This window comes from Papaver somniferum, unplaced genomic scaffold, assembly GCF_003573695.1.
Source record: "Papaver somniferum cultivar HN1 unplaced genomic scaffold, ASM357369v1 unplaced-scaffold_154, whole genome shotgun sequence".
NCBI classification, from domain to species: domain Eukaryota; kingdom Viridiplantae; phylum Streptophyta; class Magnoliopsida; order Ranunculales; family Papaveraceae; genus Papaver; species Papaver somniferum.
This window is the reverse complement of record NW_020624820.1, coordinates 7311766-7383854: the sequence shown is the minus strand read 5'-3', so window position 1 is coordinate 7383854 and position 72089 is coordinate 7311766. Positions and strand designations below refer to the sequence as shown.

General features: G+C 38.9%; 5 protein-coding genes across 7 annotated transcripts; 2 read left to right on the top strand and 3 right to left on the bottom strand.

The window, feature by feature from the left end:
* The first annotated feature begins 14692 nt into the window (after window positions 1-14692).
* Window positions 14693-15433, top strand: LOC113336802. Its single transcript, XM_026582476.1, has one exon. It carries the CDS (start codon window positions 14693-14695, stop codon window positions 15431-15433), a length of 741 nt encoding a protein of 246 aa, XP_026438261.1.
* A 370-nt stretch (window positions 15434-15803) lies between these two features.
* LOC113336875 (protein trichome birefringence-like 10) lies at window positions 15804-19424 on the bottom strand. Its single transcript, XM_026582566.1, has 4 exons — window positions 18732-19424; window positions 17278-17667; window positions 16679-16837; window positions 15804-16507 (listed from the first exon to the last, which is right to left on the bottom strand). The coding sequence occupies exons 1-4, from the start codon at window positions 19205-19207 to the stop codon at window positions 16135-16137; spliced, it is 1398 nt and encodes a 465-aa protein (XP_026438351.1). The 5' UTR covers window positions 19208-19424; the 3' UTR covers window positions 15804-16134.
* An 11917-nt stretch (window positions 19425-31341) lies between these two features.
* LOC113336684 (probable F-box protein At2g36090) lies at window positions 31342-33416 on the bottom strand. The gene is made up of 2 exons (XM_026582327.1): window positions 33127-33416; window positions 31342-32691 (listed from the first exon to the last, which is right to left on the bottom strand). Exon 2 carries the CDS (start codon window positions 32675-32677, stop codon window positions 31550-31552), a length of 1128 nt encoding a protein of 375 aa, XP_026438112.1. The 5' UTR covers window positions 32678-32691; window positions 33127-33416; the 3' UTR covers window positions 31342-31549.
* A 498-nt stretch (window positions 33417-33914) lies between these two features.
* On the top strand, window positions 33915-36206 carry LOC113336801 (protein FAR1-RELATED SEQUENCE 5-like). Its single transcript, XM_026582475.1, has one exon. It carries the CDS (start codon window positions 33915-33917, stop codon window positions 36204-36206), a length of 2292 nt encoding a protein of 763 aa, XP_026438260.1.
* A 1272-nt stretch (window positions 36207-37478) lies between these two features.
* Window positions 37479-43296, bottom strand: LOC113336869 (nuclear transcription factor Y subunit C-3-like). Of its 3 annotated transcripts, XM_026582562.1 has the most exons (4): window positions 43082-43296; window positions 42840-42900; window positions 39329-40176; window positions 38224-38459 (listed from the first exon to the last, which is right to left on the bottom strand). In XM_026582562.1, the coding sequence occupies exon 3, from the start codon at window positions 40143-40145 to the stop codon at window positions 39372-39374; it is 774 nt and encodes a 257-aa protein (XP_026438347.1). In that variant the 5' UTR covers window positions 40146-40176; window positions 42840-42900; window positions 43082-43296; the 3' UTR covers window positions 38224-38459; window positions 39329-39371. The 3 variants fall into 3 exon arrangements, with proteins under 3 accessions (XP_026438346.1, XP_026438347.1, XP_026438345.1); XM_026582561.1 differs by lacking the exons at window positions 38224-38459; window positions 42840-42900 and adding an exon at window positions 37479-37790 and having other exon boundaries at window positions 43082-43295; XM_026582560.1 differs by lacking the exon at window positions 42840-42900 and having other exon boundaries at window positions 43082-43292.
* Window positions 43297-72089: the final 28793 nt, after the last annotated feature.

The following is a 72089-nucleotide window of genomic DNA, read 5'->3' as shown; positions in this document are numbered from 1 at the left end:
ACCATGCAGAAGTGAATCTGAAAATCTTCATCAGAATACACACATCAGTCGTTAAAATAATCACGTATATCTTCTTATCAATACTTCTTTTGGTTCTGGAGCTCGCGGTCCCTATGTATAATTGTATTATGGCATTGGCCATTGTTCTCTCATCGTCTAAATCTTCATCCATATGATCCAACTGTTGTATAAACATTTTTTTGTGTTAGAGGAAGATTAGCATAGATGTGTGTGTTTCCTCATTTTCCAAATTAGGATCCACTAGAAAAAGAAAATCTTGATTAAAAAGTCTGAAAACAAGTAATATATTAAAGAAATTGAATAATCTTTTGTGAAAATCGTGTGTGCTAATTAAAGGACGAGAGAAAATTTATACAGGTAGAACGAAGATACAGCTATTGGATAACGATTAAAGATGTATTTATTATCGACCAACCCATAAACGACCTGATTTAGTTTAACCGGTAAACTATTCAAGTTGAACCTAGTATCGACTCAACTTGGGATGATCGGAAAAACCATCGACGATCAATTCAATCATCCCTGAAGAGCCTTTTCTCTATTGTGAGGAACTGACTTTGGTCCTCCACGTGGACCATCAAATAGATATTTTTATGTGTCTCCACTCGACTTGCTTTAAGGGAGCATTTTGAGTTAAAATGTAATATTACCTTAGAGCGAGGACTACGGGTAGTCTCACTCCTTTAAAATAAGGAGAGACTATCAGTTTGCTCTAATTTAGTTCTACTATGAACACCACCGACCCCGTATCATCTCAAATTCTTTTGTACATTACTTCGTGCGAAAGAATGGTTGGTAGTAGACACTACACAGAAAATTTTCTACCGTGTTAAAAAAAATTATATACTGTATATGGGGATATTTTTCCATATGGAATATAAATAGGAGAATACACGATATACATGTGGTGTTTGTAAGAAAAACCTGTGAAACTGATTATATACAACATCGGTCTGTCGCGTATGAAAAAAAATCTCTATAAAAACTAGATTGGACGACACATTGGATGTCGTTCTCCTCCTTTCTGTAGTAACTTCTATCCTCCAGAAGTTTAGTGTCTCCCGAGTTAGTCTCAAAATGAGACTACCCATAGACCTTGTTCTTTGCTATAAAATTATCTTTACGGGCCAAAAAAAAATTATTCACCTTTTAAGATTTTCTTGAAAGCCCTGTCCAATTGAAATGTTCACATATAACCTGACCCCTATGTATACGTCGTGTAATGCATCAGAATCAACAGGTGCGGTGAGGCTACTTGCATATTTAGGTTGTCAATTGGGAATTAAAATGCCCTGAAAGCAAAATATATACACTCTGACAAGTAGGCACTGAAAACTCCACCTGGATGACACGGCAAGATTAGTATCTGGACTTCATGAAGTACATAGAAACCCGTAATTCATGATCCAAGTTAATTTAAAGCAAGCAAGAAAGCTAAATTTACGAGTTTGAAAACAAAACAAAGACCTTTCAAGAACTGTCCTCTTGACTGCAAATACCCATAGATTTGAAGCGAGAAACAATCAGCTCTCGTGCAGCCTCCTTCCTTTCCCTGCGATGTTTTCTCCTTGCACTTTTCCCCTTGTGAAAGTCCCTTAAACATGCTTCCATCCGTTGCGTCACTTCAGCATCTGTAAGCGGCATATGTGGCGACTTGATACGACGAACATGTTTGGGCCACGTATTAAAAACTGTACCAGCAGCGTGTTGGGAGGAGGACGTCGCATCATCGATATCTTTAGATGCCCCCTGATCCTTTCCCTCTGCCATGAAATTGGTTTTCACTTGATTGTGCTGCAATGCTTTAGACGCCTCCTGCTCCTTTTCCTCTGCCTTCGGAGTCAAATTAACAACACCTAAGCCTACAATTACATGCTCCTCAAGAACCTCATAAACTCCTCCACATTTATTTTCCTTTTCCATATTTCGTGCGCGTGATGTTGTCGAGTTCGCTGTAATCATAGTTGAACCGTGTGATCAGAAATAAAATAAACAAGCAAACACTTAATAAGATTGCCAAAAGCTACAACATCAACCTTAATAAGAGTCCTGGAAGCATTGAAACAAACTTAATACATTGAAACATAATTATCTCATGCCATAAATCGATCCCCAAATTATCCATCTTACCTATTAAAATCCCTTCAACACAAACAAGAAGAAGGAAATAGTTGCATCCCTGGATCCTCTCTGCGACTCTGCCTCTTTGATGGAGAGAAAACTTTTGGTTTCCCGTATGAAATTGCTTCCGTATAAATTCTTTTCAACCAAGTGCCACCTCAGCGAAATTAGTTGTCGCTGGATAGGGTGATGGACGGTATAAAAGTATTTCCAAATTTGAAAACTATATAGGTTACATACACCAAAACCCCACAAAATTGATCATTCATAGTAAAGTAAGTTGTAAACAAACACAACTTCACACATGAGAGAGAGAAGCAAATGGCTCTGATCCGTCATTGTGACGTCACTTTTTCTTGAAAAATCCTCAGATGCAATTTTATGAATCTCATAGCAACTCTTGGATTTCTTACTTAATCATCATTAGTTTACTAAGATTCTTCATTGTTTTTCTTACAAATTTGTGGTTCTCCATTAATAAATTCAGTACAAAAGATATTCATAGAACCAAGATTATCAACATTAGCTTTCAAAGTATCAAGAAGATTTTCAAACATACCTCCACCCCGCCTACATTTCTTACAGACCAAAATACCGATACTCAGTATCAAAATTACAACCAGAAACCAAATCTTAAAGACATTACCGATTTTCACAACCAAAAACTATCCATCATCAACTTCACAAAAAACACTAAAACTACCTACTATCAGCAAAAAGCAACACAAACTTCACTTACGAAGACCGGCCGAAAAGAGAAAAAGAACAAGAACCCTTTTACCATCATCATCAACTGCAGATTCAAGAAGACTAGGAGTAAGCATAGAGTAAGCCACTTTGGAAAAAACTTGTTGATCATTATCAAACTTTTTTCAAAGTATGAAAATCTGGTTGTTCTCTATATCCCAAAGGAGAACTCTAAAATTCCTCCTCATCGTAACTCCAGTCCTCATCTTTCTCATACCGTTCACTGCAACTGTTGCCTGATGGAGCAGGGGAAGTAACACCATCGCCTGATGATGAGCTCTCATCATCACTATCTTCTTCATCACCTTTGTCACTGGAAACTTCAGGGAGATCTTCATCAGATTCACTAGATGATGCTTCAGGAGCGGCTCTGGGATATACTCTCATAAGGGCTTGTTTTTCAACTCTGGATTCTCCCTCCTGCATGGTTCTGGCAAATATCTTTGGATTGTCTCTCTCAAATTCAATCCGTCTTTGCAGTTTCCAATCAAGATATCACTGCATCGTCTGTCTGTCCTCTGCAACATCAATATCCTCTTCACTGGTGTTTATCTCCTCCAATGGATATTCAAACCCTGCTTCAGAACCTGCCTCATAATCACTCTCAGTCGCACTGCCATACTTGGGCCCTTTATGGCGCTTCTGAGACCTATCCTCCTCTTTCCTATCAACCCTTTCATTATGCTTGGGTTACCATGCAGCAAAAAGTGATTCAGTTTCTTCTTCTTCTCTCTTTTTCCTCTCTTCCTATTCTCTCAGTCTCTGAGCCTCCTCACTTACTCGCATGTTTATCTCACCCTGAACTTCATCTCTCAATCTCATCAATTCATCCATTTCAAGTGAAAAAGCTTGTGCCCTGGATTGGTTATATTGATCGGAATTGGCAGAAACTGTCGAAATGGGGTTACTGGAACTTGCCATATCTTGAATATTTTTCTCTAAACCTTCCCCTTTCTGGTAAATCTGCTAATGGCTATGCTAATTTTCTCCAAAACCACCCTTTTAAAGACACAAATTGGCATATTAACTGCCATTTATGGCTTTTGGTTATCAGTCCCATCGCTTGGTTATTCACGTCCCTTCAAAGTCATATGTATTCCCTTCAACTTCATCATCATAATTACCCTATAGAAACCTATTTTCAACACCTAACCGCTTCATTCTCCATAAATCCCTTTGGAACTGCCTTCAAGTGGTGTATTGGTAGGTCATCTAACTCTTGCAAAGTTTTTTTGGGTCTAATTAAAATGTCGTGTTTTATGCAGATTAGAAGAATGCAACATCAGTTGACAGGCACCATTGCGGTCTGGGGCATGTCTGCCAGATAGGTTACTAGATCTACTACCAAACCTAAGCCTTCAATTGATCTACAACAACCCTTTCAAAACCATCAATTACAACACAATCTTTCCCTCCATTCCCATCTTTATTTCTCAGCCTACAATTTTACTACAATTATTACCTTTGACAGTTTGTACCATCATACCTACGTCAGACTAAAAAAAGACAAACCTATTAAATACCCACCAACCCTAAACTGCGTCAAGTTTATATTTTATTCTATTCCATCCCAGGAAAACCTACAATGTATTATTGGGTTTGTCCTTACTTGGCTCCCTTATCACCAAACTCACGTGAATATCTCAAATATGAAGGTGCCCATAAAGCATGGATACGAAAGTGACATCTGTATGATAAACCCCTTCCCAAACATAATCTTTGCAGTATCATAACAACTACCTTACACCAATTTTCTCCTGAAAACTTTTCAAATTTTAGTCAACAGACTTCTCATTCCCTCTTTAAGGTTCAAACTCATAAACAAACAAAACACGCTTGCCTTTTCTCCATCCACTTTGTCTGTGATCAATATCAGTATAGTACCAACAAGAGAATCCTTTTTCTACAACTATTTTTTATATTAGTTATCTGCAACACTGATCTCAATCAAACTATATTCATATATATCCAATTCTCTTACCTAATGGAGTTCTCAAAATCTACAGAAAACCCTCAAAAATTAGACCAAGATATTCAAACCCTGTCCGCTCAAATGGATGAGAAATTAACTTTACCATCCTCTCTTGCTGAACCAGTGTTCATTGAAAAAAAAAGTTGTTCTAGCTGAATCTGATAGTAACTGGAAATGGTGTATGGTGGGATTCTTATGTTGTGAAACGTTGGTTCCTACATCCTCAATCCATTTTTACATATGCAATAATTGACCTTTAGCTCTCCTACTGTCACAACGTTTAGTGGATTGCGAAATAAAGTTCTCATCCGTTTCTTATATGAAGATGATTTCAACATAATCAATTCTCAAAGACCCTGGTTTGTTTGTGGTTATCTAATGGTGTTAAAAGTGGTTCCAACTGAAGGATGGCCAACAAATCATCAACTCCACTTGGATGAAGAGATAATGTGGTTTATATTATGCAACATTCCAAATGAATGTACATAATATGAAGATCTTCAGAAACTTACTTTTAAAATGGGTGAACTCATTGAAGCTCAAGATCATTTTGGTAAACATCCATTAAAGAAGAATGTCAAGGTGTGTATTATAATTCCAGTGCAAAAAGCATTACCAGTAGGCATTCCTCTCTTTACCAGTGGCAGAACTCAACCATTTCTGGTTGAATGTAGATACATTAAAGTTCCAAGGTACTTCTGCACTTCATGTCGAGTTCTTGATCATAAAGATCAAAACTGTCCAGCTTGGAAATTGAAGCAGAAAAAAATTAAAGAATTTGAAGCTTCTTGCAGCAAGTATGTTCTTCCCGCTGTTTCAAGGATAATGATGCCACCTCCAACGGTAAACAAGCAAGTAGACTCCTCCTCTACTGCTTTGACAGATACCATCATGCAACAAACTTAGACTGTGCTAGAAACTCAAATTTAATCACCCGTTGTCACGATGTGCAACAAAGGAAAAACTAAGGACATTGATCAGAGAATGGAGAATACTACTCATCAAGGTTTATCGAACACTTTTCAGATGGGTCCCTTTGTAAACGGATTCACTACTCTGAATATCTTTAATATTGGTCATGTTTAACAATAATCGACTCAGCTGGATAATGGTTTACCAATCATCTTTAAACAGTTACTATTCAAAATGTTATCGTTGAAGCTTCTATTTCTGGTTCTGAGCTAACTCCCAGTGGTCCGATCCGTACTACCAACTCTTCAAGAAGATTCAAAACTGTTGTTGCTCCAAATACCAACTCCATCATTACTAGAGGAGCTCTTAACCCACCTGAGCATGATGCTTTAAAAAATCTCAAAAGAAAGATTAACCACAGGGCTGATTTGAGGAAAAGTATAAGAGCTAATTCTAGCTTGGCAAGCAAAGTGGTTATTCCTGAAGAACATGACACCACTGAACCTGATTATGCTCAATTGTGTCCCTCAATTACCAAATTGGGGGATTTACCTGCCATCAATCTTTCTACCTGTTCTTTCAATATCCAACCTGTGATTAATTCCTATGGGAGCTACAATGTAGCTGCTGACAATCCTCAAATAACAATGGTGTCCGCAATAATTCTCATCTCAATGCTGATACTTCTAGTCCCGATTCTTCCCAAAATCTTCTCAAAGTGGTGATGATACCAGTGCTTCTCTTGGAGGTGGGTCTGACTCTACCACTCAGGTAAATCAACATCACCCAACCCATTTAATTGATACTGCTAATAATACTATAAAACAATTCCATGTCAATAACCTCAATCTGATTGCTTGGAACATTAGAGGTTTCGGAGAAAAAAATCTGTTAATAAGGAACTTAGTTTACTATGTAGGTATGTCAACCCTGACATTATTTTTCTCTCTGAAACAAAAATGAACAAATATATGGCAGCCAGAAAGCTAAAAAACATGGGATTCCCTTGTACCTTTAATATCCCTAGTCTTGGTAGAAATGGTGACCTTGCCCTTGCTTGGAAAAAGGAAATTCATCTCAGCATTGTTACATCCAGTATGAGGGGCATCTATGTTACATCTACTGACATCATTCACTCTAAGACTTGTCATATTCACTTTATGAACCTAATAGTAGTTTGAGACAAGCTTTCTGGGAACAACAATGCCAGCAATCTAATGCCACTTTAGATGAACCTGTTTTCTTTATAGGAGATTTTAATGCTCTCTTAGGGACTGAAGACAAAAATGGTGGCCTAGAAGTTGATGATCCTGATTTTGAAAACCTTAGAAACTTCTGTTATGCGTTTACTTGCATGATCCTGGTTTTTCTGGACCTAGGTTTACTTGGTCCAATATGCAACAAAGTCCTGATTTAATTCTTGAAAGACTAGATAGATGTCTTATAAACCAAACTGCTGAAGATCTTTATCCTAAACTTTGTGTTAACAATCTCCCAGAGACTCTTCTGATTATTTCCCAATGCATATAGTTTTTTATTACGAGGATATTTGTATGCCTAGACCTTTTCATTTTATGGCTATGTGGATTGAGGATCCTACTTGCAGAGACATTATTGCTAACTCTTGGTCTGTCAATGTAGTAGGTTCCCCTGCTTACAAGCTTAAAGATAAACTGTTAAGTACCAACAAAGGTCTAAGAGATTAGAATAAGTCTTCTTTTGGGAATATTCAAACTAATACCATCAGGAAAGATTTAGCTGAGCTCCAACTCTTTAACCCTATTGATACCAGTAATACTTCGGGACTCAAAGCCAGACTTGAGTATCTTTACAACCTTGAAGAATTATATTGGAAAGATAAATCCAGGGAGGTTTGGCTCATGGAAGGTGACAGAAATTCACCCTATTTCCATAGAGTTACTCTCTTTAGGAGGAAAAGAAATGTCATTAGCTGGATTAAGAACTCCTTGAATACTATTCTAACTGATAGAGATAGTATTGGAACTTCTTTTATAGACTATTTGAAAAACCTATATTCTTCTCATCCTCAGCAATTCCAGGATGAAATTCTTGTTGATCTCCCTGTTAAGTTCGCTACTGAGGATAACACGATTTTAAATATGCCTCTTTCTCCAGAGGAAATTAAAAATGTTGTTTTCCAAATGGGAAAAAAAATCTCCCGGACCCGATGGCTTTACATGTCTTTTTTATCGAAAACACTGGGATATTGTGGGGGGATGTTATTATTGATATGACACAAACCTGCTTCAGAACTGGGCATATTGCTAAGGTTTTTAACCATACTAATATTGCTCTTATACCCAAAGTTCCCCTTGCTGAACTTGTTTCTCAGTACAGACCTATAAGGCTCTGTAACTTTATTTACAAAATTCTTTCTAAAACCTTGGCTAATAGACTTAAACCTTTTATGAACAATATAATTTCCCAAAATCAAAGTTCCTTTATCCCTAAGAGGAGTATTTTTGATAATATTCTGCCAGCTAATGAGGCCATATATGCTGTTAATCACAATGACAAAGTTGAAGGCATAGCTGCTATCAAACTTGATATGTCCAAGACTTATGATAAGTTTGAATGAGATTTTCTAGAAAAGGTTTTAACTAAAATGGGTCTCTCTAACCACTGGGTTAAACTCATAAACCAGTGTGTTTCTACTGTCTCATACTTTGTCATTCTTAATGATAGCCCAACTGGGTTCTTCCAACCTGAAAGAGGGCTGAGACAGGGAGATCCTCTCTCTCCTTATCTTTACATCATTTGCTCTGAAGCTCTATCATGCTACATTGATAGTCTTCAAAAGAAGGGGATTTTAGAAGGCATCAAAGTTTGTAAAGATGCTCCTGAAATGACACATCTTTTGTTTGCTGATGATTCTCTCCTTTTTTCAAAAGCTAATTCTCAAAACTTTCAAGTCATTAAGAACAGTTCCTATCGTAATGTTCAAACTCAAAATTTTGTTGAGCCACGCGGATGGTCAAACGGGTTTCTCCACTATGGTAAAACAGGGAAAAATGAACAGATTTGGTTTTCCAGGGGCACACTAGTATTTCTTTTTAATATAAAATGCTTTGTAGGATAAAGTTAAAATATAAAATATAATATTTTGGCGAGATAAAATAGGATGAAGTGAGATAAAATAGGACAAAAGTGAGATAAAATAGGATAAAGTGAGATAAATAATAATAAAATAACAGAATTTGTAGTAGGCGTTCGTGGTAGGAACGCCCGTGTTTTTTCTTGGGTCGCGCGATTTACCTAGGCTCGCGCGTCCTTACAACATACGCGTGCCCGTTCATCCAACTCAATGTTCAAATGAACAGATCTGTTCATTTGAACATCCGTTTTCTATGTTTGTTCATTCCATAGTGGGAGCAAAATGAACAAACTCTGAGTTTGTTCATCCCATAGGAATTGCTTTAAAGACTATCTTCAAAAGTACTGCCTGGCTTCTGGGCAAGAAATAATTTTTGAAAAATCAGGTATTTTATTTAGTAGGAAGATTCCTGAGCATAGAAAAGCTCTCTTGGACAATATTTTAGAAATCCAGAGCAGGGACTTAGGAGAAAAATATTTTGGCACTCCTACTGTGTTTCAAGCTTCTAAAATCCAGACTCATATGGGTATTATCCAAGATGTTAATGCCATAATATCTATCTGGCTTCATAAGCTCTTGCCCAAGCTGCTAGAAATACTCTAATTAAACATATTGGTCAAGATATTCCCTATTTCAAATGGGAGCCTTTCTTATTCCTAAGCATCTTTGTAAACAAATGGACTCTCACCTCTGCAAATTTTGGTGGGTGAAACCTTAGAACCAAAAGATAGGAAGTTGCACCTGCGTGGTTGGGACATCTTATGCTCACCCAAAGCTGAAGGGGGTTTGGGCTTTAGGAAGGCTGAATTAAATAATCTGTCTATGCTAGCTAAGAATGCCTGGAGAATCATGGAAAATCCTAATTGCTTACTGGCCACTGTTCTGAAGGCTAGATACTTTCCTAGAACTGATTTCTTGAATGCCAAGTGCACTGGTAAGTGCTCTTGGACTTGGAAGTGGCTACATGCTATCAAAGAACTAATTAAGCTTTTCATTTCCTGGATAGTTGGGGATGGTCAATTTATTGACCCATGGTGTGAAAAATGGATATCTACTATAGGTTCTGCTACACCCAACCCTCTAGTCCCCCCTGATTCTAGCATTAAAGTGTCGTATTTTATTGACACCCAAACCAGAAGTTGGGATGTGTCTAGATTAAACACCCATTTTGATAATGCTTCTGTTCAGAAGATTATCACTACTCCCTTAAGCCAGCTTTACATTCCTGATATGAGGGCTTGGGATCTTTCAAAGAATTACAAGTTTTCTTCTAAATCTTCCTACATGGGGCTAAGAGGTCTTATGCCCTTCCCTTGTAAAAATCTTTGGAAGCGTATCTGGAAAGTCAGAGTTCCTTAAAGAATTCAAGCTTTTATTTGGAGAGCAGCTAGAAATGCTTTGCCCTCCAGAACAATCCTTCACACTAGAATGCCTATGCATAGTGTGGATTGTCCTGGGTGTACTTATCCTCATGAAACTATTATGCATGCTTTGGTCATTTGTCCCTTTGCTAGCAGAGTCTCGTTCATTTCTGATTTCAACATAAACACCCAATTTTTTTCAAAACAAGTCCTTCATTGATTGGCTTCTATTCTGGTTAACTGACCCTCAGTCTAAACTCCCTGATGAACATCAAAGTCTTTTTGTTGCTATCTTATGGTCTCTTTGGACTAGTAGAAACAATTTCATCTTCCAAAATATTTCTTAAAACCATACTATTGTCCTAGCTAGAGCCAGAGCTATGCTTCTTACTAGGAAAACTAGTTCGACTGTTTCTCCTACCACTTCTGTCAGTATTTGTGATAAATGGATTCCAACAATCTAATGGTGCAGGGTATGCGATGCGGGATTTCTCAAGAAAAGCAACCTTTTTTGCGTCCTTAGTATTTGAAATTCATTCTGCTGAGGAAGCTGAAGCAAGAGCCATCGGGGCAATTCTGAAGAAAGCCTTGGAGCAATAATTAACTCATATCATCATTGAAAGTGACGCGAAATCTCTCATCGATCAATTTTCAGATGGGAAGTTTGAAGGGGATTCGCGTAAGGATGCTATCTTTAAGGACATTCAATTTTTCTCTTCTAAGTTAGTTGCCTATGTTTTTAGCTTTCAACCTCGTTATTATAACTCTGTAGCTCATGAACTCGCCTTGTGGGCTAAGAAAAACAATTCCACTATGTACTGGTATGCCCCTCCTGTTTGGCTTTTATCAACAGTTGAGGAGGACCATTAGCCTTTATGAAGGCCTTTGCTTATAAAAAAAAATTGATTCATAGTTGTAAAAGGTCGAGAATATATTGAAAAAATGTAAAAAACCCTGAAAACCAAACCTCCATTTGAGTAATTACATGCTATCTACAATCTATAACTACCTTCCAATGAGTGACAAGTTCTCCAAAGAAGGTATCTCTAAAAATTTTATCTTTTCTCCCCTATACAAAGTAAATTTTTGATCTCTAAAATGATTTCAGCTTCATCTTGAGGTTTCTTTCTTGTCATTATTACCCTCCTACTCCTCTAGTTCCATATGGACAACATACAACAAAAATGATAAGTGGCCATAATTTTCTCCTTTTATTTCTTCCTCTCCTAAACTTCCATGCATGAATTTGTTGAATGAGAGTTCCTGCTTGCACCCATTTGATATTGTGTCCATTGATAAATAAACTCCAGATGTTGTGAGAGAATGTGCAATGCATCAAAGATGATCCACTGTTTCAGGAACTTGATGTAAAAGTGGACACATTACATTCTGAATTGGGCATCCTCTTCTGATAAGGTTGCCTGTTGTTGCAATAGAGTTCTGTGCAGCTGTCCACATGAAAAACTGAACTTTGGAAGGTACTAGCTTAATCCGGATACAAGAATAAGGAACTCAATTTGTTGTGCCAGGTAGTTGTTCTACCAGCCATTTGTAGCATGTTTTAGTGCTGAAACCACCTGGAGCTATGCACAACAGTTCATCTTAAGTTGTTCATCCAGATTTGGAGGGGTTCCAAGCACTGCAAAAATCTCAAGCATTTCTGAAATTTCTTCCTGCAATAGATTTCTTCTAAGCTTCAAGTTCCATATTGATGTGTGTATCATCTCAGAAACTGAAGCATTTATCTGAGTGGCTAGCTTGAATATTGATGGAAATATGGACTTCAAAGGTTGAGTTCCAGACCATGCATCCCACCAAAAACTAAATGCATTCCCTTTGTTCATGTGGAGAGTTGAAATTTGTTACACCACTTGTTTTTTGCTTTTGAATATTGTTCCACATTCCTATTCCTTGAGGTTTGTTGGAATCTTTCACCCAAATTGCTTGTGGATGAGACTGTATATTCTCCCGAATTACTCTTCTCCACAAATTTTTTTTTCTTTTAAAAACCTTCATGACCATTTTGCCAATAAAGCCTTGTTGGTGAGTCCGAGATTCCTGATTCCCAAGCCACCCAATTTCTTTGGTTTGCAGGCTCTATCCCATGCCACCCAATTAATTCTTTTCTTGTCAGTTGATGAACCCCAAAGAAAATATCTCATTATCTGGTCTAATTTCTTCTCAACAAAAACTGGCATTTGGAAAATGGACATATAATATATTGGTAGGCTGGATAATGAGGTATGAATCAAAAGAATTCTGCCTGCTTTAGTGAAGAATTTACTCTTCCATGGAGCTAATTTCTTTTGAAATTTCTCTATCATTGAATCCCAAATGTTAGAACTTCTTGAAGTAGCACCCATTGCCATTCCCAAATATTTTAGAGGTAGCACTTAAATTTTACATTTTAGAATCTCAGCAATGGCACCAACTGAATGATCTGCACAAATGCTAATAACTGAGATTTTAGTGAAGCTCACCTTCAAGCCTGTAATAGCTTCAAAAACTTGAAGGATGATTACCAAGTTGTCAGCTTCCTCTTCAGTTGCATCTAAAAATACTAGTGTATCATCTGCAAAATGGAGATGGAAAATTTGAATGGAGTTAATGTTAAAACCTGAGATCATATTAAGTTGCATCGCATTCTTCATGAATATTTTGTTATTTCTGCACCCCTAGTTTTAAGAGCATGTTTCTATACCTTCGTTGCTTAATAGATGTAGATTTTCGACTTCGAGTAGCGTGTTTGAGGATATGTGGTATAAAAAAGAATAGTATATTCCCTTTTTTTTAAATGATCTTGGAGATTGTGTAATGCTTACTCTCAAACTCTTCGTTCACACAGTAGTGATATTCTTTGTTTCTCTTTTTATCTTCGAATTCCTATCTAATGATTTAGGACGTAATCCTGGACGCGAGGAATAAAAACCCGGACATTTAACTACGGGAAAATAAGATAAAATGAAAGGGTCTCGAACTTTTTTTGAATGCAAAACAAAAGCAAGTCATCGGAGGAAAAAACTCAGAAGTTAGTTTGACGATATAACTTCAAAATGATTTCTCGAAGTAAAAAGAAGTTAACTTTCTGACTTTTGGTATTGTCTTCTGCTTCTGGTATCCAAAACGCATTATAAAAATAGAAAAGCTAAAATTTCGTTGGAATGCTAGTTTTTGAAAACGACGTTTAGAATAAATTAGCTTTTTCTCTGAGCCAATTTTTTTCTTTTACTTCTAAATTTCTGAGAAGTTGTTTCTCCTCGTTTCTTTTATCCCTCTTTTTCTTTCTCTCTTCCGTTTCTGTCGAGCATTTATTAGCTATAAGCGGAATAGATCTATTCCCCTTTTAAGCTAAAAAATGAAAAACTGAAGTCAAGCTGAAGACATATGACTACATTATAACAATGGCCTATGGTGGTTGGCCTTAGCTATAACGAGGAACATATCCGGTCTCCTCTTAAAAAATATCTGTTACTCTATTTTTTTTTTTTTTATGTTATTGATATTTTCTGTAAGCTTGAATTTGAACCAGTCAGCCATGCCAACCTTATATGGATTCAAGCGAAATAAGAAATACCTAGTCTTGAAAATTATAAGGACTCTTCTCTCTCTTCTCTCTCTTACTCCTTCTTCTTCTCCGATAAAACCATCAAAAACAACCCTACTCTGCTCAAATCTAGTTTTCTTCATTATTCCTTGCTTTATAGGTTAGTTAGTAGATTAGTTTAGTTTTTATTATGTTTTCTACTTATCTACACCGTTTTGGTGATTTTATCTACTCTTTTGAGGTTTATCTTCGCTTTAATGGCAATTTTGGGTTATTGGGTTGGGTTCTAAGATCAATAGTGATGCTCTCCAACGACAAAATCTCCACTTTGTTGTCTCCGGCGACGAACTCTTCATCGGAATCTTCATCATCAACTTATTCGGCGACGAAATCTTTATCAGTGGTCTTTTTGATGACGGAAGTTTCATCACTATTTACAAGAGATTTGAGCAAATCACACCTATTTTGGGAGCATTTCTTTCTAAAGAAGAAAAAAAACTAAATGGTTGGAATTTAATTCCGAGAAAAACCATCCTTCTTTCGATTTAATCGGATCTTATTCATACTTATATTTGTCTTACTCCCGTAATCCTTCTCTTTTTCTTATCGGATTTCTGGGTATTGTACTCTTATGGTATGTTCTTGTTACTTTGTATTCTCTTATTTTCGATATTAAACTCGGTGTAACCTTGAAATCCCATTAATGAAAAAATTTCTTATTTAAAAAAAAATAAAAAAAATCCAATACCGAGCCCTACCAAAACATGGGGTTTGTCAACTGCAAACAAACGGTCCGCTACTCTCCTCTTTTCTCACACTCTCTCTCTATAGATTTTGTGTTCGTTTCCCTCTTTCCCAGAGAGACACAGAGAACCTAAACAAAATAAAAAATAAAAAAAATGCAGCATCAAAGTTTAGTTCTTGATTCTTATTTTCAGTCACATCTTCTTTTCACTAACAATAAGAATCATCTTTCTTTTCAATCAAGAAATCTCCTGATCAAGAAAGAACCATCTAAATTACCTTTACATTTCAATCTCACATCGTCTTCTCAAAGGAAAAGATCGAGAACTAATGCAATTGTTTGTGCAAGGAAGAGAAGGGGAACAATTGGATTAGGTAAATCTGGGAAAACCCTAATAAAGTCTGCTTTACGAATTGCGACGAATCTGAATTTCTTTCCCGAACCAGTTAATTTGATCATCAGAGAAGGGCTAAGGAGTAATGGTGGTAATGGGGGAGGATTTGGTGGTTCTTGGAATGGGTTTAGAGGAGGAGGTGGAGGAGGTGATGGATGGAGAAGGAAGAAGATGAATTTAGGGCTTCTCAAGTATCTGTTTGGTGTTTGCGTTTTGGTGCTGTTATTGGTTTTTAGGAAAGAATCTCAAGGGTTGAGTGATTTAGGAATTTTTGGGATTTTAGGGTTGTTTTTGTTGAGTGTTCTTGAGAGAGATTGGAAGCGAGGGATTAAAATTTGGGGTTTTGGATTCTGTTCTTGTGCTGTTTTGATGAGCTTGGGCTTCAACAGAGGAGAAGATTTGCAGAAATGGGTCAAGAGTTTTAGGGTTTCTTCTTCACCATTCATGGAGTTTGTAACCAGAAGAAAAAGGACATGGACAAGAAGAAGAAGAGCATTGTGAAAGGAAAATGCTAGCTAGCATCATTACCTAGCATTACTTCAATTTTTGTATGGTCTAATTTTTTTTCATTTTTTTTTCAAGTTTTGGAGATGATTTCTTTTTTGTTTCTTTGAGAGAATTTGTGTTTAAAACTTTAAATTTTGTTTGAGAAGATAATGAGAAAGCAAAAGCAAAGATGTTAATTTTGAGTTTTCATGGAGCCTAAAGGGCAGTGTGGAGTGTAGGACTGTTAAAGCCTTGATTCAATTTTGTTCCTGTTAAGTGTTTGACAAAATGGCCCAAAGCAGAAAGGTATTCTGCAACTTAGAGAACAATAAACTTAGAAATCGAGATTTGCAAGAAGACGACCAATGAAACCATTACGAAGCAATTTAACCTTGGCAAAATTTGGCATTCGAATTTGAATTGATATATATATCTACACAAATTACAACAAGTAATGGAATGAATGCCACATTGTGTAGTTTCATGCTAAGGAGCTATACCTTGCAATCATATAAGAATAAGAATAAAGTGCCGTATAATTTGTCCAACTAACTACTCGTAATACAGGGCTTGCAACGAATCCTATTGCAACCTTCTCTTCGTAACAGGATGATGAAATCCTAGCAGCATCCTTCTCGTATGTACTAACCCTTGAGAAAATTGCAGGTCTTCTAAGAAGTATTGGGATATTCAGATCTTCTGCAACTTACAAGTGACTATTTCCCCATGAGTCTTGTGTGGTTATGAAAATTATGCGGAGAAGTAGATACTCTGTTCAGGTAGACTGCATAAAGGAGTTCATTCCATACATCGGGAACACCAGGCAGGCACCAGTGGCTGCAATCCTGCCTGTGAAGAGGAGCAGGACCACCAGTTCCGATATAGTACACAGATGAATGCCCATCTTTCCTCCTCGTACTCATTTCTGTAACGTTCAGCAGGCTCAGTGCAGACATTTGAGGCTCATTTGCATGATTTACAAATACATTACTGACTATGTGAAATTGGGGACTCAGTCGAGATGGAGTTGAAGCTAATTCAGGTAGTGTCTCCAAGTGACAGCTTCCTCCAGTTTTCCAGTCCCCGCCTCTGTAAAAGAAGTTTGCTGTTTATTAAAATTTGCTTAATAATAAACATTAACAAGACAAAGTGAGCAAATCATACATGAACAAGTACTGTCATAGAACAAGAAAACAAATGCATGACAGATATTTAAGCACTAAAATGAGAAATGATTTTAATAAAGTTTAAGAAACTAACCTGAAATGGACGGGTGCATAGGTGCGATAGAAGACCTGGGTCTTGCTTGTATTCACTTCTGTACCAAGCCAGTGGACCAACGTCTCAATCGACCTTTCATATGCTTGTTCAACAGTCATATTCATCCTCAACTTTTTCCCTACTTGGAAATAGCATCCCCTGTGACCAACCAATAAGAATTTCCAGGATCAGATAGAGGTTCGCACCAATACACAACAGGTAATTAGATAATCAGCGGATAAACTTTCTCTTTGAGTGTGAATTTGATATTGTACATCCATATTATACTGGCACAAATATGTTAGTTTAGCTTAAATGTGCTCTCAGTACCTAACATAGAGCGCCTGAAGTATTATAGCATCAGTTAATTAAGGACGGCTGTAGAGAACAATGTAAAACAACCTCCATTATATGAAGGTATTTCTCTAATTATGCCCTTCCTATGATCGAAGTTATATACTTCGAAACATAGGCCTTGACCAAACAAGCAAACAGAACATTGAAAGCTTTGAAGTTATATGCTTTGCCAGTGATTGGATAGAAGACGGAAGAGATACCAAGCGGTAAATAAAAAAGAAGTTACAATAGATTGGAATTACCCTCTTATGGTTTTTTCATGGTTCCACCAGTGCCCAGTATTAAAAATCAACACATCTGCATCCCTCCATTGCACAGAAGTCCAATCCATATGATCCAATTTGAGTGTCATTTTCACCTCTTTGGGAGCCCCAACCGGCGCCCGTGTCTGAGGCACTAAAAATGGAGATCTATAGTACTCCACAGTGCAATTATAATCCTTAAACATAAACACCAAATACCCATTGTGTTTAGTAATCGGACTTCCATTCACTTCATAAATTGAACTCTTGTCAGAAATCGCCATTGACAGCATACAAAGAAGTGATTCCCATTGATTTCTACCAATTGAATCGCCAACAAAGACTACTCTTTTGTTCCTCAGCTTTTCCAACATTGTCTTTGCATCAAATCTGTTACAGAAGAATGAGAAGGACTGATTATATATACATATAGTGTTTTGAAGATTCAAAAGATTCAACCAATTTGATAAAAAGTATAATCTTCAAACACATATGCTTAAACTCCAAACAACATCTGCTAAATCGAAAAAACATCATCACGAACTTCAAAAGTACCCACAAAGAATTGCAAAGCAAAAAATCAATGACTACATTCAAGCCGGATTTAAAAGTTCAAAGATCCCAACTAAGTCACGTGCATAAGCCCAAACTTTGCCACTGGAGAAACTTTAGAGCACAGAACTACATTCAGTATTTTAAGTCACATTGATCAGAGTGATTATAGCCAAGCCTATATGTTCTGAATTCCAGAAATGTTCAAGTGAGAAACCGATAAAAACTTGGAAAGAAAAGATTGGATTTCAGCTAGATTCGAATGTTTGTGGATGCAACAATCTTCTATTCACAATTGCATAAGACAGGAGCTAGGCAAAAGCAGTTCATATAAAATCAAAAGTAGCGGCATGAACTCTTTTCTGCTTCTTAGATTCAAAGCACGCAAATAAATGTTGAAACGCCAAAACAAAAACACTTCCACGGGGATTTAGAAACTCCAAGATCTAAATAAAACCACAAGCAGAAGCCCATGCTTCACCAATGAAAAACCTCAAAGCACAACCACAATCCAATATACATTCAAGTCAAATTGGTCAGAGTATACTTGGGAAAGCATAATTTGTCCCAAATTGCAAAACATCTATCACTAACAAATCGTTGCAAACTTGAAAAGAACAAAACATGAAGAATTAACATATATTTTCAATCAATTTCTAAGTTTTCTAGTCAAAATTTGAAAACAATTCGATAACGTTTGATTTAGTTCCAGAAATTTAGTTTCAGTAGCCCAAAATGTTCTAAGAGGTGAAATAGTCCCGGGCATAATCAGTTCATAAAAAATCAAACATAGAGGAATATACAACTCCAACAACTAGTCAAATTCAAATTTTCCAGAAACTCAGACAAAACCCATACATTAAAAAAAATAATCAAGAATCTAAGGCAAACTAGAATCACACCTGGGTAAGTTGCAATGTTTAGGTTGCCATCTCCATTTAGTATAGAACTTATCTTGTCTACCATTTTCAGAACAACGAAACCCTTCATCCATAAACTTACAACCTGTAGACTCATACAATGGATACGATTCATCCCATACCCAATCACCATCAAACACATCACAATCTTCTCCTCCTCCTTCTTCACCATAAAATCTAACTCTTTTAACATCACCATTGAAATCAACAGGAGCAGAAGTTTCATTACTAACTCCTAACCAATCAAATCTCTTCGAAATCTGATGAAACTCAAACCCTTTCATCACAACAAGTTTGTAATAATCCAAGTAAAAAAAACAAGAAACGAAACAAAAAACTGTCAACAAAAAACAACTCAAGATCCCTGGTTCAATGGGTTTTACACGTTTTAACTTCTTCAGCACTTCCAAGTATGCCATTGTTGTTGCTGGGTCTTGATTTCTTTGCCTCTCAGTCATTTAAACTGAAAAAATGGGTATTTCTAGAATTTCTGTAATGTTCTTTTGACAAATTGAGACATGGGTTCTGAAAAATGAAGTGTAAAAATTAAATCTTTCTATACATTTGCATCCAGAGACAAAGAAAATGAAGCTTTTTCTTTCTAAACTAAGAAGGTTTTTTTCTAAACTGAGGAGGTTTTTAAGAGTACAGAAGGACTCATTAAAAGAGGGTTCAATTAAAAATGGTAAAAAGAGCAGTGATTTCTCTGTAACCGTGTTTAGTGGAGAGAGAGAGATAGTGAGTGTGATTTCTTGAGAGAGAGAGAGAGAGAGAGAGAGAATAGAGGCTGTCTGCATTCATGTCTTCGTGGGTTTTGACAGTTACAGTAAGAGATAAAAAGTGTAAAGTTATCCTGCTAACCAGTCTCATGATACTAGTTAGCATCACCGGGGCTTATGCCCCTAAACAGCTGCAACCATTTTAAGATACGAACGGTATTTAATCAATCTAGTTAATTTTGGACTAGTTTTTCATTCAGTAAATGATTCTTCAAATTTTAACGTGACCATATATGAAATGGTTGTTTATGATGGTGCTAGAACAACACACTGGTAAAAAAAAAAGAATTCGTAATACAAGATTATTTGACAACTATTTTTCAAAACTAACATCCTGGTAAAAAAAAATTCGTAATGCAAGATTATTTGACATCTAGTTATCAAAGCTAACATCCTAGTTCTGACACTTGTGCATAAACCAGATTCATATAGGAGAATCGAAATTTTGATAAATTATCTTATTGTTAACACCTAATAACTTTTTGGGAGTTCCTTTTTAGTGAATAAGTTTATGATCGGCGATGACGAGAGTTTAGATCATCGTTGTTATCACCCTGTAACTTTACTATTTTGCCACTGTAATTCTGTAAATATAATTTCTTGCCCACCCATGTAAAAATATCCTTGTGACGAGGTTGTCAAAGTCTGCCAGACAATATCAAATGTTGTTGATTAAAAATAAAAAGTCAATGTTAACTTTTGATCCAATGGTAGTTTACAGTTGGTGTATCAAGAGTTTGATGTGGATGTGTATAAAGAAGTAAAACTCAGCAATAAAGAAATGGAGAGTGGAGACAACAATTTGACGGTTAAATTTGGAGAGTTTAAAGAGGTAGTGGGGTAAATTACCTTTGTTTGTACTGTAGTGGTGAATTACTGCTTGGGCAGTACCAGGGTTTGTTAAACAAGTCTTGAACATTCTTATAGAATCGAGGTAAAGCAGTAGGATATCCCAAATTTCCAAGACAATCATTATTCGAAATCAGAGTCCCAAGTTTGTAATCCACTTTGTTGCAGCATCGAGAAAATTTTAGTTTCATGGAAAGGACAATTCCATAGGGCTCGGTCTTCCGGGGTATAATTTTTACTTCGGTGATTAACCGGTAGGGCTGTCAATAGGTCCGGGTCTTACAGGGTATCATTAGATCCGGACCCGGACCCCTACTTATAAAGGTCGATTCCGATTCCTAACGGTTCCGTGTTCGGTTCCTACATTTATGGACCCAGAACCGAACCCGTTTAAAGTTTCGGGTACCCGCCGATTCCGGAAACCCGTTTGGTATTAAAAAAACTATAAAGAAAATCTTAAAAACTTAATTTCTTTCTTTTTCTTAACTCGAGTCTATATTATTTTTATAAAACTTTGTTATTATTTCTTTATTAATGTGTTAAATAAAGATTAAATATAAGGAAATAATGAGGAAAAAATCAAGCCAAAACTAGCAAAATACCTATAATTTTGCTAAAAGATGAATAAAATGATAAATAACCGGGTACCCATACCCGCGGGTACCTGCTGAATATTACCCGTTTGGACCCGTTAATATTCGGGTTTAATCGGATATTACCCGTCGGGTCCTAAGTTGCTAATGGACCCAACTCTAGGATCCAGAACCGGATCCGAATCTGGCGGATCCGATTTCGTTTCCGGATAATGGGTATCCATTGACAACCTTATTAATCGGATCTGATTTTAAACTGTCAACAATAACAGAACGAAATGTCGACATTATATTTTGATATGCTATTCGCGTTAATCAGATTTAATTTAAACCGTCAACAATAACAGAACAAAATATTGACATCATATTCTGATATGTTGTTCATTATGCAGAATGGGGTTAGCCAGGATAGCACATAATTATACATAATTAGAAAGACCTAATATTCATTAAGTGTGGTAGGGTTCAAGGTTATGATGAGAATATATGGATTCATGCAAATTGGTTACATGCTGAACTCAACTACTCTTCCCATGAAGAAAGTATGTTGGCATCATTTGAAAAAGGGTGTACTACTTTTTGTCTTCCGTTATCCTGCTTTTTTTTTTTTTGTTCTTTTAAGTCTCGTGAATATAGCCGTTAATTTATGGTCAGAGTGGTAATTATATATTTTGAATGTTGTTGTTAGGCTGTGTTACACGTCATGTGGCAAAAGAAGGAAAGTAAGGTCGTAATTTTGGTGGAAGGGATTTGATTAGACCCGCACTGTTCTCATTTAAAAGGTTACAACTCTTTTAGCGCATGCAATCGTGCACCAGAAGTCTAGAACTTCCTTTAGCTACGGGGTAAATAATATCCAAAAATACTCGACCTGCCTGTATCCGTCTGAACTCGTCTGTACCCGAAGTAGCCCAAAGTCTGTTATGGTCCGTCACGGGACCCCTGACCTGACCTGGATTAATTTATTGGACGGACTCGGACTTTGCAATTAATTATGATGCCCGGCCTGATACCCGGTCTGGTGCCCGGTCTTAAAACTTTTTATATGCTATCAATCATTTAGCATCCTCTTAATAAGGACTTAAAAATTACCATTTTATAATTGTCAATTGTGTATTTAGAAAAAATAAAATATATAGTCGTTTTTATTTATAATTAACCTTTTAAAAACATTAATAGTAATATATTTTTCTTATTTTGAAAGTTTATTGTACTCTAATTAATTATTTATTATAGGTTAAAATAAGAAGTTTGTCATTGTAATTTAAATATAAAATAATGCTATCACTTATGATATGCAATGCAATGTTAGAAAGAAAAGGATATTGTATTAAAAATAAATAAATTTAATACCATCCATTTGGAAATTTAAACTTTTTTTTTGTCTAAAAAAAAGAAAAAAAGTAGCTTGTCCGGCCCGATCTGGCCTGCCCGTATAAAAAACGGGCTTTGAGCGGACTTTGGGTAGCAAATTATCTACTTTTACCCGGCCTGCGCGACCTGAATTTTTTTACGGGCTCGCAAATATTAAGCCTGCCTTCCCGACCTGTCTTAGTTTTTGGGCTGGGCGGCCTGGCCTGCCCGAACTTACACCCCTATCTTTAGCTCTTTATAAAATTTCATACGTCTTTGCTACCTGGCTAAATTGGGGGCTATGCCCGTTAATTTGGGCCTACGACTACATGACAAAAAAAGGTCATTGAAAAGTAAAAAAACCACCCTTATCCAACTATTTTAAAAAATGGCTAATTTACCCCTTGATTAATTAGGGTTAATATGGCGATTAATTGATGTTTAATCAAATTAACTAATCTTGATTCTTCATCAAAACGTGGATTTTTTTTTTGAAAAACATCAAACCAGAATCGGTATATGTTCGTGCTCTCATAAACCGATTCATGGTTGATTTTTTCAATTCACAAAAATAACCAGAATCGGATTTTACAAATGTACACAAAAAACCGATTATGGGAAAGAAAAGAAATCAAACATGATTTAAATCATACTCGATCTGAAAATGAGTATGATTTCATACTCGATCTGAAAATGAGTATGATTTCATTCTCGATTTCAGTTCGTGTATAAATTCATAAACTCATTTTGAGATCGAGTATAAAATCATACTCGTTTTGAAATTATGTAAAATCATACTCATACACATTTTCAATTTGGGTATAACCAGAATCGGTTTGCACGATACACACATAAAAATCGATTATTGACATTGCACAAGAGGAATCGGTTTATAAAAGTGCTCATGTAATCCGATTCTAACAAAAAAAAAGATACAAAAAAATAGTGAATTTTTTCTTACAACAATCGGTTTACTCAATACATATATAAAATTCGATTCTAGCATTATACATCAATAATCGGTTTTTATAAATGCTTATGTAATCCGATTATGGGCTAAGCAGTTATGAATTCAAATGGTAGACAAATCTGGCTACATGGACATTAACATTGACCGATTCTGGTTCAAATTTCTCGAACCAAAAAACATATCCATGACAATCGGTCTTTGTGGGCATGAACATAAACCGTTTCCATTTGCAATCTGATCACATGTACATTAACGTTAACCGATTCTGGTAAACCCATAAAAATTTGATTTCAAAATTTTCAATTTTTGAGCGATTGCATGTTACTAAAACCTAATTTAAATTGAGAAGAAGAATCAGTTGAAGTGGAGATGAAAATAAATTTGATTTTAATTTTGATTTTAGTTTTTAATTTTATGATTTTAGGTTTATGATTTTGATTTTGATTTTGGTTTTTAATTTTATGATTTGAGTTTTATGATTTTAATTTTAGTTTTTAATTTTTAATTTTTAATTTTATGATTAGGATTTAATGTGGACACATTTGTAGTATTAGTATTTGATAAAGGGTGAGTTGGTAGTTTCATCTCTTAATAATCTTTTTTTTGTCCTGTAGTGTAGGCCCAAATTAATGGGCATAGGCCCCAATTTAGCATGGCTTTGCTAAGTGTATTTTTTTGTAAACAAAACACTTAATTCAATGCAGTGGGAGCTATTGATTTTCTTGTGAAGCAAAATATTGTTAATTCCAAATTAATTCCATTTTTGAAGCGATGTTGCTTCTAAATACTGAAAAACACTTCTATTTTTTGGGAAGCAGAAGTAAGAAGTATCCAAACGCTCTGTTAAATTTCTGACTTAATTTTAAATTTAACCATCAAGGTGCTAGTTGATGAATGGTGAAGATCAGGATGAAAAATTAGAAAATAAATAAATTATTGTTAACCATCCATACACTTGTATGTGATGGTGGAAAAAAATAAAATAAAGTCTAAGAATTTAACTTAAGGAATTCGCTTCGTAATTCGAAATGGTTAGTTCAGTCTGTATCCAACGATATTACTATCATATTATAAAATTGTACAAATACATAATGCAGCGAGAAAAAAAAAGGGATGGAGAAGTATATGTTAGCTTGAATCTCTAAGGAAGGTTTGATGGCATATTTGATTTTGTTTTCATCATATTGACGAGGTTCAAACAGTCACTTCTGATGCAAAAGGAAGTGATCTTCGGTTCACTAATACACTTTAGGATCTCTAGGAAAGTTTTTGCTTCAACATTTAAAGATAAGGCATCTCAGCTCGCCGCCGCTCTGCAATGTCTTATTGATCATATGTTGTCAGAAATAATAATAGCAAACCCACAGTATAATCAAATTTCAAAACGATAAGAGTTAAGAGAGATTATCCAACCATAATTAAATTATTGTTCCATAATTCTGATATTCTGTTACATAACAATTGGTCTAACTGAGCTTATAATTGGATTATTTCTGAATTACATAATTGTTTTAAAGATGATTGAATTCATATATTTCCAAACAGACTAAATTACAAAGGTGATTTTAGAAAATTGATGTTCGACTAACTGATCACTTAACCAAGATTATAACTTGTTTTTGATGTCTCTGTTGATTACAGTTTGAAAGCATAGGTAAGGAGATATCAAACCAAATGGTTTTAATAAAGTTACATTTAACAAGATAATGAATTTCACTTTCACGAGTATCTGTATTACATAGTTTACACCAAAGACAAAAATGCTTATTTTCTTAGCGGTAACATTCTTGATACTACTTATCAGTAAAAGATTTTTATTTTTGGGAGGGAATCAAGTGTCTAGAGTTGTATTTAAAATTTTATTGTTTCTTGTTTTTTTTTTTTTATAATCTGTAACTCTTTGTATCTTGTCTAGGGTTGCTGAAAGAGCATGTAATGATCTTTGATTAATGGAAGTTTTTCTGGTGGTGTTGGTCGTCGATGTAGCGTGTAAAGGTGAACCACATGAATCTTGTGTGTGGTTGTTTATCTTTTGTCTTTCTTATTATTTATCGCTATTTGGTTCAAATCACCAACTGTACTTTGTGATCTTGTGTCCCTTTTCTTTTTGGGGTGCCCAAGAATTGGTATCAGAGTTTGTAAAAGTAGGCGTGATTGAACTTAATACTGAATAATAGTTTATTATTTTTTCAATAATTTTTTCATGTTTAATCAATAAGATTGATTTACCTTTTCTCAACAATTCTTCATGGTGCTAGAGCTAGAAATAACCTGATTTCCATTTGTCTTCTTTCTTCTTCCTTTTTTACTCTGAAATGTTTTCTTGTTTTACTCTGATTCATCATAGAACCCGACATTTATAAAGTTCCTTTAAACACAGTGCACAATATTGATTCTCTGAACTACATGATGAGCAAACCAACTACAACACATTTTATCGCGGTAAAAAGAATTTCAAGTATATAAAAGACACAATGGACTTTAATGTTGTTTTACAGAAAGGAATGCATGCACTTTTTTGTTATTCTGATTGCGTGGGGAATCCAAATAATTTAAGATCTACCAGTGGTTATGTGTATTTTTCTTTTGGTTTTAAATATATTTCTTGGTCCTCACAGAAATAATCAACCATAGCTAAGAATTCGACTGAAACGAAATATAGATCCTTAGCTCATACTCCAACTGAAGTATTATATATGAGTTTGTTAATTATTAAATTTTTCCTTCCTATTTATCCTTTTCTGATAGTGATAATAAGAGTGCAATTGCTCTTGTTTTTAATTCATTATTGCACATTAGAATGAAGCATGTTGCAACTGACGTTAACTTCGTCATCAAACTTATTTAATCTACAACTCTGAAGGTCTTTTACATCTCCATAATTCTCAGGTTGCATATTTTTTTTACTAAGAGCCTATCAACCTCCAAATTTGAGCTTTTGAGGGACAAACCGAGCGTTTTTGTCATTCCTAGGGGACTCGCAAACTTGTGAGTTAGAGAGGCTTCCTCAACAATTTTCAATGGGTGCTGCTATATACAGTTTTCCGTCTTAACAACTGTCATGTAACTACTTTTCATTTTGCGTTGACTCCTATAATTGGTTTTTCGTCAATTATTTGTTACAATCTCTAGCCTTTTATATAAGGCATTGTATCATTCATGCGTTATGTCTTATCTTTTAAATAAAACTAATCAAACTGGCTGGTTCATCAATGTTATTCTATATGACTATCACTGGTCAGCAAATTATTTTGATTCTATTAAGTTCGAGTTTGTTAATAAATAGTTTACATTACTAAAGTAGACCTAGGTGTTAAACATTGTAGAGAATATTCTGCATTGGGAGAATGGATGGACTTTGCTCCAGCATTCCTACTCTTAAATTTTGTCAATAGGTACGGGTCCATCAGGGTACCACTGGACACGGACCAGACTCAATAATAAGCTCGGGCAGCCATCGATTCTGGGTACCCGTTGGATGAAAACCATAAAAAAAAATTTCTTCCAAAAACTTAATATCTTGCTCTTTTTGGCTTGGATCCAAATTATTTTTATAACAACGTATTATTATTTCTTTATAGATGTTTTAAACAAAGAAGTGTAAGAACAAAACGAAAAACGGAAAAAAATTAAAAGTAAAACCAATAAAATATCTAAAGTTTTACAAAAATGACGAATTAAAAAATGAATATATAAATCGGGTAGGAGATCAACAAGCAATGGAAGAGATCCTAGATACAAGACTAGGGATCCCGGTTGACGACGAAAAGAGATCTATATCCATGCGAAACTGTTGGATCAGACAAATACGACCCACAAAGCGTTAGCGGCAGGCTTAGCATCTCTTTGATAGCTACAACTCAATCTTTTATACCAATATATCGTACTTTCGCGACTAGGTCATCATAATTTCTTGTCCTACGAGGAAGGTCTGAAAGAACTCGTATGTCCTACATGTGAGGAGTAGCAGAGCAATTCCAATGAGCATTTCAAACAATTGGAGCCGGAGCTGCTACTATTGTCCTAGCAACATATATTACCATTTGGACAGTTAAGACTCCGGGTCCAGTTCGATAATACCCATTGAGTCCTAAATTGTTAATGGGCCCAATCTTAGAATCCAGATGCAGACTCGAATCAACCCGCCCGGATATGTAATTGTTCTACATCAATTCACGTCAATAAAGGAAGAAAAGAAAAGAGAACTCTCTGGCTTTGCCGACTTCAGGTTGAAAAAATTAAAGGGGACTGTATCACTGTAATGGTGAGGTGGACACTTCGATTAGTGAGACTCAATAAAAATCTCATTTATGGATGAAAACTTCACATTTGTTACGATTTTACCACCTCTTGTGCTCCTAACCACGATTAAAGAAAGCAGAACAAAACAAAATTTATCCAAATCTATAAAGCTTCTTCTCTGCAAGAAAATTCTAGCTTAACTTTTCACTCTGAAAATAATCTTTTTTTAGCTTAATGGCTTTTTAGGTTATCTCCTAGATCTCTAATAACTATTCTCTTTATGAAGGGAAAACATCCCAAATCCAGTGATTGGACTGGTTAAAGATAAAAAAAAAGCCAAACAGGAAAGGAGGGGCATGAACTGCACCTCCTAGAGATCATTTTAAGGCAATATATCAACTGCACATTATAGTACACTGGCTGTTTCTTTGACTACAATGACAATTCGTTAGAAAGGCCGAAAATCGACTATCGACATTAATTTGTTGTTACAAATCTCCATCTGAGGTTGCTGCTAACTTTGCATTTTGAAAAGCAAAGAGCATTTAAAGTATTAGAATGCTAACACGGCACCAGTGGACCTGAAAAATACTGCTGGTAGTGGTCATGGAACATTCTTACCCAAAAAAATCACAATATATTGTTGAGGTCTACTAATTGATTATTAAATTAAACTATGCCTTACTCTTTTATTCGTAAGAGCAAGTCTTACGGTGGAATCCAAACCATTCAAAGCGTGGAAAAATCATGGAATGTCAAGTCTAGGGGCTTCCAAGTTGGGATATTTTGATGAAAATCTAAGTAAGGTTCCACGGTTTTGTGGAATCCATCTGAACGCCAATAAGAATAGCGTTAAACACAATTAAGAATGGAGCTAAAAAAACGTAATTAAGAATTGCGTATTTTTTTATCCGTTGAGTTGTTGAAATCTAACGGCTGAAAAAAAAAGCTCCATTCTTAATTGCGTTTTTTTAGCTCCATTCTTAATTGCGTTTTTTTAACTCCATTAAGAATAACGTTTTTACTATTCCACCATTACACTTGCGCTTCCATCCACAGTTCCAAGTGCTAAGATGGCGTGGAAGATGGTAAATGGATGAATTCCACCATAAGACTTGCTCTAACGCCTATCCTCCTGACGCTTACAGCAAAACGTGTTGCCACATGAATGCAGGCCGCGTACAGCCAGCCACTGGTATACCAATCTCAATGCCTATCCTCCTGATGCTTACAACAGAACTTCCGTCAATACTCGCAGGAATGTCTCGATCCTTGTTGACTGTCGCGTATTGGAGATTGTAACGCATTGCAGCCGCACCACGGCGTAACGAGGACGCCAATTGCAGTCCCGTGTCATGTTTGGCAACCATAAGTTAAAGTATGGATACAATTAATCTCTCCCGAACAACGTCCATGGATAGCCAAGGTTTTAGGTGGATAAGGGTAATTCGTATGGAACGGATAAATTTGGGATTTGTTCATTTTGCTTCCACTATAAAATGAACAAACACAAAAAATGGATGTTCAAATGAACAGGTCGAGTCGGAACATCAGGCGAGCGTCTATTGTAAGAATGCGCGCGATCCCTCCTAACGCTGGCGTCAGAAGAATGACGCGTGTTCATGTAAAAAATGCCAGCGACACTTGGATTGACGCCCGCGACTCTTGGATTGACGCCAAGTACAATCCCTGATTATTTTACTACTTTTTAACCTTATTTTATCTCACTTCATCATATTTTATCTCAATTCATCATATTTTATCTCATTTAAATATTATATTTTATTTTTCATCTTTATCTTACAAAACATTTTATATTAAAAGTAAATATTAGTGGGGTTCTAGAAAACGAAATCTGATCATTTTACCCTGTTTTATCATAGTGGAAAAACACGTTTGGCTCAACAAAATTTGGAATTTGAACATTACCATCCGAACGGCTCTACGAATAATGTGACAATCGAGAAGAATAATTGATTCGAAAGAAAGACGGGACCCAATAGTACCGACGTGTATGAACGTTTGCTGTCACATATCACCATCAAGCCTGCTGCTAATTTCACATTTGATAAGGAAAGCGAGATTGTTTTCGGATTAAAAAGTGTTGTTGAAGACACAGGTGGACCCTGGAATTTTGCTGTCCTCTCCAAATTCCATATTTGAAAACTAGTACCGCAGTGAATATGGAAAGCTTGGTACCCTACGAATCTCCACTACCACTAATTATTGGGGTAGTTTATGATTGTTAATTTCTTATCAAACCCGCAATATTTTCATAGTTAGTACCCGAGATTCTTAAATTCCACGGAAATGACCACCAGCCCAGTTAACCATGGTCTGGGTGATGCTCTAATAGTAGTAGTCTAATACTGTTAGCAATGTAGATTTAGTGGAAAAAGTTAGCTAGAAACACAATCATTAAACTATAGTATTATACATGATGATGCATTAAAGCATACTTAATGACAAACCAAGACTATCTTAATAATATAAATGTACATTAGTCATGGTGTGTGTTTTTTGCTTAAATAATTTGATGTTTGCGTCTAACAAGGAATGACAACCACACAACAAAACATTTTAGGGCTGATCACATGTTCATGTGGCGCAATCCCTATACTTAACACTTAATGTCATGATTCTCATCAAATTAATCAAATCCAATCCGATCCAAGGTTATAATAATATGATTCACAGTAATCACCGACTTCATTTATGACTAATTTAAGCTAGTAGAGGTGCTAAATACTCCTATCATGCCACTGCTTTAAGCAGATTTTTTTTATGTAAAACATTGAATCATGGTCTTAATTGGCTTCAACTTCCTAGCAGCACATATACTAATATCTTTGCACCTAAAAGCTAGTACGACTCATGCAAATTCTCCTAAACCCCTACACGGGTTAGTTGACATTACCTATTTATAACATAAACATTTAATGTTTGCTTGGTTCTATGTTAAATATAATTTCATTAATCCTAGGCTCAAAAAATGACCTCAGCACTCTCTGCGCATAGGCGCACAAGACGTGCATGCACACCATCACCATGGGACTGGACCTAAGCACTCAAACAAGCAAAGACATTTTCTTTTACAACATTGTTGCGCATAGAATTCTCATAAATTCGATGGTCTATGAATCAGAGAAGTTCTAAAAGAGATCAACAACAAGTTCAAACTAAGTTGACAAATAGAATCAAAAATGGCAAAAAGTCCCATCAACAAGATGTTTTCTGCAGTCTTTCTCATTGTCCTGGTGATTATGGTATCGACTACTAGCCGTAAGTATTAAACCTCTTTGTATTAATAATTCATACAAAGTACATCTAATGCCAAGCAAATAAATGTCTTTGAGAATGATTTTGCTTCATGCCTGCACGCTAAACTATTAGAATCTGCATTGTTATTTTCCATTAGGACAAGATGTCGTCATAGCAGACGCCAAAGCAGATGCAAACTTTGGCGTAGGCGCAGACATTAACGTACGCAGAGACCTTGGCGTTGGCATCGCCATAATTCTCAACAGAGGTGCAGATGTCAATAAAGGTACTACACCTTAATGTATAACATATTAACATGTTTAGTCCCCCGTCGTAGGAGTATGTAAGAAAATTTATTCAGGAAGAGCTGTAAGAAACTTGCAAGTTCCTAAGATCAATGCATTTATATCAACTATGTGTATGCTGATCATTTTATGCTACTTTTGCTCAAAATTGTTTGTTAATTGCTTTCACGGTATATGTCATATTATTTCCATGAGATTATTTCTATGTTTGCAACAATTTGTTAGACAGCAAATAATCAGAAGAACTTAGGTTATTCAGTGGGATAAGACATTACTATCAATCATAGAGTAAGAATGTACAAATTTAGGCATAGAACTACCAGCTAGATGCTATTTGATCACTCTAAGCTTGAGAGAACAGAAGTTACGTACCCCAAACTATCTTCAGATGGATATCTCAGAAACTATCTTCAGATGGATATGTCAGAAAAAATGAAGTCGCTTCATTTCATAGTACGTAATAGCAGAAGGAGAAAAATGCAGCGATTCCACTTAAGAGACATAGTCTATCTAAACGGCTCTCATTTCTCATTTTCTCTTCTTTTAATTCACTCTGAACCTTCGAGTAAATATGACAAGATTCTAAAACTTCACTATAATTTTTGCTCCGGCGGCAATTTAATGCTTCCTTTAGAACAAGCAAACTATTTCTTCCATTAACATGAGAACCTTCCATGTCTTCTAGCTGTAAACTTAGTTCAGTCAATTCCAGTGTTGTTTGATTTCCTTCTCCATCAGAGATTAATGCAACCCGGAATTTCATAACCAGGATGCATTCGGCTACTTGGCATGGAAGAATATCTTTTGCAGGAAGAATGGAACCGAAACGGATCAAGAAATCTCTGTCAGTCGGCCAATGTCTTTGTCCACCAAGTGGAATCCAGCTAGAGATATTAGCAGCCTGCTTCAGCTTCTTGTTCACGATAATCCAGCTAAGTCTAATTCCATCACATAGTTCCTTCCAGAGTTTACCATCTTTTCTCTCTCTCTCAATGCATGTAACTGATGGTAGCCCGTCATCAACCGAAAGTGTAACTTCGTGGTGGTCATGCTCTCTGTCAGAATTGGTTAAGAGATCAATGCGGAAAGGGCAGTTATGAAACCAACCATTGATGCTATCGGAATCAGGAATTCCCCAGAGGACTTTCGAATATATCGATTTGCCTTTGTAAATTACATCAACTATAGAGACGAAATCTGAAGGTGAAATACTTTTAAACACATCCAGGTCACCATAATATTCAGCCTCAGCCCATCCTTCTGGGTAATCAAGAGAAGGGTCCCAATTAGAAAGACAAACTTCTTTGTTAACAATAAGCGGGAAGCAATCTGAATAGAACTTTCTATACCCTCCGATCGATAAAATCAAACTCCTAACATCATCCCTATTGGTACAAGGCCATAGAGAGTGACACACATTTTCCCATATTTTCTCTTGCTTTGAGATGGAGCAGAAAGCAGCACAAACACATGCTGCAGTAGCCAAAGTAGTACCATCAAGACGGCCTAATATGTCATGGAAAAGGTCACCGCATAAAATTGCCACACTTTCAGACTCCGTGACAGATATTCCCATAGTCTTCTGATGAACTGGGGGAAAAAAATGCAAAACAGAACAAGTCAGCCTAGGCACTTTACAAAGAAGATCAAAGTAAGGCGTTTGAATTAAAATCTTATTTCTTGTCAGCTAGGGCCTAGAGGTATGTTAAAATCTTCAAACAGACAGCAACACAGAACAAATCTGCCTGTCCAATCTATCAAAACCTTATACTTTTAGTTCTTCAAAACTTAGAGCACAATGACAACAACTGCAATCTTTGGAGTAGTTTTTGACACACTACATGTACTCCACCGACCATGGTCTATGGATTCAGCTAGCCGCGTTTTCTATGTGGGATTTGAACTAAAACCACAGCAAAATGATTTCAAGTCACTAAATTTTTGTGCAATTTTCTAAAATCTCACAATGAAAAAGAAACTTGATAATTTAAGAAACTAATACAGACCCATGGAATAAAAGCTTACCTTAATGATTTCCCAGCATGGGTTTCCTTTCCAGAAACCTCAATCGAGAAATTATCTCCAGACAAACTATTATCAGATTTTTCAAAAAAATATGATCTTTTAGATGATAAAGTTCAGGCGAAATTGATGAATTTCTACATGATAGAATCAGGATTTGCTGGAACGTCAACCCTAAAAGCAAACCCAGATATGCAAATTGGTAGAAACTAGGGTTTACTTATATTTTCTCATCTCATTTGTTCTTTCTCCCTAGTAGATTTTTCAGGGGTTTAGCCTGCAAAATAAGAGCATTCCTTTTTGAGTATAATCACTTCGTAAAATGACCATAAACCCCTATTCAATAAAACAAAAGAAAAAGATTGGTTGTTAGCCGGTAACATCACGGTGGTTAGGTGTTTCCACGTGGAACAAGAGGTCGATTTTTCCCGTCATAATTAAGACAGGTATTATTGAATTTCATAAGATTGTGTCAAATGAGGGGAAATTTTTTGATGTGGGAGAATATTGGATGTGGGCGTGTGGGACTAACGAGGTGCTGCCACTTGTATACTTTTTTAACCGTTTTTTTACCAAATAAGTATCAGTCTTTCTACTTCAATTATACCCTTCCCAAAATCTCTCTAGTCAATTAAGAGAATAATACATTTCCTAAATTAATATGAATGTAGTTTCATAATCAATAAAAAGTCTTGCATCCTTAATTAACGTTGACTACTTACAAGCTAAAAGTAAGAAAATAAAAAACAAGATCTTATTCGGTTGTAACTTTTTTTGTGTGTGTTTACAGAATGGGAGAGCAAGAGAAGTTGTATCCATTTGATTTGAATGAATCTAGTTATCTAGATGAGGTTGTTCGGGATGGAGCGCAAGAGAAGCATTATTCAGTTGATTCGAATGAAATTGGTTGTCCAAGTGAAGTTATGGTGACAAAAAATGGCTATGATGTGGTTGTTCGGACTAATCCCGAAGACATTACTGTTATTGAGGAGGCTACGGGAGATGATATCACTATGATTGGGAAAATATTTAAGTCAGAAGATGATGCATATGAATTTTATAATGTTTATGCAAGAAGTGTCGGTTTTAACGTGAGGAAACATTGGGCTTCGAAAAGAAAAGTAGACAAAAAAATTATTGGAAGGACATTTTGTTGCTCATGTGAAGGCCAACGGGAAAAACATACAAGAGGAACACCAACTAGACCTCGGGGAGTGACGAGAACAGGTTGTATGGCAAGAATGCAAATTAAAATCAATGACAATGAAAACTATTATGTTGTGGAATTTCTGGACGATCATAACCATGAGCTTGCATCTTCAGATAAGGTGCATTTGTTGCGATCACAAAGAAAGATACTACCTGCTCAAGCTACTTTAATAAACAATATGATTTCCAGCGGATTTGGAGCAACTAGGATTTTCTCGTATATGAGCGAAGAAGCAGGAGGGCCACAAAATCTTAATTTTACTCAAGAAGACTGTAATAATTTGGTGCAAGGAAAACGCATTGAATGGATGAAAGCGGGAGATGCACAACTTCTTTTAGACTACTTCCAAGCGAAGCAAAAAGAAAATAAGTCTTGTTTTTACACTATTCAACCTGACGAAGAAGACCGTATTATGAATATTTTCTGGTGCGATGCAAAATCTAGGCTAGATTATAGTGCATTTGGAGACGTTGTGTGTTTTGACACTACATTCAAAACCAATGGTTATGACTTGCCATTTGCACCAATCGTTGGGGTGAACAATCATGGTCAGACTATACTATTTGGAAGTGCTTTATTAAAGGATGAGAGTACACGTTCATTCGTATGGTTGTTTGAAACATTCCTCACAGTAATGGAAGGAAAAGAGATGAAAACTATATTTACTGATCAGGCCAGCCAGATTGCCAACGCAATTAAACAGGTATTCCCTAATGCTCATCATCGTCTCTGCTTATGGCATATTTTCCAAAATGATGCGAAACACTTATCACATATTTTTGGCATTCATGAATCATTTTTAAGCGATTTTAGAAAATGTATTTATGATTATGAGACTGAATATGAGTTTCTATCAAGCTGGGAACAACTACTTGAAAAATATGAGTTAAAGGATAACAAATGGTTGAACAAGTTATTCAAGTTACGTGAAAAATGGGCACAAGTATATGGCAGAGAGCATTTTTGCGCTGGTATGACAACCACTCAAAGAAGTGAGAGCATAAATAATTACTTCAAAAAATATTTCAAGAAGAAACAAATTCTTCGAGAGTTTGTGGGTCAATTTGATAAAGCAGTTGCTGCTCGGCGCGAAAAAGCCAAAAAAGCAGATTACAAATCTATGGCAACGAAGCCAAACTTGACGTCAGTATGGGAAGTAGAAGAAAAATCATCTAAAATATATACTAGTAAGATTTTCAATGAATTCCAGATGCAAGTTAAGAGGCTCATTGACCTTGAATTCAAACTTGATAGTGATGATGGAACAACTAGCATATACAAAGTATCATCCTATATTGGAAAACGAGCACCTCGCACGGTACGTATCACTTCCTCTACCCTTACATTCCAGTGTAGCTGCAAAAAGTTTAAGTTCTTTGGCATATTATGTGCGCATATTTTGAAAGTACTGCGCCATTTGAAGATTTCCGATCTTCCATCAGAATACTACTTGAAAAGGTGGACGAAAGATGCATCAAATAGTATAGTTATTGATTCTCAAGGAAATAGTTTAATGGTTGATTGTGATCCATCTTTATCAGCACGTTATAGTGAGTTGTCACACTTAGCGTTATCTATAGCTACAACAGGTTGTATAAATGAGGAAGCAAGTATATTTGTAAAACAGGCGTTGTTGCGGGTTCTTGAAGAGACAAAATCTCTTTCGACAGCCCAGCCTAATAACGTTGGAGTTGATCGCGAAAAGAATTTGCTTGAAATAAGCGATGAAGATGAAGATCTTCCACAGCGGAACACAACACTAGAAGATCCCATTCGAAAGAAAACAATAGGGGAGTCTTCTGCGAGACATAAAGATCCTATGGAGGTGGGGAAAAGGGGAAAGAAGGGGAAAATGACTAAGAACAAAAAATGATTAGTTGTTTCCAAAATTTACAGCATTTTTTACATTTGATTGCTACTTCCATTCATCTATATTTTTTTCGTAACGTTATTCATGGAGATGCTTTCTATTCACTTTATTACGTGGTGGATATCAAACTCTTTTTTTTTTTACACATTGTTATGCTCGATGGGACGATGTCATTTTATATCACTTGTTTTTATTTAAATTTATAGCAGACTCTTGTTTATAAGTTTCTTGTTTCACACCCAAGCTAATACCCAATGTCCATCGAGCAATAGGTGGTCCTGATGATTGGGATACCTCCAAAGTATGAATAAGCTCAATGCTGTTATTGGAACTAGCAGCCGTAAACGCTCTCAGTCAGTACGTTCGTCGTCACCGCCTGTGACACAATGGGGTGAACAAAGGCCTCAAAAGATATCCCGTGTTGCTCTCCCATTCTGTAAACACACACAAAAAAAGTTACAACCGAATAAGATCTCGTTCTTTATTTTCTTACTTTTAGTTTGCAAGTAGTCAACGTTAATTAAGGATGCAAGATTTTTTATTGATTAGGAAACTACATTCACATTAATTTAGGAAATGTATTATTCTCTTAATTGACTAGAGAGATTTTGGGAAGGATATAGTTGGAGTAGAAAGACTGATACTTATTTGGTAAAAAAACGGTTAAAAAAGTATACAAATGGCAGCACCTCATTAGTCCCACACGCCCACATCCAATATTCTCCCACATCAAAAAATTTCCCTCAAATGAGATTGAATGGCCAGTATTGTAGTGATAATGGACTAAGGTGTGACAATTATTATTACCGTTGGATATCGATTGATCATCACATCACATGTCAATTCACTTATCGTCGATACGGGTATAGTTGGGATTCATGATTTTGCCCGAGGAAAATTTAATAAGAGGCTCAAATTTCTGCGTAGGATGACTTTGACCCCTAGCTTTGTAGAAAATTTAACTATGGCCATGCAGTCATGCAGCACTTCGCATGAAACAATCGGCGTTCTTCTTGCTCTCGTTTTCAGGTTGTCTTCTTTTCCAGTCGAGTACAAAAAGAAAAAGCAGACCGCAAGACGCAAGCCATCTACTTCAAAAATTCATATCTTTTAATAGTGAAGTTAGGTTTGAAACTAAAAGAGCCCGGTTTAAAATTTTGTTATAAATGGATTTTTCTGAAATAGCTGAAATTGGATCGAACTTAAAGTAAACACTTATAATAAGTATGAAACGTAGATATGGTTAACCTACTTTGAGTACTCTAGAAAGGGATATTTGGACACATTAGCTTTGCATTTTGTAAATATACTCCATACATAGTATTCAACAAACTTTTGTCCTCATGGAAGAACTAGTTCAACAACCTAACTATTCCTTGCATATTTGCAACTGTTATCCTCATAGATTACAACATTTATCACTACCAGCCAATGGAGTGGAACGGCAAGGTAATTACATACACCTGCTGAGAGTTTTATGTGATCTAATATTTTCCGGCAACCCAAAACCTGCCTAGTGCTACCACCCCAAACTTCCCCTGGCACCTAACCGAAATTTTGTCATGCAACCTATATCCATCTCATGCCCTATATAAAAAAAAAAGAAAAAAAAATTGCAATGTGAGACTCAAATTTTTACCTTGCAAGTCCACTAGAAGTCTCATCACGATCTCATTCGAAAACAATATACAAAGTAATGAATCAAATTGAAGACTTCTACTATGTTCTTCCGCCTATGAAATAAGAAAAATATCAACCAAGAGAAGTCTATTCATCTTTTTCCTGAATAACTGGTATAGCTAAAATGATTTTCGAGGAACCTTGCTCACAGATCATGTAATGAAACCACGTAATGTTTATGTGCCGCTGAAGTGGGTTACTATAGTAATAATAATAAGATGAAACCTTCTGCATGTATATGGACATCGTCTAATACCATGCCATGTTAAATCTACACTATTTCCCTTCTTCTTTCCAATCACACCATTCCCAGGCAAAAATTTAGCATGATTCCAACAAGAGGAAAGAAAAATGAAAATTTATAATCAAACTTTATAAGCATGTAAACCGCAGTCACCGTTGTTTCTGTTATTTAATAGAAAGCAAGACACTGCTTAATTCTATTTATATTTCATTAATTGGCTAAATCTTTATCAACTTAAAGAGGAGACTAAGAATGATCATGCAGTTATTGCCAGCTCCACAAGCACAAAAGAGTAATTTCAAAAGGAACAGCTCTCTTCCAGTGCAAATGTTCTGATTATCCAAAATCACGCAAAACCTTTAGAACAAAGTTAAGAGCAAACACAAATGGCAAATGTCTATGCTGTAAAAGAAATGAAACACTAAACGCAACAAAAGATTCACAGCCAAAAGCAACAAAAGAATCACAGTTTAACATTAGTTTAGATCAAAACAACCCTTTCCACACCCAGCATGACATTCGATCACACATCAACACAACTTTTTGTTTGTGTTTTACTGCTTCTAAAAAGGAAGATGAAGATTGTTAATTATGCAAAGTGAGCATGACCCTGTCTTAACAGCCTGCCGAAAAAAGTTCTTCTATAGTCCTTAAGTTTATTTTCCTTCTACTCGATGCATGTTTTCATACTGATTATTGAATGTAAAATTAATCAAGAAACTTGTGACACAAGCATAACAGAACCTGGTTCTTGGCTCTCTATTTGTTGTTCAGCCTTTTATATTTGTATACGACTGCTGAAGATCTAATCATCTAGGATATAACTGTTGCATATACTGCAGTAGAAACAGCAATTCAGGACTTAACAAAGAGATTTTCCAGAAGAAGGAACCAAGCTTTTATGAACGTGTATGAGAATAACACAGAACTTCAGTAACTAATTTTGCGTATCACACAGAACCCTGCTGCATCTACATGGAAGAAACTTATCCTACTAGCCTACTAGGTTAAGTTACTTAAAGAAAATCAGTGTTCTGATTGGCAAAAGATGGTTATATAAACTCGTGATGGCAGGCAAATATGATGTCAACAGAAACTATAACCAGAACTTGGATGACTAAGAAAATGAAAAGATAATCATATTACGTAAATGAACCACAAATGAAGCAAACGGCAATGGGTTGAGAGAAATAGCACTCACATAATTACGCATTTTATCAGCCAATCACCAATCGCCTCCCTTATCAAGAATCTTCCTGTTGTTGTTGTTGCTGCTGCGCAGGTGGTTGTGGCCACACCTGCTGAGGCATGTACGGATGAGATTGTTGCCCATACAAAGTTGGATCTAATACTGGTTTACCCATCATCATCCCTGCAGCTCCGACCTGCGGTGGATAATAATAAGAAAGAGCTTCAGAAGGACCTCCAACTGGCACAGGCCCGGCTCTAGGCATCGCAATTCCCTCGTCTTTCAGATCCTCTCTTGGCACAATATCAACTAGAAAATCAAATATATCAGTCCTTGTAATTGCTGCGGCTATATCATTTTTTTGGAGTGTCCTACGTTTGTTCTCTTCTGTGTGATTCCATGAACGAAGTGTCAATTCCAAGATGAACATCTCACATGCCCTTGCAAAGATTACTGGAGCCTCTGCTGCAATCATCCTTACATCTTCATCTGCTTTCATGATTTTCTTAATTCTTGCTAATGGAAGACTGTGGTTCTTGAAGTCGGTTGTGTGTTCAATTTCTTGGTACTGGCTAGCCCAAAAGGTCTGGAGGTGTTGCTGCAACTGTTGTTGCTGGTGCTGGTGGGCCTGCTGATAAGCAAGTTGGTGTTGAACAAGCTGGGCTTGGGAGGCAGAGAATCCGGCTGTCTGGCCAGGAGACTGGATAGAGCCTACAGGAGGCGCCCCAATTATTTGGTGAGATGGATATTGAGCTGTCCCGTATGGCATTTGACCTGCACTTGCAACCATCCCTACAGCTGGGGGCTGTCCATGTCCTTGTTGATCCATTATAGCTGAAATGGAGCTAGAATCTGCCTTTCTGGATATAGCGTCCAACAACAAAAAATTCCATTGAAGTCAGATGCAACGTAATCGATGAAGCTGCTATTCACTTATAAAGAAGAACAAAAGATAGGAGAGGAGATGAAGTTGTTTCTGGAAAACACGTATATTAGATGCTGTCAACAGCGAGAAAGAAGTATCATGCTTTGGACCTATCAAAAATCAGTTTCTTATGAAACTGAGCCAACTTACGGTTCACAGGTTCAGAGAAACATATTTCCAGAAAAGTGGAAATAGCATGCATGTGAAGAGCGTTACAAATATGCGAGCTATAAACACAACCTCGGGTTCAAACATCAGATTCAAATTTGATATCCAAGGAAAACAAAAGAAAAACAAGGAACTGAACGTTTTCTGTAATGGTCACACAGGAAAGTCCAGGAACATTTTAGACAACTAAATTAAACCTCCATAAACTACAACCCTAAAAATCTCCAACAGTGGACATTAACACGCGATTTAAGATATTCGACAGCATGTATCTTTGAAATCCAATTAAGAAAATTTACCCAAGGTCTAAATTCTATACCACTAAAATCAAGGATTAGGCGCATTAGAATATAGTAGCATAGATAATAAGATCTTCAATCCTTCCGGATAAAGCTGAAATCCGTAATATCTTCCCAACTATAAAACCCAAAATGCCAAAGATGCCAAAGTAAAGTAAAGGATGGAAACACTGTTGGCATAAATCATACAAACTTAAAAACAACCCAGCAAGCATGGACCAAGAACTCTAATACAATAACTTCCCATCCGCCAACAAATCTATTTCAATAACATGTACCCATCATTACCAACTGAAAGGGAAACTGCATTTTGTATTATCAAAATTATAGAAAGTATCTTAACAAGATCTTGCTGTCGATCCTTAACTTGAGCCACTTCAAAAAATATTTAAGGCAGAATATTCATTTCATACCTATCTTGAAGATTACACTAAGAATGTCTTGCACCAATTATTTCTATCTTAGTGCTGAGGTTGTATAGTTGTCTTCCTAACCTCGATCTTCACTTATATCAAACAAACCATGGCACTTCAGTTGGAGATTAGTGGAAGAATTTATCATCAGCAACACTAAGTATGATCCTTTTGATACTCCAATCAGGATATACATGAACTAAAATGTGTTTTACATATAAAATTGAAAACTAAAACTCATCATTTCGATAAAATCTATTGTAAAAAGACAGAAGTAAATATTAAAACTGTTGAAAAAGCTCTCCCCGTTATGTAAAGAAGACAACTCCTTTCTTGTAAAACCCGCCCTATTGAAACTTTATTCCTACAGTTACAATACTTACCCTATCAAATCTCAAACCCTTACTATTTAACATCCTTCCACATCCTAAAAATTGCAGAAATTCTCCGGCCGCTCTTATTCTCCACTGAAAGAAATATGTTCCTTCTTAACCTCGCGAAAAAAGAACGAGAGATTTACCTCCATAATCATTGTAAGTACCAACATAATCACAAACATACCACCTCGATAGATTGGCAGAATTTCAATACTCAAAAGAAAAAACACCCACACACACACAAAAGCATAAAAAATTAAGAAAGAGGAAGAAGAAAACATGATTCCCTCCCTCTCTTTCTATCATTTGCAAGGATCAACCAAATCCAGGCAAATCACCCGAATCTAGTGATGATCAGATAGATCACACCTTATGATCCCGTTCCTTTGTTGGAATTTTGCAGCCAGATTGGCTGATCGGCAAACCATGAGCATAAGACAGTAATGAAGAATATAAAGCAGAAAACCCAAACCAGTGTAAACAAACGACGAAGAATCATACTAATTACTAGCAAAAACAACCTATAGAGGTTAATGCATAATAGCTAAACTCAAATGAATCCCTACAAAGGAGCATGCACTCACCAAGGGTTCTAGTTCTGAAAGTTGAGCAGTGCTCCTTGTCTAACGACACCGAACTAGTGGGTAATTGTTTGAAAAATAGGTTGAATGTATACAAAGTAAGGAGACTGTCGCTTGTTAACTGGATATAGAGAAACAGCATATAAGCAAAACACGTGTTCAAGTGCTTAGTTGTATGGGTCATGTGGGCTCTCTTGTATTCAGCGTTTGTATGACAGGCTTCACACATCAGCTTTGTATCACAAGATTGAAATGAACAACAACATTTTCTTTTTAACCACAGATCCCTTCAACAAAAAAAGAAAAATGAAAGCAAACAAGCTAGTATGCTACTTTCAATAACTACTAGTAACCATCTTCATCAGCACATAATTGTCACTGAAACTGCATAAGCATCGCCTCTGATTTACACAAACGACATATTCCTCCACTCAACCATACTAACAAAAATAAATAAAAAATATATATACAGAGGGGCCTTTGGTTTTACTATCCAATACTACTTAGCACTAAAAAACTGCTAGTATTTGTCAGAATTGTCACACCTCCTAACCCAAGGCACCCAAGCAAGTTGGTTTTATAAGTTGTTACAGTTGTAAGGGAAGATCTTTCCTCAGATGTTGTTTAAATCGCAGACAGTACTTTATAGTAAAGAGCAGACTGCAGATATTTCTCCATTGAACTTTCATTTACCGAAGACAACAAAAAACAAGTCTGAGGTGTTAAACTATAAGCACAGCGTTATCTCCATTGCACTTACTCCAATTATGAATTCCCCAACATTGTTCAGGTTATACCTCACAGCCTCGCACTATCACAAACTGCAAAATCAATCCTTTAACTCTGTAACTAAGGTGGATTCAAGGATGCAGTAATTTCTCACTTAATCGCGCTAAAATACAAATAATACTCCACGATTTTGCTAAAAACATGCCATAAATAAAAACGCAGAAAGAGAATCGAACGAACATGAATAAAACAAAACCCTAGAGAATCTCTCACCTTCGAATAAAAAAACCCTTGTCGATTCCGTCCGATTCGAAACCCTTGTAGAAATCTTAGTGATCCTTCTTGCTTTCTGATTTTAGAAGAGAGAATGTTTTTTTTTTTGTTTTGGTTTTGTTTGAACACTCCGAAATCGAAATCTAGGGTTACAATAAGAGACAACTGGACTTGGTTTTCTATACCGAGGTTTTGGTTCGTCGAAATCAGGGAGGGCAAGGGAAAAGGTCTTCTAACCTTTTATTTTATGGCAGTTTTACCCCTTTATATGTCTCAGAGTTTTTTGTTTCTTTTGATTCGTTAGATCGAAATGGCTGTGAAGGTCAGCTAATGGGATGTCGACAGCTGGTTGTTTATTAGGCCAGGTTAGGTGATGTTTACCGGAATTGTCCTTGTAATCGACCAGTTTGGCATGCACGTGACTAAAAGCATGTTGTCACTAGACTGTCGTACCCTTGGTTTTGTGGATAATTCTAATGAAGTCCCGGATTTGGGAGATACGCTCCTTGATTGCATTTGCCATTTGGGCATATGTTATAGTTTCATTATCAGTGGGCCTCAGCCGTGATCAGTGTTTCCACATACGGATTCAATTATTATTATTATTTTTTTATTTTTTTTATTTTTTTGAAGGAACAAAGCCCCTAAATTTTATTTATTGACTACCTCATTCAAATTGAGGTTCGAAGAATTACATAGAAGAGGAGGCAGATAGACACATCCTCCTGGTTGATCATGATCAATTACATCAAAAAACGGGACAACACAGATAATACATGATTTACATTTGAAACTTAAAGAAACAAGATGTGAAAATCGAATTAAACTTCTGAAGCCCGTTGGACGATTGAATATACTTATAATGATTTCAAACCATTTTGTTTCCTGATCATCATGGATATTAGATGCTTCCATAAAAGGGAAGTAATACGCCCAAATTAATTTCTTCACAAACGATCTCCATATCTGACAAAGTAGATCGTTTTCCTCCATAACATGCTTGATGATGATGCAAATCCATCAGAAAAACCTAATAATACAATAAGAAGATAAGCCCTGATGGTATTGTGAAACCATCAGACCGGTAAGAAATCATAAAAATTGTTTAGAAACAATTTCTTTTATTGGAAGATAAATCTATACAAGTAAACAAACTCGATCTTCCCGGTAGATCTGAAAAATCAAACCAAAACCGGGTAGATCAAGGATCTAAAACTTGAAGAAAGTAGTTTTTTTTTCCCTGTGTTTCCGAGAGAAAAGAGGAGAGAGAAAAAATAAAAACGATTGCCAATTTTGGGTCTTGATTTTGTCTCGATGCCATTGCCCAGACAACTTTATCTCGTGAAGATTTTTGGTGAAATGTTGGAATTCTTATCTTTAAGTTTTATATCTATAATACATATATTAGCATTTTGCACATTCTACGTATGTTAAGATTTTTTTGGGTTGGATTTGGTTTTTATTACTAGATTTCAGTATGTTAAGTTTGTCTCGGCTTGATCTCGGCAACATCTCAATAAAATCTTCGTTATCTCAGTTAGTTTTCAGTTAAATCCTGTCTCGTCGAGATTGATTACATTGATTATAGTAACTTAAGTGAAGGTAATACCACCTACCAAACTAAACTTTATTAAACGAATGAAAAGCACAAAAAATTGGGTTTTTCACTTTTAACGGTTAAGCTTCTACTTCCACTAAAGAGAACCAATATATATATATATACATTTACACTGTTGTTATTGTTAAGAACAATAACATATTGAGTTTTTGTTTTTTGATAGTGTAAAGATATAGCGAATTTACCGTCGTACATCCTTTATGATGTTAGGTCGCAATCCTTAATCTCGAATCATAATCTTGATTATCACTCTGATCACTAATCTCCGTTCAGGTCTTTGGTGATATGTAGTTAGAGTTGTTTGATTATCTTCTAAGTCGGTTGGGGTTGATGGAGGTTAGAAGAGAATCGTAGAGAGGGAGAAGAGAGAATTGTCTGAAGTATGATTTATATTAATCAGAATTAACTTGTTTACATAATCAGCCTTTCTGGATATTTATGCATGATATGAACACGAAAATTACATGTAGATGACAAAACACGTGACAACTTGGACTTAATAGTTTTTCGCATTGCGCCTGTACCTCAGACGACTCTTCGTTATGACCACCTAACTTTCCAGAATTCTACTCAGCTGACAGCATCGAGAATCTTCTCAGCTTCACACTTGGACTCAGTTCTTCTACGCTTAACTATGTGTCTCTGTCTTGTTAGCCTATAACACGATTCTTGGACATCTGGTTCAGGTCTTCGACGTCTCGCCTTGAGTCTTATTCCATGTCTCGGTTGTATTACTTTTTAGATGTCAGTTCCTGGGTAGGTAGATGCTATATTTTGTCATCTACATTGTCTTATCTTTGAATGTCGGTTTTCGTAACAATTCAAGTCCATAGACTTTTAATATACTAACATAATACAACTATACTTAATATATACCATGCGATTAAAATTCAACATGTCACTCCCAAAAGAAGTTAGGTATGAGGAAGCGTGTTGAGAATGGTCTCACATTAGATTAATTTTTTTGATTTGGAACCCCAAGCGAGAACAAGAATCAGGTTTTGGTCGCATGTCGCTAACATGTTCATGTTTTATGGCAAGGACAATGTTAGTAAAAGAACATAGCTTAACCTCCAAAATTGGATGATAATCATTAAAAAAAAACTATAAGATATTAAGACCGTGTCTAATGTAGCGCTACAATGAAAATGAAACAATAATGGTTGAATTTCTTCGTAGAAATAGGTCTCCGTTCATACACTCCAAAAAAAACGATACTTTTGGAACTCGTATTACTATCCATGAACTAGAATCGTTGTTGAAAATGCGGGGGTCTAACAACCACATCCAACAATTCGTTTGGCAATATAAGATGACTTACTCCAATACACTTTCTAGAAAATCAACTAGACAGTCATACTCAATCTAGAATAAAGTACATCAAAGAGTTTAATATCTCTAACTCTTAATTCAATCCGCAATCAGCAAATTAATAGAAACATGTGAGCCCGATTGAATATAAGAGAATTACTTGAACGGTACCAAAGACCAATGTTCAAGTGTCAATCAATGTAAATCAACAACCAAAAGTTGGATATTCTAATTGATTGATCTTGAAAAAGCGGGGTCTAACAACACCACCCAATATTTCGCTTAGCAATCTGTATGGACAAACTCAAATATATTTTTAAGAGAATCAACAAGACTCAATCAATTAAAAGTATATCAACGAGTTTACATCTCTCTTCTTGATTTGATTTACTCAAGCAAGAACTGCGAGTTCTAATCAAATACACAGAATGAATTGGATGGTACTGTTTGAGGGTGAAAACGATTTCAGCTGATTTTGGTAATTTCGGGTGTGTAGGTGAGAAACGAGTTTAACCCTAAAAAATGTACTGCAAGGGAGTACTTTAGATTCGAGAGATCAATCTATACAAATCCGGCCTAAACCAAGAAATGGTCGTTCCAAACTTGCTTCAGTCACAAAGTGAAGGAGAAGGGTTGGTTTTGGGAAGGGAAGCGAAGAGAGTGTTGAGACCAGAATAGTTGATTCTGGAAGAGTAGTTGTTTCACGACTTGTATCAGAAAGTGGGAAGCTAACAGATGGAAATCTAGCAAATATTTTCTGAGTGTTGTATCCTCCTGAGCTGAACTTGTTGTTCGGTGGAAATAAGTAAGACCTATTTATACAAGTCGAAGTGAAACATATTCTGGTCTCGTAAGAAATGGAAAACTGATGAGTAAATGGGAGGAGGTGGTAACCGTTAACGCCTAGAATTGATGTTCCATAAAAGAAAGCGTTTCACCATTACTCCCTGTATTTACTAACCGCCTCATCCTTATGACACTGTCTTATAACGGGCGTAGTGTATGCCGTACGCTGTAAACCGCCAAACCAATACCCAATGAGCATCCTCCAGTTTGTGACATGTGTTAATGTCTCGAGTGTTTTCAAGGAAAACATGTAGCATGTTTTTGTTCGGCAAGTTGAGCTTGGGAGACTTGCCGGCTCGGTGGTGACCTTCGACGGTCGAGATTTTGCATCTTGAGAGGAAGGGTAGCCGTTGATTATTGCAACGCTTCGTTTGGTAGCCAGTGGCATGAAATCATGGCCGATACGGCTTTAATATGGCCTAGTTTAGGCGCGACCAAAAGTTAGGATTTTGGCTTTGTTTGCGTGCAACCAAACTAAGGATTGGCGTCGGGCCAAAGGTTGCCATGCGTTAGCTGGTAACCTTGGACGGCTAAGATCTGCATCTAAGATGGAAAAGTGGTCGTTGATCTTCGACAGCCATCGGGAAGGCCGGCATGGTATGGCGCGGCAAGGTGGTTGGCATGCCATTGGCACATATGGCATGGCTGGCATGCCTTGGCGCGGTTTGGGCGTGGAAAAAACAAAGGTTTTGGCGTTGGGCCAAAGGTTACCATGCGTTGGTTGGCGACATTGGACGGCTAAGATTTGCATCTTAGATGGAAGGATGGCCGCTGATGGTCGCCAGCCTTTGTTTTGGTAACCGCATAGGGAAGGACGGCATGGTATGGCGCGGCAAGGTGGCTGGCATGCCATTGGCACATGTGGCATGACCGGCATGCCTTGGCGCTGTTTGGGCGTGACCAAAACTAGGGTTTTGGGACAAAGGTTACTATGCGTTGGTTGGCGACCTTGGACGACTAATATTTGCATCTTAGATGGAAGGATGGTCGTTGATCGTCGCAAGCCTTTGTTTAGGTAACCGCATAGGGAAGGCCGGCATGGTATGGCGCGACAACGTGGCTGGCATGCCATTGGCACATGTGGCATGGCTAGCATGCCTTGGCGCAGTTTGGGCGTGGCCAAAACAAAGGTTTTGGCGTTGGGCCAAAGGTTACCATGCGTTGGTTGTCGACCTTGGACGGCTAATATTTGCATCTAATATGGAAGGGTGGCCGTTGATTATCGCACGCCTTCGTTTTGGCAGCTATGAAGGGAAGGCCGGCATGGCATGACATAGGCGCGGCATGCCATTGGCACATGTGGCATGGTCGGCATGCCTTGGCGTGGTTTAGGTGCGTCCAAACTAGGGTTTTGGCGTTGGGCCAAAGGTTACCATGTGTTGTTTGACGATCTTGGACGGCTAAGATTTGCATCTAAGATGGAAGGGTGGCCGTTGATCATCGCACGCCTTCGTTTTGGTATCCGCGAAGGGAAGGCCGACATGGAATGGGTTAGGCGCGGTAAGATGGATGGCGCGGCATGCCATTGGCACATGTGACATGGTCGGCATGCCTTGGCGTGGTTTAGGCGTGACCAAACTAGAGTTTTGGCGTTGGGCCAATGGTTACCATGCGTTCGTTGGTGACCTTGGACGGATGAGATTTGCATCTAAGATGGAAGGGTGGCCGTTGATTGTCGTGCGCCTTCGTTTTGGTAGTCGTGAAGGGAACGACGACATGGCATGGCTTAGGCGCGGTAAGGTGGATGGCGCGGCATGCCATTGGCACATGTGGCATGGTCGGCATGCCTTAGCGTGGTTTAGGCGCGGTCAAACTAAGGTTTTGGCGTTGGGCCAAAGGTTACCATGCGTTGTTTGGCGACCTTGGACGGCTAAGATTTGCATCTAAGATGGAAGGATGGTCGTTGATCGTCGCAAGACTTTGTTTTGGTAACCGCGAAGGGAAGGACCGGCATGGTATGTCGCGACAACGTGGCTGGCAAGCCATTGGCACATGTGGCATGGTCGGCATGCCTTGGCGTGGTTTAGGCGTGGTCAAACTAGGGTTTTGGCGTTGGACCAAAGGTTACCATGTGTTGTTTGGCGACCTTGGACGGCTAAGATTTGCATCTAAGATGGAAGGGTGGCCGTTGATCATCGCACACCTTCGTTTTGGTAGCCGCGAAGGGAATGCCGACATGGCATGGATTAGGCGCGGTAAGGTGGATGGCGCGGCATGCCATTGCACATGTGGCATGGTCGGCATGCCTTGGCGTGGATTAGGTGCGGCCCCCCACTAGGGTTTTGGCATTGGGTCAAAGGTTGCCATGCGTTGTTTGGTGACCTTGGACGGCTGAGATTTGCATCTAAGATGTAAGGGTGGCCGTTGATTGTCGCACGCCTTCGTTTTGGTAGCCGTTAAGGGAAGGCCGGCATGGCATGTCTTAGGCGTGGTAAGGTGGATGGCGCGGCATTCCATTGGCACATGTGGCATGGTCGGCATGCCTTAGCGTGGTTTAGGCACGGTCAAAATAGGGTTTTGGCATTGGGACAAAGATTACCATGCATTGTTTGACTAACTTGGACGGCTAAGATTTGCATCTAAGATGGAAGGATGGTCGTTGATCGTCGCAAGCCTTTGTTTTGGTAACCGCGAAGGGAAGGCCGGCATGGTATGGCGCGACAACGTGGCTGGCATGTAATTGGCACATGTGGCATGGTTGAATTCCTTGGTGCGGTTTGGACATGGCCAAAACAAAGGTTTTGGCATTGGGCCAAAGGTTACCATGCGTTGGTTGTCGACCTTGGACGGCTAAGATTTGCATCTAATATGGAAGGGAGGCCGTTGATTGTCGCACGCCTTCGTTTTGGCAGCCGTGAAGGGAAGGCCAACATGGCATGGCATAGGCGCGGCATGCCATTGGCACATGTGGCATGATCGGCATGCCTTGGCGAGATTTAGGCGCGGCCAAACTAGGGTTTTGGCATTGAGCCAAAGGTTACCATGCGTTGTTTGGCAACCTTGGACGGCTAAGATTTGCATCTAAGATGGAAGAGTGGCCGTTGATTATCGCACGCCTTCGTTTTAGTAGCCGCGAAGGGAAGGTCGGCATGGCATGGCTTAGGCGCGGTAAGGTGGACGGCGCGGCATGCCATTGGCACATGTGACATGGTCGGCATGCCTTGGCGTGGTTTAGGCACGACCAAACTAGGGTTTTGGCGTTGGCCCAAAGGTTACCATGCGTTGGTTGGTGACCTTGGACGGCTGAGTTTTGCATCTAAGATGGAAAGGTGGCCATTGATTGTCGCACTCCTTCGTTTTGGTAGCCATAAAGGGAAGTCCGGCATGGCATGACTTAGGCGCGGTAAGGTGGATGGCGCGGCATGCCATTGGCACATGTGGCATGGTCGGCATGCCTTGGCGTGGTTTTGGCGCGGTCAAACTAGGGTTTTGGCGTTGGACCAAAGGTTACCATGCGTTTTTTGGCGACCTTGGACGGCTAAGATTTGCATCTAATATGGAAGGGTGGCCGTTGATCATCGCACGCCTCCGTTTTGGTAGCCGCGAAGGGAAGGCCGACATGGCATGGCTTAGGCGCCGTAAGGTGGATGTCATGGCATGTCATTGGCCCATGTAGCATGGCCGGCATGCCTTGGCGTGGTTTAGGCGCGGCGAAACTAGGGTTTTGGCATTTGGCCAAAGGTTACCATGCGTTGGTTGGTGACCTTGGACGACTGAGATTTGCATCTAAGATGGAAGGGTGGCCGTTGATTGTCGCACGCCTTCGTTTTGGTAGCCGTGAAGGGAAGGCCGGCATGACATGGCTTAGGCGTGGTAAGGTGGATTGCGCGGAATACCATTGGCACATGTGGCATAGTCGGCATGCATTAGCGTGGTTTAGGCGCGGCCAAACTAGGGTTTTGGCGTTGGGCCAAAGGTTACCATGCGTTGTTTGGCGACCTTGGACGGCTAATATTTGCATATAAGATGGAAGGATGGTCGCTGATCGTCGCAAGCCTTTGTTTTATTAACCGCGAAGGGAAGGCCGACATGGTATGGCGCGAAAACATAGATGGCATGCCATTGGCACATGTGGCATGGATGGCATGCCTTGGCACGGTTTAGGCGTAGCCAAAACAAAGGTTTTGGCGTTGGGCCAAAGGTTACCATGCGTTGGTTGTCGACCTTGGACGGCTAAGATTTTCATCTAATATGGAAGGGTGGTCGTTGATTGTTGCACGCCTTCGTTTTGGCAGCCGTGAAGGGAAGGCCGACATGGCATGGCATAAGCGCGGCATGCCATTGGCACATGTGGCATGGTCGGCATGCCTTGGCGTGGTTTAGGCACGACCGAACTAGGGTTTTGGCGCTGGGACAAAGGTTACCATGCGTTGTTTGGCGACCTTGGACGACTAATATTTGCATCAAAGATGAAAGGGTAGCCGTTGATCATTGCACGCCTTCGTTTTGGTAGCCGCGAAGGGAAGGCCGACATGGCATGGCTTAGGCGCGGTAAGGTGGATGGCGCGGCATGCCATTTGGCACATGTGACATGGTCGGCATGCCTTGGCGTGGTTTAGGCGTGACCAAACAAGGGTTTTGGCATTGGGCCAAAGGTTACCATGCGTTGGTTGGTGACCTTGGACGGCTGAGATTTGCATCCAGATGGAAGGATGGCCGTTGATTGTCGCACGCCTTCGTTTTGGTAGCCGTTAAGGGAAGGACGGCATGGCATGGCTTAGGCGCGGTAAGGTGGATAGCGCGGCATGCCATTGGCACATCTGACATGGTCGGCATGCCTTGGAGTGGTTTAGACGCGACCAAACTAGGGTTTTGGCGTTGGGCCAAAGGTTACCATGCGTTGGTTGGTGACCTTGGACGGCTGAGATTTGCATCTAAGATGGAAGGGTGGCCGTTGATTGTCGCACGCCTTCGTTTTGGTAGCCGTTAAGGGAAGGCCGACATGGCATGGCTTAGGCGCGGTAAGGTGGATGGCACGGCATGCCATTGGCACATGTGGCATGGTCGGCATGCCTTGGCGTGGTTTAGGCGCGACCAAACCAGGGTTTTGCCGTTGGGCCAAAGGTTACCATGCATTGGTTGGTGACCTTGGACGGCTGAGATTTGCATCTAAGATGGAAGGGTGGCTGTTGATTGTCGCACGCCTTCGTTTTGGCAGCCATGAAGGGAAGGCCGGCATGGCATGCCTTGGCGCGGTTTGGCGTGACCAAAACTAGGGTTTGGGCCAAAGATTACCATGCGTTGTTTGGCGACCTTGGACGGCTAAGATTTGCATATAAGATGAAAGGGTGGCCGTTGATTATCGCACGCCTTCGTTTTGGTAGCCTCATAGGGAAGGCCCGCATGGTATGGCGCAGCAAGGTGGTTGGCATGCCATTGACACATGTGGTGCGGCTGGCATGGCATGCCATTGGCGCAGTGGTGCGACTGGCATGCCTTGGCACGAAGGTGAGGCTGTCATGGCATGCCGTTGGCACAGTAGTGCGGATGGCATGGCATGCCGTTGGCACAGTGGTGCGGCTGGCATGCCTTGGCGCGGAGGTGCGGCTGACATGGCATGCCATTGGCGCAGTGGTGTGGATGGCATGATTGGCATGCCTTGGAGCGAAGATGTGGTTGGCATGGTATGCCATTGGCACACTGGTGTGGCTGGCATGGTTGGCATGCCTTTGCGCGGTAGCATGAGAATTAGGGTTTGGCATAGACGATGTCCGTCAGTGTTAAGGGTTCTGCCGTGAAACATGACCCATATAAAAAAAGGGTACCCCGGTAATTCTTACTTGATTGATTCAATAAATGTGCTAATGGTCATAGTGACGTCATGTCAGATGTACAGTTTTAGGATTTTGACCCTTATCTAAAAACCACCATCAATATTAAGTCCCCTGCTTAGCTCGGAACAGGAGCATTGTTGCGAGGTATGCATAAGATGGTAACAGGCGAGGACAAAAATCGAAATGACAGGTCGTGAAAAGATGGTCAGGAAAGTCCGACTAACCTTTTTCGAGAGGTAAGGAGAGTTCATGATGCTCATGTTTGGCCGCCTTGCATAGATTCTATATGTGGTGTAGACCGTGAAGTGGTGAGATGAAGATCGCCGACTTAGTCTGGCCATGTATCACCTTGGCTGGGTTAGGGAACATCATGACGCTGGCTTGGCGAGTTGTTGGTGTTGGCGCGGCAAGTCATGGCGCGGACGTCTTGGCATGGTGGGGCCAAGGAAATGGCGCGGACGGCTTGGCATGGTGTGGCCAAGAAAAGGCGCGTTTTGGTGAGGCAAAGCATGTGGACGGCTTGGCGTGGTGGGGCCAAGGCATGGTGCAGATGTCTTGGCATGGTGGGGCAAAGGCAATGGCGTGGTTTGGTGAGGCAAAGCATGTGCGGACGGCTTGGCATGGTGATTTATCTTCACGATCCCGGTTGCCTCTTTTCCTTACTTGACTCAAATAGGAAGTCCTTTCCTTATTCAAACTCCCAAATACCACGCCTATAAAAGGGGGCCGGCCTCTCCTTTTATTTCACACATTTATATATTTTTTTATTCTGGCCGTGTGGTAACAGTAAAGCGGACGAGCGAATCCCATGTATGTCTTCCAACACTTCCTCTTTAACTTGTTTTTCTTGTTTACTTGTGTTACTGCAAACCCTAGCTGTAGGCGTACCTTTTCATGAACTTGTAAAAATATTGTTCTTTTGTGTTGGTATGAATCCTATCCGTAAATATACTTTGCGTGAACTTGTAGTAACATTTAGGCATGAATACCGTAGTAATGTTGGCCTCCTCAATTACTGTGCAAAGTAGGCATGCATGAGTTAGTAACTGTCATTCCCTTCCCATGAAAACCTAGCTCCTAGGGTTTCCTCCCTTTTCCTGGTGTGGCCTTTTGTATTGTTCCCATGGTGGGGCGCGCCTCCTCGTCCGGGCACAAATTTCCTGCTGCAGGGTACGGCCTTGGCATGAGGTGGTGATGCATGGTCTGTCAGTCCCCATTTCTTTTCTCATGCACATTATGACTTTGTAACAAATTAGTTTACGTCCAGGATGGATCTCCTATGTCTGATAAAATAATTTCCATGTACTTTCCGTAATAATTTCTCTTTGTATTATTCCATTGTAGTTATTTGGAAGGTGAAAGTAGCGTGAGAGAATTTCGTTAGGATGTCATTTGAAAAAAGTTCTGCCGTACCGAACGATGTTGGCAATTCCAAGCCAAACATAGACGATGATTTCTTTACAACATCCGCCATAATTAGGAAAAATCACCCCAAGTATGTGTCGATTCTTCTGACTGGTCCGGAAAGTGAAGGAGAGGCCCGATCAGTTCGGCCTGGAGGTGTAATAAGGTTTTGTCTTCAGAGGAAAGAGTATTCTGCTTCTCCCATTGACTTTGAAATCTCTGTGAGTCCGTTGCGTCCCTTTGAGAAATGGATGCGATTCATGATGAGCCAGGAATGTGTAAAAGCCAGTTTGACCAAGGCGCAAATTATTGATACTGTCGCGACTTCCGCAGTGCTTCAAATTAGGAAAGATATTCCAGGCTTGGTTGCTTTTATTTCTAGATGGTGTTCGCACACTCACACGGCCATATGCAGGTGGGGTGAAATGACTATCTCTTTAGAGAGCGTGGTCGTCTTGTTGAACCTTCCCGTAATAGGAAACCTCGATGTAAAGTTGTCTGCAGATGAAGAAGAAATGCGCACTGCTCTGGTTGCGAAATAAAACGGATTCGTTCGGAATGAAAACGAGACGAGGTGCTTCTATGGCTGGTGGGTGTCTCAATGGTTTCCCGATGAGTTAGAGCCAAATCAGAAAAATAGTACACTTCATGTCGCAGCGTTCTTGGATCTTTGGTTATCCAGAGATATTTTCGATGACGGCTCTGGTAAGAAGGAGATAAGATAAGAACTTATTAAGTTTTCCATAAAATTGGAAAAAGGTGTCGTTCTCCCTATTGGATGCTTGTTTCTTGGTTCTCCGTACACACACTTGGATCATCTAGTCGCGGACATGTGCGCTTCAAATGGCTACATGAAAGTGGATTCGTATATTCATGCGGCCTTTCTCCAACCGTGGCTGTGGGAGCACTTCGAAAGGTATGCTCCAAAACCGTTGGCCGTACTTCCCGAGTCTTTGGGTGGTTCTAGGATACTGCTGGTCGAATAGGCGTCTAAAGATTGGTTCGAACCTGGTTGGATTCCTTGACAACTCGCACACGGTCAATTTTCGTCCATGGGCTCCGGTGCATGCGTCCATAACTCAGATCAATACCTTTGCTCCTACTCCGAGCATGTCTTTGTCTTCTGATAAAGAGGATATGAGTGTTGTATAAATGGTGTTCATGCGAAGCTGCACGCCCGGTCATGTGCCGTCTTTCTTTAGAGGATCTTGCAAAGCAGTTTCTTACAATATCGATAGGACGGCTCAACATATGGATTTTGACCAAGGGGTCCCACTCGTTCGTCAGCCGGTTTTTCCAGAAGACTCGTTGCCAACTGTTCTCTATGCTAGTGTTCTTGTGTCCGGTAAAAGTTTTCCTTTTCCGCTCGCGGAACGAAATCCATCAACGACCTCGAACTATAACATATTTTGGCAGGATGAGTTTCTCGTTATCCATGGATTCGTGAATGATGTGGTAGAAAACCGTCGCGGTAAGCCTTCTCCTACGGTTTTAGCGAAGCACCCACTGCTGAGGGATCCTTCTTCGACCAAGCGAAAATCCATTAGCCCGAATGCAGATAGTCCCCAAGTGAAGGAGCGAAGGTCTAAAAGCCGTGTAGACGGTTCCCAGTCAGATTCGACAGCCCTACCGACTTTCAGTTCGTCTATTATGCGGGTACATATGCTTTTCCTCTTGATTTTAGTTGGATCGCGTATATCCTTGTTTCTTTTATGAGTATCCGTCTTTGTATCTTGCCCAGGGTCTCAGCAGCGTGAACACCTTTACCAAACTTACAAGTAGTAAGAAGACATCGTTTCTCGAGACGGAGGGTAGCAGTGCTGAGCCTATCCATGGTGATGGGAAACCCGAGAAGGATGAAATTTCAGAGTCCAGTGATGGCGAGAGTAGTTCTTCCGACAGCAATGCTGAATCTTCCTCTAGTCGTACTGAAAGCGAATCAGTGAGTCTCCCGCATGTTTTTTCTTCTTTCCTCTCTTCATTTCTCTTTGGAAAATATCTAATCCGTGATATCATAGGGGGAAGCCGTTTCTGAAGATGGCCCTGAGACGGAGACTGGCGGAGATACAACTTTGTCTCCAACTGTGACAGCTGCACTGGGCGACCTTGAAATGGATGTTGATCGAGATGAAAACGTCGTTGTAACTCAGACAATGGAGAGTACTCCAGTGGCCGCAGGTGTAATTGTTGTTAGGAATCCCTTGCCGGTTGCTGATGTAGTCGCGGGCGCCACTTTAAACCCTCCATATCTGGTTCCTCATCCGGATCATGTATTGATCGGGGGATTTAGCGTGCCAGCCAAACACGCGGCGCTATACACCAGGATATAGGAAAGCTACGGACATATCGCCACGACCAAGAAAATTACTGGTCGATTTGCGTTGGTTAAGCGTGTGGAGGAAGCTTTATCTTCGATTGACGACATGTGCAATGTGACTGGTAATACTGTTTCTGAGGATGTAGTCTCGAGCTGGAGGTTCCATCGTGACACGTGTGTAAACTTCGAGTTCAATGTTCCTTGGTTCGTTGAAGGTTTCTCCGAGGTTGAAAAGTTGCTGGCCGAAACATTCGAAGGTCCTTCTGTTGATATGGTGAAGAAGCAGGAAGCAGAAGTCGAGAAGTTGTCCAGGAAGCTGAAGCTGAAGAGGGTGGATCTCCAAAGCACGAAAGAGGCTTTTGCCAAGAAAATCAAGCCATTGTTGAAAAACTTTCCTTCAACGCATTTATGTCTTCTGAACTTCTTATTTTAGGTTTTTTTTTAAAGGCAAATGAAATGCCTAGTTTACGATTTTGATTTCCTGGATTTTTGGTTTGACAGATAAACGTTACGTTGAGGGTTTTGGATTATTATTTGGAACAAACAGTTTTTAGAATAACGATGCTTTTTGGTTAAGATTGCGAATGGTGCAAACATCCCAGGAAAGCCACTGAATCGTGAGCATTGCTTGTCGACAAAGAGCATGAGATGAAACATAACATGGCTATTGGTTTCATCATTCCCGTGAAAACCTGAAATAGTAAACCACGTATTTTGTCTAGGCAAGACTTACTCGGTTTTTGGATCTTCTGGTGAAAAAAGAATCTCCCAGATGTAAGACCAAGTTTTGTGGGAAATATCACCGTGACTGTGGAAAGTCCCCATCCATTCCTTATCATGTTTCCGATCCCTGGGCGGATCGTTTGCTTCTAACCCCTCGGAAGTCCCCAGTGGTCCCTTGTCGTGTCACGACTGGTAATCGAGCCGCCTAGTAGCTGAGTCGTCGATTCCTGAACAGATCATTTAATTTTACTGTCCTGACGTCTGGGTCGAGGTATGAGATCGAGGATTGAAAATTGACATCGTGACCGAAAGATCAACCTCCTACTGTGGTCGCCAATTTTTTGAGGGTGAAAATGATTTCTGCTGATTTTGGTAATTTCGGGTGTGTGGGTGAGAAACGAGTTTAAACCCTAAATAATGTACTGCAAGGGAGTACTTCAGATTCGAGAGATCAATCTGTACGAATCCGGCTTAAACCAAGAAATGGACTTTCCATACTTGCTTCGGTCACAAAGTGAAGGAGAAGGGTTGGTTTTGGGGAGGGAAGCAAAGAGAGTGTTGAGACCAGAATAGTTGATTCTGGAAGAGTATTTATTTCACGACTTGTATCAGAAAGTGGGAAGCTAACAGATGGAAAGCTAGCAAATATTTTCTGAGTGTTGTATCCTCCTGAGCTGAACTTGTTGTTCGGTGGAAATAGGTAAGACCTATTTATACAAGTCGAAGTGAAACATACTCTGGTCTCGTAAGAAATGGAAAACTGATGAGTAAATGGGAGGATGTGGTAATCGGTAAAGCCTGGAATTGATGTTCCATAAAATACCATTACTCCCTGTATTTACTAACCGCCTAATCCTTATGACACTGTCTTATAACGGGCGTAGTGTACGTCGCACGCTGTAAACCGCCAAACCAATACCCAATGAGAATCCCCCAGTTTGTGACATGTGTTAATGTCTCGAGTGTTTTCGAGGAAAACATGTAGCATGTTGTTGTTCGGCAAGTTTATCTTGGGAGACTTTCCGGCTAGGTGGTGACCTTCGACGGTCGAGATTTTGCATCTTGAGAGGAAGGGTAGCCGTTGATTATTGCAACCCTTCGTTTGCTAGCCAGTGGCATGAAAGAATAGCCGGTACGGCTTTAATATGGTCTAGTTTAGGCACGTCCAAAAGTTAGAGTTTGGCTTTGTTTGGGAGCGACCAAACTAGGGTTTGGCGTCGGTCCAAAGGTAGCCATGCGTTAGCTGGTAACCTTGGACGGCTAAGTTCTGCATCTTAGATGGAAAAGTGGCTATTGATCTTCGCAAGCCTTTGTTTTGGTAGCCGCATAGGGAAGGCCGGCATGGTATGGCGCGGAAAGGTGACTGGCATGCCATTGGAACATGTGGCATGGCCGACATGCCTTGGCGCGGTTTGGGCGTGACCAAAACTACGGTTTTGGGCCAAAGGTTACCATGGTTGGTTGGCGACCTTGGACGGTTAAGATTTGCATCTTAGATGGAAGGATGGTCGTTGATCGTCGCAAGCCTTTGTTTTGGTAATCGCATAGGGAAGGCCGTCATGGTATGGCGCGACAAGGTGGCTGGCATGCCATTGACACATGTGGCATGGCTGGCATGCCTTGGCGCGGTTTGGGCGTCGCCAAAACAAAGGTTTTGGTGTTGGGCCAAATGTTACCTTGCGTTGGTTGTCGACTTTGGACGGCTAAGATTTGCATCTAATATGGAAGGGTGGCCGTTGATTGTCGCACGCCTTCGTTTTGGCAGCCGTGAAGGGAAGGCCGGCATGGCACGACTTAGGCGCGGCATGCCATTGGCACATGTGGCATGGTTGGCATGACTTGGCGTGGTTTAGGCGCGGCCAAACAAGGGTTTTGGCGTTGGGCCAAAGGTTATCATGCGTTTTTTGGCGACCTTGGACGGCTAAGATTTGCATCTAAGATGTAAGGGTGGCCGTTGATCATCGCACACCTTCCTTTTGGTAGCCGCGAAGGGAAGGCCGGCATGGCATGGCTTAGGCGCAACAAGGTGGATGGCGCGGCATGCCATTGACACATGTGGCATGGTCGGCATGCCTTGGCGTGGTTTAGGCGCGACCAAACTTGGGTTTTGGCGTTGGGCCAAATGTTACCATGCGTTGTTTGGAGACCTTGGACGGATAAGATTTGCATCTAAGATGGAAGGGTGGCCATTGATCACCGCACGCCTTCGTTTTGGTAGCCGCGAAGGGAAGACCGACATGGCATGGCTTAGGCGCGACAAGGTGGATGGCGTGGCATGCCATTGGCACACGTGGCATGGTTGACATGCCTTGGCGTGGTTTAGGCGCGTCCAAACTAGTGTTTTGGCGTTTGGCCAAAGGTTACCATGCGTTGGTCGGTGACCTTGGACGGCTGAGATTTGCATCTAAGATGGAAGAGTGGCCGTTGACTGTGGCACGCCTTCATTTTGGCAGCCGTGAAGGGAAGGCCAGCATGGCATGGCTTAGGCGCGGCAAGGTGGATGGCGCGGCATGCCATTGGCACATGTTGCATGGTCGGCATTCCTTGGCGTGGTTTACGCGCAGCCAAACTAGGGTTTTGGCGTTGGGACAAAGGTTACAATGCGTTGTTTGGCGACCTTGTACGGCTAATATTTGCATCTAAGATGGTAGGGTGGCCGTTGATCATCGCACGCCTTCATTTTGGTAGCCGCATAGGGAAGGACAACATGGTATGGCGTGACAAGGTGGTTGGCATGCCATTGGCACATGTGGCATGGCATGCTTTGGCGCGGTTTGGCGTGGCCAAAACTAGGGTTTGTGCCAAAGGTTACCATGCGTTGTTTGGCGACCTTGTACGGCTAAGATTTGCATCTAAGATGAAAGGGTGGCCGTTGATTATCGCACGCCTTCGTTTTGGTAGCCGCATAGGGAAGGTTGGCATGGTACGGCGTATCAAGGTGGGTCGCATGCCATTGGCACATGTGGTGCGGATGGCAAGGTTGGCATGCCTTGGCATGGAGGTGCGGCTGGCATGGTTGGCATGCCTTGGCGCGGAGATGCGTCTGGCATGGTTGACATGCCTTGGCGCGGAGATGTTGCTGGCATGGTATGCCATTGGCACAGTGGTGTGGCTGGCATGCCTTGGCGCGGTGACGTGGCTGGTATGGTCTGCCATTGGCACAGTGGTGCGGCTGGCATGCCTTGGCGCGGTAGAATGAGAATTAGGGTTTGGCATAGATGATGTCAGTCAGTGTTAAGGGTTCTGCCATGGAACATAACCATGTAAAAAAAAGGATACCCCGGTAATTCTTACGTAGGCATGCTGATTGATTCAATAAATGTGCTAATGGTCATAGTGACGTCATGTCAGATGTACAATTTTGAGATTTTGACCCTAAGCTAAAAACCACCATCAACAGGTACCAAAGACCAATATCCAAGGATCAATCAATGACAATCAACAACCAAAGGTTGGATTCCTCTAATTGATGATCTAACACACAACCTGTATTATTTCAATTATAAATACAAACAATATAATGCGGAAATAGAAATAACACAAACACCAGAATTTTGTTAACGAGGAAACCGCAAATGCATAAAAACCCCGGGACCTAGTACAGATTGAACACACACTGTCAGATTGAACACACACTGTATTAAGCCACTACAGACACTAGCCTACTCCAAGCTAACTTCGTACTGGACTGTAGTTGAACCCCAATCAATCTCCCACTGATCCCAGGTACACTTATGCTCCTACGCCTCTGATCCCAGCAGGATAATGCGCACTTGATTCCCTTAGCTGATCTCACCCACAACTAAGAGTTGCTACGATCCAAAATCGCAGGATTTGACAATAAACAAATCTGTCTCCCACAGACAAGTCTATCAAAGGATCAATCTGTCTCCCACAGATAAACCCTAAAGGTTTTGTTCCTTCTTTTGATAATAATCAAGGTGAACAGGAACCAATTGATAATCGGTCTTATATTCCCAAAGAAAAGCCTGGAGTTATCAATCACCTCACAACAATCTTAATCGTATGGTAGCGAAACAAGATGTTGCGGAATCACAAACAATGAGACGAAGATGTTTGTGATTACTCTTTATATCTTGCCTATCGGAGATATCAATCTCAATCCTATCAATCTGGTTGTACTCGTACGATATAAGATGCAATATCAGATCACACAACTACGATAAAAGTAGTATCGGCCTGGCTTCACAATCCCAATGAAGTCTTTAAGTCGTTAACCTGGTTTTAGAAGAAGAAAACCAAAGGTTAAAGGAGAATCGACTCTAGCACGCAAACTAGTATCACACATAAGGTGTGGGGATTAGTTTTGCACAATACTAGACGTCTCCTTTATATAGTCTTTCAAATCAGGGTTTGCAATCAATGTTAGCTTAGTAACAAAGCATTCAATATTCACCGTTAGATGAAAACCTGATTTAGATTCAAGATAATATTTCTCAACCGTTAGATCGAAAACTTAGCTTGTTACACACACTTGACAATGCACGCTTTTAGGTTTGTTAACCGTACCCAAACGTATGCACTTGTTGGCTCAACAATAGTTAACCAAAAGGTTAGGCATATGAGCATTTCATATCAACCATGTTCTTCTTCACCATAACTAGTTCAAATGACTTCAAATGAACTAGTTATAGAGTTTTTCAATTGCAAGAAAATCTCATGTACTACACAAGACACAATTGAAGCAAAGATGATTTTATTCACTTGAATCAGTTCATGAACTTTTATAGCCACGGTTTGAAACTGCATTCCTTAGTCTTTTTAAGTTTAAGTTCAGAAATCATGTTCAGATATATAACCTTCTCAAGTTCGCAGACTAGGTTCGCGGACTTAAGTTACCGGAAAATTTTTACAAACTCCAGCAGAAATTCTCGGGTTTGAGAACTTCGGCAGTTCGCGGACTTGGCTCACGCCATTCTTCTGGTTCTCTTGATCAACAAAGTTCGCAAAATTTGGTTCAAGGAATAAGACTTATACATAAATGTGTTTCCACAATAATGGTTATGTCCACCATTGATTATATAATCTAAACTCTCATTTCAATCATTGAAACATTCTTAGAGGACGTTATATATTTGTTACACTATTTCTCGTCAAAGCAATTTTCAAAGTGATTGAAACATATCATGACTTTGTCACTAGGTAAAGATAAACTTGATCGAAGCGAAAAGCTTACCAACACATATTTGAGATATAGATAGGCGAGGTATACTCGGCTATAAATACCAAATGTGTATAATCCAAGTCTATATATATAGCATACGACTTCTTATCTCAAAGAGTAGGAGATAGAGTAGATAGACTTTTGAGTGACAGATAAGTTCAAGTCTTCACATACCTTTTTGTCGAGAAGTTCCACCGGTTCCTTGAGTAGTTCTTCTTCTTGTATGATGAATCACCATTTAATCCTTGAGCTCCACTATACTTTCTATCCTAGTCCGGGACTTAGCTATAATAGACTAGAAATCAAGACTTATAGTTTTGATCACTAACATTGACAAACATGCTTAAGATAACAACGTATGCGAGTTCGACCGAGCAATGCTCTAACAATATCCCCCTTTGTCAATTTTAGTGACAAAACTATCAATACATATGGAATAAAAAAAAAGATAAAGAAACTTTAGTAGCTCTTATTCCACATGTCTAATCTTCAACATTCCTTGAAATCTTCGTCACTTCCAAGTACTCCAATGATCCAAAAGGTTGTAAGTTTAGCATCACCGCTGTTGAAGATTCGTATCTATAACAATGAGAAAGCATCGGTCTTGATCATTGTTATACAGTGTCTTAGTATTATTACACAATGTCAAAGTCCAATTGTATCACAACTTCAACAATAATACTATGGTGATATGTATCACTCCCCCTTAGTCAATACTCCATCTCACTTGGAAACCACTCCCTCTTACAAAATGATCCTAAAACCATATGTATTTGTAGTGTGAACTACATATTAATTCTCCCCCTTTTTGTCAATAAAATTGGCAAAGGTACAAGAACGAGATCATAATGAAATTTCCGAAAGAGACATTTCATGACTAGAAGAAAAAAATAGATACCAACTAATTTAGATGCAATCATAAAGCCGAAGATAAATGCATTCATCAAGGAGTTTAAAGATACAAGATAACCCCTCTAAAATTCCACAGCCGCACACCCCTCAAGATATGACCATTAACCATAAGTTCAAAATAACTCTCCCCCATTTGATGTCATTCCCGAAAGAACAACAATGAGCGACCTTAATTTCAAAAGAAAAGAAGGATTTTTATTGGACACCAAAAACCATGAGAATGATTTTCTATATCCGAAAACTCAATCAAATTAATCACAAGTAAACCCGTGATTAATTTGATCGGAATACGCAACCAAATTAAACACAAAAAGTGATCAATTCAATTGATTGTGCTCAACATAAGATAACTTATGGAGCTACAACTAAGTTAACCATAAGAAAATGATTAGCTCAACCGTTTATATACTCAACACAAGAAAACCTTATGTAGTCACGAAAATACTCAACTAGATTAATTACAAGAGAACCCATAATTAATCTAATTGGAATACACAACCAAACTAATTACAAAAGTAATCAATTTAGTTCTCATTTGTTTTGGTCGAATGCTTACGGAGCAATAACTAAATAACCAATCAAGATGATTAATTTAGTTCAATATGCTCGACACAACATATCTCACGGAACAACAACTAAGCTAAGAAAATCAACTTGGTTGTATAATGCTCAACATATGATACATTACGGAGCCTCACAGTAATATGGATCAGGGATGATCAATACTGCGGAATACACAAGGATTCATTCTATCTTCAATCACTATTTGCATAACGACAATAATATACATAATCCTTGAAAACAAAATATTTTAACCTATCTTCCATCAAGATTGACAATATAGGCTTAACTTTTGTATTTGCCAAAAGTCCGTTCATTCTTTTACCAGTACGTGAATACCGAACACGAACGACTTTACTTTTGAAAAAGTATGGGACAAACATAGTTCACAGACGTAAACACCAATATCCCATAACAAATTGCAATATATCAAATCATAAAGATTAATACTGCAAAAACATCATCCTCCAAATATTTTTAGAATTTAATACCAATAGACCTAAAAAAAGAAGATGAAACATAATAGCTATGTGTAGTCACAATCATTGCTATTCAAGGCACTAATTATTATTCCAACTAAACCAAAAAGAAGACATACTAGGCAACATGAAGCTTTCCCAAGACCTCTTCAGAGAATTCCTTCTTGTTGTTGAAAAAACCATTGATAATGGGATCATTCAATTCCTCCAACTCTTTGTAAATAACTGTCAACTTACTAAGTTCTTTTTTCAGTTTACATACGGTGTTCGTTGTTAGAGACAACATCCGTTCATAGTGAATTAGCTCTTCCAAAGACGAAGCGATTTGAGATTTTAAATTGTTTCTTTTGCTGATGAATTTTTACCAGGTTCCTGAAGTTAACATCACTTTGATAAAAGGACAAGAACTAGTTTGAGGAAGAACCTTTACCATTAATTGCAGCCTTCACTTTCTTCACCCTTGTGGAGGAAATTCCTGTACACCGACGTACGTTAGCTGCTTCAACTGCATTCCTGCTTGTGCTGCCTCTAGTTACAGGAGCCATGAAACAATATTTCTTTGGGGAATATCACAATGTTTACGAACGACTAAAACCCTAGACAACAATAACTTTGTAGTTTTTAAAGATTCATTATTTATATAGTTCTAAACAAAACTAACCAAGAAAATACTACTGGAGCCAAAAAGACGCAAAACCCCATTTTCTCAAGTTAAAGATGAGGATATGGAGTTAGATAGAGACGTTGTGAGCCAAAATCTCCCCTTGTTTATCACATTGTGAATTTTCAAGGTTTGTTAAGTGAGCAGAAATCCTCTTCCTTTTGATTCTGGAAATACTCGTCTAATGGGACCTATGACGATTATCCATTCGAAACAGCTTGTCCTTAAGAAAACAAGCATGACTTAACAAAAGTTGAGTGGACTCAGGGCATCCCACAAGAACAAGGGTTTCGTCAAACTCAAATTCTTTAATCCGTGAATATCCTTGAGTGACAAGTCTGGTTCTGCTTCTGACAGTTGTGCCTAATTTATCAGACTTATTCTTGAATACCCATTTAGAATCAATAATATTGGAAAGACATGGTACAAGATCCCACACGTCTTGTCTTTGACATTGATTTAACTCATCATGCATTGCATTCACCCAAAGGGGATTGTTCAGAGTTTCATCAGAATTTCCTGGTTCTACTTGTGAAAGATACCAACCAAACTTGCACATAATTTGAAGTTGTCCTTTTGTTTTGGCTGTAGAATCTCTTCCACCTTCATAGTCGATAGATGACACACACCATGGAGAATCGCCTATCATATGTAATAAATAAATACATCTACTGTCAAGAAACCATTGAAAGGGAAATGTAGGACTTAAAGCAAAGGTACCCATACTATCAATACTTTTCTGTTTAGAATTTCCTGATAGTTTTGTATGTCTTTTTAGAGTACAAAAAGTTTTTTAGTTTTCTTACAAGGATCACTCTCAACATTCATACTCTTTTGAAACGACATACAAACTTGTTGAAGGTGATTGGAAGAATCACAACAATAATGCGGGCCAAAACTTTGAAGTTTTTCTGAGTGGTTCCTAGTCATATCAGTTTTCACAACAACCGGTCGTTGATTACCATCTGATCTACGACTATTCTTTAAAGAGGAACAACTGGAGTTTCTCAGATTCACCAAGGGACTATTACCAGATATCAAATCCTTAAGAATTGCAATTTCTGCAACAGGACCAGCGTTGATCCGAATTTGTTCATCCAACCCCTTTTGAAGAGTAACCAGTTTATCAGACTTTTTTTCTATGGTTTGTTTTTAAACCTGGTGAAGCGTCAATTGAGACTTTATGGTCCATATAGTCAGATCTCTACAAACACAGACTTTTGAGGTCTTGAATGTGTTTGCCTGCTCTGATACCAATTGAAAAAGCGGGGGTCTAACAACACCACCCAATATTTCGCTTAGCAATCTGTATGGACAAACTCGAATATACTTTTAAGAGAATCAACAAGACTCAGTCAATTAAAAGTATATCAACGAGTTTATATCTCTCTTCTTGATTTGATTTACTCAAGAAAGAACTGCGAGTTCTAATCAAATACAAGGAATAACTTGGATGGTACCAAAGACCAATATCCAAGGATCAATCAATGACAATCAACAACCAAAGGTTGGATTACTCTAATTGATGATCTAACGCACAACCTTTATTATTTCAATTATAAAGAAAAACAATATAATGCGGAAATAGAAATAACACAGACACCAGAATTTTGTTAACGAGGAAACCGCAAATGCATAAAAACCCCGGGACCTAGTCCAGATTGAACACACACTGTATTAAGCCGCTACAGACACTAGCCTACTCCAAGATAACTTCAGACTGGACTATAGTTGAACCCCAATCAATCTCCCACTGATCCAAGGTACAATTATGCTCCTACGCCTCTGATCCCAGCAGGATACTGCGCACTTGATTCCCTTAGCTGATCTCACCCACAACTAAGAGTTGCTACGATCCAAAATCACAGGCTTTGACAATAAACAAATATGTCTCCCACAGACAAGTCTATCAAAGGATCAATCTGTCTCCCACAGATAAAGCCTAAAGGTTTTGTTCTGTCTTTTGATAATAATCAAGGTGAACAGGAACCAATTGATAATCCAGTCTTATATTCCCGAAGAACAGCCTAGAGTTATCAATCACCTCACAACAATCTTAATCATATGGTAGCGAAACAAGATGTTGCGGAATCACAAACAATGAGATGAAGATATTTGTGATTACTTTTTATATCTTGCCTATCGGAGATATCAATCTCAAGCCAATTAATCTGATTGTACTCGTACGATAGAATATGCAAGATCAGATCACATAACTACGATAAAAGTAGTATCGGTCTGGCTTCACAATCCCAATGAAGTCTTTAAGTCGTTAACCTGGTTTTAGAAGAAGAAAACCAAAGGTTAAAGGAGAATCGACTCTAGCACGCAAACTAGTATCACACTTAAGGTGTGGGGATTAGTTTTGCACAATACTAGACATCTCCTTTATATAGTCTTTCAAATTAGGGTTTGCAATCAATATTAGCTTAGTAACAAAGCATTCAATATTTACCGTTAGATGAAAAAATGATTTAGATTCAAGCTAATATTTCTCAATCGTTAGATCGAAAACTTAGCTTGTTACGCACACTTAACAATGCACGCTTCTAGGTTTGTTAACCGTACCCAAACGTATGCACTTGTTAGTTCAACAATAGTTAACCAAAAGGTTAGCCGTATGATCATTTCATATCAACCATGTTATTCTTCACCATAACTAGGTCAAATGACTTCAAATGAACTAGTTAGAGAGTTTTTCAATTGCAAGAAAATATCATGTACTACACAAGACACAATTGAAGCAAAGATGATTTGATTCACTTGAATCGGTTCATGACCTTTTATAGCCACGGTTTGCAAACTGCATTCCTTAGTCTTTTTAAGTTTAAGTTCAGAAATCATCTTCAGATATATAACCTTCTCAAGTTCGCAGACTAGGTTCGCGGACTTAAGTTACCGGACAGAGTTTACAAACTCCAGCAGAATTTCTCGGGTTTGAGAACTTCTCCGGTTCGCGGACTGAGTTCGCGGACTTAGATTCACGCAAGTAGTTTGTCAACTCCAGCAGAAATTCTCGGGTTTGAGAACTTTGGCAGTTTGCGGACTTGGCTCATGCCATTCTTCCGGTTCTCTTGATCAACAAAGTTCGCAAACTTTGGTTCAAGGAATAGGAATTATACATAAATGTGTTTCCACAACAATGCTTATGTCCACCGTTGGTTATGTAATCTAAACTCTCATTTCAATCATTGAAACATTCTTATAGGACTTTATATAGTTGTTACACTATTTCTCGTCAAAGCAATTTTCAAAGTGATTGAAACATATCATGACTTTCGTCACTAAATAAATATAAACGTGATCGAAACGAAAAGCTTACCAACACAGATTTCGAGATATAGATAGGCGAGGTATACTCGGCTCGAAATACCAATTGTGTATAATCCAAGTCTATATATATAGCATACGACTTCTTGTCTCAAAGAGTAGGAGATAAAGTAGATATACTTTTGAGTGACAGATAAGTTCAAGTCTTCACATACCTTTTTGTCGAGAAGTTCCACCGGTTCCTTGAGTAGTTTTTTTTCTTGTATGATGAATCACCATGAAGTCCTTGAGCTCAACTACACTTTCTATCCTAGTCCGAGACTTAGATATAATAGACTAGAAATCAAGAATTATAGTTCTGATCACTAACATTGAAAAACATGCTTGAGATAGCAACACATGCGAGTTCGACCGAGCAATGCTCTAACAGATCTTAACGCACAACCTGTGATATTTAAATTATATAACAAAATATAATACGGAAAAGAAATAACACAGACAACCAAATTTTGTTAATGAGGAAACCATAAATGCATAAAAACCCCGAGACGTAGTCCAGTTTGAACACCACACTGTATTAATCCGCTACAGACACTAGCCTACTACCAACTAAATTCGGACTGGAATGTAGTTGAACCCTATTCAATCTCACACTGATTCAAGTTACAGTTGCGCTCCTTACATCTCTGATACCAACAAGATACTACGCACTTGATTCCCTTAGCTTATCTCATCCACAACTAAGAGTTGCTACGACCCAAAGTCGAAGACTTGATAAACAAATATGTCTCACACAGAAAAGTCTATAGGATTGAATAAATCTGTATCCCACAAAAATTCCCAAGAGTTTTTGTTCCGTATTTTGATAAATCAAGGTGAACAGGAACCGATTGATAAACCAGACTTATATTCCCAAAGAACATCCTAGTATTATCAATCACCTCACAATAAACTTAATCGACTAGCGAAACAAGTTATTGTGGAATCACAAACGATGAGATGAAGATGTTTGTGACTACTTTTCTATCTTGCCTATCAAAGGTATAAATCTCAAGCCAATTTTACAATTGCACTCAATCACGATAGAAACAGCAAGATCAGATCACGCAATTACAAAGAGAATAGTTGGGTCTGTCTTCACAATCCCAATAAAGTCTTCAAGTCGTTAACCTATATGGTCTCGAGAAGAAACTTAAGGTTAAAGGAGAATCGACTCTAGTTATGCAACTAGTAACACACATGAGGTGTAGGGGTTATATTTCCCAGTTGCTAGAGTTCTCTTTTATATAGTTTTCAAATCATGGTTTGCAATCCAAGTTACCTTGGTAACAAAGCATTCAATATTCATTGTTAGATGAAAAACCTGATTCAACCAAGTTAATAGCTTTCAACCGTTAGATCGAACTTAGCTTGTTACGTACAAATGAAATGTACCCTCATTTAGGTTTATGTAACCATACCCAAACATGTACACCATGTTGGTTCACAAATAGTTAACCGAGGTTAGCCATATGATTACTCTCATATCAACCTTATTCATCTTAACCATAACTAGTTCAAATGACTCAAATGAAACTAGTTAAAGAGTTGTTCAATTGCTATATTCTCATGGATTTATACAAGAACACAATTGAAACAAAATCGGTTTGATTCACTCGAATCAATACATGAACATTATACATGTTTAGGTTCATGTACAACCGATTTTAGAAAGTAAACACTTAAGTATGCATATGGGTATGCGTACTTAAGTAACCGGATTTGAGTTTGGTTTTCAAACTCAGCAGAAATTCACGGACGTGAACTTTCCGCCAGCACGCATACGGGTACGCGTATTTAGGTAACTGAATGAGTTGGTTTTGAAATTACAACATCAGCAGAAATTCACGGACGTGAACTTTCGCCACTATGCGTACGGGTACGCATACTTATCCAGTCTCCTTCAACCATTTTGTATACACACAAGTATGCATACTTTAGGTTTCCGGTTTTGGACTTATACACTAATGTGCGAATACACTATGCTTATATCCAAAGATGGTTACAAGATTTTAAACTCTTTATTTCAATTATTGAAACATTCTTCTATAATGACAATAGTCGTTTTCACACACTATTAACATCAAAGCAATTTTCAAGATATTGAAATAATCATTATCGAAACATTCCAAGCCTACATCAAATGATTGTATCACACAAACCATGTAAAATATTACTCGGTAATTTTATTATGATATAAGATGAACTTGGTCGAAGCGAAAGCTTACCAACACATATTTCGAGAAATATGTAAGCAAGATATACTCAACTCTAAATCTCAAATGTGTATTGTTAATACCCAGATTCACGTTAGGTTCTACCCGTCCTAGCTAGCCAAGTGACCTCACCTTTTCTAATAATAGTAAGAGAGAGAGTTGCCTTTCCATTGTACCTTGTCTTTCTTTTTATAGACTTTCCAAAAGCCCCTTCCTTTTATGACATCATGCCATGTGTCCTAAACTCCTTTAATTACTATTGATGCCATTCCTTCTCCAATAAAACCTTCTTCTTTTCCCTTAATTCCCCTCTTGTCCTTTCCATTTAATGGGCATCTTCTTGGTGGACTTGGGCTTTAGTACCCAAGTCCCTACGCCTCCTATCGGGCTTGCCTCCCCTTCGAGGGTGCACTGACCTGGCTAAAGGGGTAATATTTTTCATGTATCAACATTAGTCCCCTGACTATTAGGTCAATTGCTAAATGACCCGATAGTCAAAGAACCCCTTTTTAGCGCCCTTCCCCACGATCCATAGACATGGTGGATTTTTTCCTTTTGTCAAGTTGGCAGTTGTGGGTGACGTTCCAACTCCTTCGTCGTGCTAGGTTTCCTCTTACCACTTTTCTGACGGTTACCATTCCCTATGCATAACTGCCACGTTCAAACCACGGGACCCTCTATATATAAAACTGCCAATTTGTTTTCTTTTCAATCTTAGCCTTTCTTCTTTTCTTCCGACGCACCCATGCACTCGCCATGTCTAGCAGCTCTTCCAGTAGTTCTTCGTCCGAGGATTCTAGTGAATCTGACCAGCCCAGGAATGAATATCCTGACAAAAACGAGTATTCCGATAGGGACGAGATCACCTTACCCGCTCCGGTGGACGGTAAGTCATACACGATTGCTGAATTCACGAGCGGTCCTGCCTTAAAACGCGCCCCGAGGCTTATAGAATTCCACGTTGGTAAGCGCGTTTTCCCTTTAGATGACATCCTAGACTCTCGCCTTCTGAACGCGTTTGTACTTCCTTACACTTCCGCTCTCGGATGGATTTTGCGACCCGAGTCGGAGACCATGAACCCCTTCGTATTTAAAACCGTGCCGCGGATGGCCATCAATCGGGGCGATTACGATCTTCCTGCCACCGACATTCGATCTAAATCGAAAACTTACCCGGTGTGGCGGCATTGGGCCTCTCGCATACGCTCCAATCCCAGTCATGTGGTCACTCTCCGCAAGGCAGGCATCAATGAAGCGGGAAATACATCGATGCACTCGTGATATAACACGGCTTTTCTGCCCTTGGGCTCCTCCCGTACATACTCTCCTCACGGCATGGGGGGAAACCACCATCGTTTTATAAGACATTGTCGCTCTTACAGGGTTACCGATTCATGGCAGTCACTCGTATGATGAGGCGGCTGTTTTCGGAGCGCTGAATGACGAGGATAAAGAACTGTGTACCTATTTGCTAAAATGCAAAGATGACTCCCATCATGAACTAGTGCAGAAGAGCTAAGCGCCATTGGGACAAAGTGGAGACAGAGCGACCACGCGCACAGGTAAGAAGGGGGAATCTTCGTCTGCCTCGAAAGGAAAAAGCAAGTGGGTGGAGAGGAAGGCTCCTCCTAAGCGACCCTCTGCTGAGCGCTTGCTATCTAGCTCCATCCGTGCTTATGAGTCAATTCATGG

What these genes read in the sequence shown, in the direction of transcription:
- LOC113336801 (XM_026582475.1), top strand. Translation starts at nt 33,915, where the DNA reads ATGGGAGAGCAAGAGAAGTTGTATCCATTTGATTTGAATGAATCTAGT.
- LOC113336869 (XM_026582562.1), bottom strand. Translation starts at nt 40,145, where the DNA reads ATGGATCAACAAGGACATGGACAGCCCCCAGCTGTAGGGATGGTTGCA.
- LOC113336802 (XM_026582476.1), top strand. Translation starts at nt 14,693, where the DNA reads ATGCAGCATCAAAGTTTAGTTCTTGATTCTTATTTTCAGTCACATCTT.
- LOC113336684 (XM_026582327.1), bottom strand. Translation starts at nt 32,677, where the DNA reads ATGGGAATATCTGTCACGGAGTCTGAAAGTGTGGCAATTTTATGCGGT.
- LOC113336875 (XM_026582566.1), bottom strand. Translation starts at nt 19,207, where the DNA reads ATGACTGAGAGGCAAAGAAATCAAGACCCAGCAACAACAATGGCATAC. An exon ending in AAACATTGCAACTTACCCAG is followed by an intron (nt 17,668 to 18,731) that starts GTGTGATTCTAG and finishes CTTCTGTAACAG; the next exon opens with ATTTGATGCAAAGACAATGT. An exon ending in CATGAAAAAACCATAAGAGG is followed by an intron (nt 16,838 to 17,277) that starts GTAATTCCAATC and finishes GGTTGGTCACAG; the next exon opens with GGGATGCTATTTCCAAGTAG.